Here is a 72,089-nt window from a genome sequence, read left to right as displayed (position 1 = left end):
AGAGACACAGAGAGAAAGGCAGAGACACAGGCATGGAGAGAAGCAGGCTCCCTGTGGGGAGCCTGATGTGGGACTCCATCCCAGGTCCCCGGGGTTCATACCCTGTGCCAGCACTGAACCGCTGAGCCACCTGGGCTGCCCAGAAGTTTTTAATTTTAATGAAGTCCACCACGCCTGGGTGGCTCAGCGGTTGAGCGTCTGCCTTTGGCTCAGGGTGTGATCCTGGAGTCCAGGGATCAAGTCCCACGTTGGGCTCCCTGCATGGAGCCTGCTTCTCCCTCTGCCTGTGTCTCTGCCTCTCTCGTGTGTTTCTCATGAATAAGTAAATAAAATCTTAAAAAAAAAAAATAGAGGGAAGTATATAGGATTACAGGCCTTCCTTGGGAAACAATAAAATTCTCAAATGCACCCCTAAACTTACACTTAAAGGAGCTTGAGAAAGAACAGCAAATAAAGCCTAAATCTAGCAGGAGAGAAATAAAAGATTATAGCAGAAATCAATGAAATAGAAACAAACGAACAAAAACTGTAGAAGAGATCAAAGAAATGAGGAGCTGGGGAGCTGGTTTTAAAAAAATGAACAATTTGGGGATCCCTGGGTGACTCAGTGGCTTAGTGCCTGCCTTTGGCCCAGGGTATGATCCTGGAGTCCTGGGATCAGGTCCCGTGTTGGGCTCCCTGCATGGAGCCTGCTTCTCCCTCTGCCTGTGTCTCTGCTTTTCTTCTGTGTGTGTCTCTCATGAATAAATAAAATCTGTAAAATATATATATATATATATATAATAGTTTATCAATTATTTCTTTTATGGATTGTCTCTTTTTTATCTGAAAAGCTATCATATACTTATGGTCATCTAGGTTTCCTCCTATGTTAGCCTATGTTATATAGTTTTACATTTTATTTTTTTTTATTTTTTTTTTAAGATTTTATTTATTTATTCATGAGAGACATAGAGAGAGGCAGAGACATAGGCAGAGGGAGAAGCAGGCTCCCTCTGGGAGCCTGATGTGGGACTAGATTCCAGGACCCCTGGTTCACGACCTGAGCCAAAGGCAGATGCCCAATCACTGAACCACCCAGGTGCCCCCAGGAAATCCACTTTAAATTGAAAATAAGAAAGCACTCTTTCCTCCATAGAGGCTATTGAAAAATACTAAGTGAATTTCAAGAAAATAATTTTTTTTCTGGAGCACCGAAATGATGTAGTATCCCAAAATTCTAGCTTAATACAAAGGCAGACCTTTTTTTTTTTTTTTTTCTTATTTCTACATTGTCTGGATTAAGATAGATGTACATTTCACAGAAAAAAAATATATTGTGGGCCAAATGATAAGACATTCTAATAAAGTGGTTTTCACAACTAGACAATAGCTTAAGATTTCAATGAGAATACCTCTTCTCTCTTTTCTCTTCATCTCTAGAATCTAACAGAAGCCATTTATTTCACCTTGTTCTCAAAGGAAAATACGGGATGTCAAAGGAGCTAAGAGCAGAGAATTTGAAAAAAATTTTACCTCTCAGAAAAAAATGAACTAAATTATAAGCTTCTGAAACAATAGGTGAATGGCATGCCTCCTTTATTTTTTTTCAGAATGAAAATAAATCTATTTTAAAGATATATAAGTTGTTGTAGCAAAGTAGTTACTTTTTCCCCATCTTTTCATAGAATGCTTAAGTAGGCATTGGGTAGTTTCCTAAATAAAATTATTTTTTAAATTATTGCAGCCAATTACATACATAAAAAATATTAGCATATCCAATAACAACAATAGTAACAATTACTCTAGCTAATCAGTAAACAGACCAAAATCAAATGTGTATGGTAAAACCCCTACATCAGTTTTTCAGCTGGTGAAAAAGAAAATTTGAGGATATTAAACTAGAAAAACTAGGGAATTCCTTTTTGTTTACTTGTAGGTGTGCATTTTTAATTCCTTGAAATAGAATTTAAAAGGCACATCATCTTTTCAAATATGTATCAACTTTTATTGCTAAAATTAAAGACAATATTCTGAATCACACAGGTGTAATTCCACTCTACGATTCCCTTGTAACTCTCATATAGATTGCCTCTATTTGTCTCTAGAAATTTTTCCAAATGCCTAACATATAACCTGGGTACTGTATTAAGCTCTGGTGGTGATCCTATGATCACAACACATTCTGTGGTCTCAAAAGGCAAACATGAGAGGATGAGAGGGAAGGAGGAAAGGAATGGTCTTTACAATATGACAAGTAGTATACTTGTAGTATGAATAAAGTGGTGGAGGAGCACGGGAGAAAGCTGCTAGTTCTGCTGTGAAGGTTTGTAAAGGCCCAAATAAATGAAGTGACACATGGGTCTTGAAATTTGAAAAAGAAATTTGTATAAGCAGAGTGAAAATTAAGGACATTTAGAATTTATTGAAGATGTATTCATGTTTTGGGTAAAGGAAAAGATAAATATTAAAGAACTAGAGGTAAACTATAAAGAAATAATGATGACACAAAGATTCCATTGGTCATAAACAGTGTGCAACAAGGACAGGCAATAGGAGATGTCTACAGCAGGGTAGAGAATAAAGAATTTAAAAATGTGTATAGGGACTTCAACACAAATCATTTATAAAAGTTATTGTTGAGCTTCAAAATATAGTAACCTTGAAACTAGCACATAAATGCCTTACTTATACCTTAATAAACTTTGTATGCTAGCTAGGAGAATACCCACACTCTTTCAAAGATAAATTCACAGCAACTCAAAATCATTCAGTATTGCTTCGGGCACAGTTTGTGTCTCCAGCTCCTGTGGTATTTCATATTACTGTGCTTAAATAATAGATTAGAAATAAACAATGTTCACACAGTGATTGTAAAGACAAAGAAATGAAATTTGTGTTCATTTTTATTCTGATTCCACTCAGAGTTTTTATTTGTGTTTAAAATTTAAAGCAGTGAGTGGAAACCATGAGTGCAATGTTTTGTTCTGCTGAGGACACTTTAGCAATTTCTTTAAAATTTAAATTTCTCTTCTCTTTATTCCTACTCTCTACTCTTTAAGAAAGCATTGCATCGGTGGTACAATTTGCTATTTGTCTAAAATATATCTTTTACAGACATTCCAGACAGTTTTATTAAAATTCATTTATGAATTACTGTGAAGTTGTCATTGATAACCATGATGGACCATTGTGAATACATGTTTTTCCATTTAAAAATAAACTAATTGAATGTAAAGTGAGGTAAAACAGTATCTTTCTCTTTTTTTGTATTATATTCTTTCATTATTTCAAAAAAAAGTTTTACTTGATTATCTTTCAATGGCATGAATATAAAAATAAAGCAGAACAAAAGAAAATTTTCACTGCCTGCATTTATTTTCTGGCCATTATTTTCAGTTCATTTTGCAGTTATTACTGAATATAAATTTGCCATAATAGGAAGAAATAAAAATTGATCCACTCTAGTTGTCCAGTACACTAGGTATGCTCCACGGGGATTGGCAATCTTCATCTGTGAAGAGGCAGATAGTAAATATTTTAAGGTCTGCAGGCCATACTGTCTCTGTGACAACTGCCAGAGTTGTATCATGAAATCAGTCATAGACAATGCATAAACAAATGTGTTTGGCTGCTTTCCAATGAAATTTGATTTGCAAAATCAGGCAGCAAGCTAGATTTGGCCCTTTGGTCACAGTTTACTGATATTTGGTCTATCTAGAATATGAACATCAGGTATGCACTAAAAAGGAAATACTTTATATATCATTTTCTTAATGTAGTTTAACTACTAAGATGGGAAGGCAGGAAATCACTAAATAATTCAGTGTTTTTTACAGAATTTAATAAACTCTTTGGTCAGTATGGGGAAATTAGGCTGACCAAATTCTCTTCATAAACATTAATTTCTCAACTTACCTTTTAATCCTAATGATATAAAATATATGTTAGGGGATTTACCTATATTCGAAGACACAAAAATGTTGCACAGTATATAACTTAGTCTCTTAAATAAAATATTGGGTTGGTCAAAATCAATTTATTACAGTATGTCAAAAGCTGTACTTCTAAATTTATCTATTTAAACATACTCTGTATTTGCACATACAGAACATAAAGAATATTGAAATTAATGTAGAATTTTTATGATAATCAATAATTTAAAAACATCTATTGATGGCTATGAAAATGTTAGGTACATGTTAGAAAGGTAAGAATAAAAAATGGGCAAGAATCCTAAAAATCGACAATGATATTTGTTCTATTAGGCTTTCTTCCTTGCTTCAGAAAGATATTTACCATTAAATTTGCAATCATCTGGAAGATCACTGGATTTCAAATCCAAAAATGTTATTTTTATAATTATCAATTTTACTTCTTAGCAATGTAACCTTGATATCTCCTTTTCTTGCTTGATGCTTACTCTCTATATTACTTTCTGCATGACCAAAGTAAAATCACCTCTGGCAGAGTTTTCAATGACACTAGTTCTGAAATTTAAAGTATTACTAACAGTGTAATTTGAATGCATTCTTAGACCCTATACCCGTATTTTCTGCTATAATATGTTTGGGGTAGGGATCAGAAATCTGATTTTCTTTTTATTTATTAGGTGCAGTGGTCCATGGATCAAATCTAAGAAATACTTCACATGTGAAAGGCACAGTAAAGGGACAATATGCAAGGCAAAGTAATATAAGAAAAATTAGTTTAGTGGATGAATAACTTTCAATATATAGGTTTGCATGGTTTTTTTTTTTTAGAGAAAATTGTAAACCAGTTATATATGAAAGGAATTATTTTTGTTTTTATTTTTCTAGTTAATTTAGGCATAATAGAAGGAATGTCTTCTGGATTTTATACACATATTTTAAATCCATACACTAAATCTCCTTTATTTGGATACAAAATTTCTGAATTTCCTATGTTGACATTTTAAAACTTAGTATTTATTAAGCAGCATATGCTTTTGTCTTATTTTTTCCCTTACCTTATTCTTTAAAGAGACTTACATGTTTAGGAGTAGACTTGTAATAAAGATTGACTTTACCATGGGATGTCAGACGTGAATTCTGTTTTTTATCATTGCATCCTAGGATCATAAAATAGAACAGGTTGTTCTTCTCCAGGAAGAGTCACCTATACATTTTACCACTTAAGTTCACAGCAAAGATTAGAGAGAGAAAAATCTAACACCTTTTATTATTTACTTCACTTATAAATATCATACAGAAAGAATAAAATAATCTTAATGAATAGAAGGCATATTTGATCATTTCTCATCTCACACAAAATAAAGTTTATTACTCCGATTTCATACCACAGGCTTATAGAATTGTATCATCTCATTGGTCTTCTTGATTGAGAATAAATGCTTCATTAAATTTAAATATAGCAACCTAATAACAATAGTAAAACCAGAGAGAATAATGTCTGACATTAAAAGGATCACACACATCACTTTTTGCAACATACTAAATTTCTAGATAAAATGTAAAGTTTAATGTTCACAATTGCATAGTAAATGTAAAGAATTATGGTATGGCATATGGATATAATAAAATCAAGCAGTATGAGAACAGCTTTCAGTGTAAAGAGATCTTGTTGATTGTTTTTGAAATGGGAAACTGTAGAAGAAAGAACAAATAATTATAATCCCTGGGTTACTGGCTGTGGCAACTAGGCGAACAGTTATGATCCTCACTGAGATGAGCAATCATGGAAGAGGAAGAGTGTGAGCTTTTTGAGGAGAGTGCAGGCAAACTTCAGGTTTCTCACACATGGAGTATGAGGTTCACTGTAAGACTCCAAATGGAGATGCCAAATACAATGTTGGCTACATATATCTGGAGTTCAGAAAAGTTGGGGCCGGAGATGACCCCCAGAAGTATTTTCCAGGCCTCAGATACAAATAGTCAATGCCTATTGGACATCTTTATTCCTATGGCTCAAAACTGCTAATAACATAGTAAATTTAGTGCTTAAACCCAAATCTTTCTAAATCTAATTTTCACCAATTATTCCCTATTTTATTATAAATGATATTTCTAATTATCTAGTTCTATAAACCAGAGATTTAAGAAAATCATTCCTGAAAGCCATCTCTGACATTTCCAGAAACCCAAGGGTCATCCTACACATTCACCCTTCCTATTATCAGGAATTATATGGGAGACTTCACAGAACCATGCCAGGGAAATAAGTACAGGAAAAAAAAAAGAAAAGAAAAGAAGGAAGGACGTTGGGAAGGAAGGAAGGAAGGAAGGAAGGAAGGAAGGAAGGAAGGAAGGAGACAAAGAGAAAAGAAAGAAAAGAAAAGAAAAGAAAAAAGAGGAGAAAATTTTTTTTCTGGAATCTAGAGAGAAGTATTAATGTGCTTATACAGAAATGAATGAGTTCCAACTCTATTTCCATTTTTTAAAAATCTGTTCAATAGTCATGTTCCAAGGAGGAAATATATGACTGGCTTACCTTGGATTACATCACATTCTCTGGCAAGAGGAAAACAGAACAACTTGACCAACAACAGTACTAGAACATTCAGTGGAGGAGACATAATCCTCCAAAAGTAAATTGAAGTGATTTTACAAAAAAAAAAAAAAAAAAAAGACTGCAATTTATGATAGATGGCTAAAACTTGAAAAGCCCTATATTCTGCTTCAGGACTGTTAGTCTGCTGCTGCCACTAACTGCAATACTTTATCTTCCTTTTGGTAAGTTAATACTTGCTTCTGATTATGCTTCTGATTTCAGCTTAAATGTATGTCCTCAAAGAAACCCTCTCATATCAGATCTAGCTGCCTTACACTTACTGAGTGTAGTATACTTTTCCTAAATAACAATGATCCCAGATTATATTTAGCAATTTATTTGTATGATTATTAGATTAAGGTTAATGAGCTTATAACTTTTCCACAGGTTGGTGAAAGAATAGACAAATAGATCAATGGAATAAAATAGAGACCCTAGATATAGACTGGCACAAATATAGTCAACTGATCTCTGACAAAGGAGCAAAGGCAATACAATGGAACAAAGATCATCTTTTCAACAAATGGTATTTTTTCCCTTACCTTATTCTTTAAAGAGACTTACATGTTTAGGAGTAGACTTGTAATAAAGATTGACTTTACCATGGGATGTCAGATGTGAATTCTGTTTTTTATCATTGCATCCTAGGATCATAAAATAGAACAGGTTGTTCTTCTCCAGGAAGAGTCACCTATATATTTTACCACTTAAGTTCACAGCAAAGATTAGAGAGAGAAAAATCTAACACCTTTCATTATTTACTTCACTTATAAATATCTGGAATAACGGGACATCCATAAAAAATGAATTTCTAATGCATCGTTGACCTAGTGTAAAATGCAAAACTATGAAACTAGAACATAGTAAAAAGTCTAGATGATTTTGAGCATGATGATGACTTTTTAGATAATATACCAACACCACCATGAGAGAAATAACTTGTAAGTTTGACTTAATTAAAATTAAAAACTTCTGTTCAGTAAAAGACAATGTCAAGAGAATAGTCATATTTGGAAGAAGAAAGTTACAAAAGGCATGTCTGTTTCCCAAACTATACAAAAAAAATCTTAAAACTCATCCATAAGAACATAAACAACCCCAATAATAAAAACACAGACCAAAGACCTTAACAGACATTTCACCAAAGAAAATACAGGGATGACAAATACACATATAAAGCTATGCTCCACACCATATGCCATTAGAGAAATACAAAATAAAACAACAATGAGATAATGACTGCTCACCTAATTGGCCAAAATTCAGAACACTAGAAGATCAAATTCTAGCAAGGACATGGATCAAGAGGAACTCATTCATTGCTGGTGAGAATGTAAAATGGTACAGCAACATTGAAAGAGTTTGGAGATTTCTTATACAATAAACATACTCTTATCATATAATCCAGCAAGCAATCTCCTTGGTATTTACTCAAAGGAGTTGAAAACACATTCACAGGCACCTGGGTGACTCAATGATTGAGCATCTGCCTTTGGCTCAGGGCGTGATCCTGGGGTCCTAGGATCGAGTCCCACATCGGGCTCCCTGCATGGAGCCTGTTTCTCCCTCTGCCTGTGTCTTTGCCTCTCTCTTTGTGTCTCTCATGAATCAAGAGTAAAATCCTAAAAAAAAAAAGAAAAAAAAAAGAAAAAAAAGGCATTCATACAAAGACCTGCACACAAACGTATTTAGCATCTTTACTCACAACTTCCAAAAATTATAAGCAACCAAGATGTCCTTCAGCAAGTGAATGGATAAATAAACTATAATATATCCAGACAATTAAATATTTTACAGTGCTGAAAAGAAATGAGCTGTCAACTGATGAAAAGATGGAAAAACTTAAAGGCATCTTACTAAGCAAAGGAAACTTCTGAAAAGGCTACATACTATATGATCCCAACTCTATGTCATTCTAGAAAAGTTACAACTATGGAACAGTGAAAAAGATCAGTGGTTTTCAGGGGGTTAGAGGGGACAGAAGGATGAACAGGCAAAGCACGGAGTATTTTTAGGGCAGTGAAAATATTTAGTATGATGCTATAATGACAGACATAGGTCATTTTAAATTTGGCCAAACAAACTGCACAATATCAAGAGTGAACTCTAATGTAATTTATGGATATTGCAGTAATGATGTGATGGCTGACAGATATAGTTTCGTTAGTTGTAATAAATGCACCACTCGGATGGAGGATGTTGTTGACAAAGGAGGTTCTGGCCATGTAGGGAATGGGATTATCTGAGAAACCTCTGTATCTTCCTCTCATCTTGAACTAAATCTAAAACTTCTCTAAGACGTAAAGTCTATTTTTTAAAAGTAGGCATGGTCAGGGATCATTACAGGGATAAACATTGGAATAGAAACCCAACAGAACACCCAGGCCAGCAGGAGGACAGCAGGGTTCTGGGTGAATACCATGGAGCCTTGGCAAGTGCATTCTAAGGAAGAAGCAGCCAAGCCACATGACTCAGGCCAAACATAAACAAAGATTGATTTTAAAACAACAACAACAACAACACTGGATTTAGTAGAAAACTTATTGATAATCTTGGGAGTAAGTTTCAGACAATTAATGGGAAAGGGATGATCTGAGAAACATAAATTGTTCATAACTTAGTTTGGAAAAGTTCATAACGTAAAAAGCAGTAGTTAGATAAGAATGGGAATCCCAAGTCTTTTGTTTGTATTTTGTATATCCTTTATGGTTGTATTGCTGCTGCAGTGGTTGAGAAGAAACAAGCCTGAATGCATTTATGTATACATGTAAAAAAGTTAAAATTGAAGGAAGATTTGAACATGGGGGTGAGAAAAGAGTAAATTGGCTGAAGGAGGGCAGGGAGAAAAAAATCCAGGTAATTGCCTTCAGATAAGAAAGGACTTCTCCAATTTTAAGGAAAGGCGTCAGGAAGCAGCTGTGCATGCAAATAAGACTAGACGTTTAGAATCAAAACTTTGAGGGAGGTTTGACTTACTTGGCCTAGGAGCACAAGATCACTTGGCCATTTAGTAGAAACCAGGGAAAAAGAGGCTGAGGGGCTCAGAGGGTCCCACCAGCAATGGAAAGAAATAAAGATGGGAGAAAAAGCCCAGAAATTTAAAATGAAAGGCAGCATTGGCTTCCAACTTCACGGTTCTGGAGGTCTGATCATATTTTTCCCTCTTTAAGAAAAGAACAAAAAACTACAAACTCCAAAAGAAGTACAAGGCCTTGGGAGGCCTCTGTGCATGCGAGGGATCCCGAAGCTTAAACTTCTTTAGCTTCGTGGGTAAACCTGCCTCTTGCCACAAGACCTACTGATGAATCTGGCATGGAGAAGGAATGGAAGAGTTTGCATTTTTAAAATACGCTGCCATAGCTGCACTGTGGAGAATGGATTGGAATGAAGATGGAGAAGTGGGGAAGTAAAGGCAAAGAAAGCAAAACAAATGAGATTAAAATGCACAAAAGAAAATGGCATGTCTTTTGCCCATTTCATGATTGGATTGTTTGTTTCTTTGCTGTTGAGTTTAGTAAGTTCTTTATAGATCTTGGAAACTAGCCCTTTATCTGATACGTCATTTGCAAATATCTTCTCCCATTCTGTAGGTTGTCTTTTAGTTTTGTTGACTGTTTCTTTTGCTGTGCAAAAGCTTCTTATCTTGATGAAGTCCCAATAGTTCATTTTTGCATTTATTTCTCTTGCCTTCATGGATGTATCTTGCAAGAAGTTACTGTGGCCAAGTTCAAAAGGTGTGTTGCCTGTGTTCTCCTCTAGGATTTTGATGGAATCTTGTCTCACATTTAGATCTTTCATCCATTTTGAGTTTATCTTTGTGTATGGTGCAAGAGAGTGGTCCAGTTTCATTCTTCTGCATGTGGATGTCCAATTTAAATGAGTGGGAAATATCAGAAAGGGAGACAGAACATGAGAGACTCCTAACTCCAGGAAACAAACTAGAGGTGGTAGAATGGGAGGTGGGTGGGGTGTGGGGGTGACTGGGTGACAGGCACTGAGGGGGGCATTTGATGGGATGAGCACTGGGTATTATTCTATATGTTGGCAAATTGAACACCAATAAAAAATAAATTCATAAAAAATAATTAAAAAAATCAAAAATTAAATTAAGGTATATTGGAAGTCTAAAAAAAAAAAAGAAAGAAAATGGCAGCATTACACTTGTCATCTTTATTTTATTTCTTAGAAGAAAATGTAACCAGTAATTATTGGCAATTATTTAGGAAAATGACAAATGAGGAGTAAGAACACCAGTTTCTAAGTTATTGCAATAAGTCATATATTAGAATCAAAATAATAGATAAGATACTAAGCACAATAGACATTGTACATTAACTAATTTCTGATATAACCATTTTCACAGGTGCTCTTTCCATACCTTAAAAAACAAACAAAAGCACATGTATAATCTCATGAGAAAGAGCATTACACTTATTTTTATATAGTAAAGATGTGTTTTGCCAGTGGAAAACATTTATGTAAAGTACATACTAAAAGTACAATTATTCAAGCTGCATAGTATGTAGAATATATCCTGTATGATTATGTGTATTGTTACAACACATTTAAATAAAGATGTATTTTGCTACTGAAGAATGTGTTTATATAAGGTTCATGATTAAAATATAATTATTCACATAACACACTATTTAGAATGTGTGCTGTATAGACAGGCAAATAGTTATATTTTGTACTTGCACATTTAAAGGAGCTTTCTTTGAAAGAGAATTATTGTTTGCATTTGAAATAAATAAGATATGAGTATTATGACAAATGTATACCAGTTAAGGGGCCTTGACACATTTTCTTATAAGAACACACACAGACACACACACATGCACATGCACACTACATACATAAAATAAAGAAAAGGCAATAGGTAATGGTGAGTACATTACAATGGAACTAGAAATACCTGGACCACAATTCCAATCTGCCTCTAATTTACTGTTTCTGTAGACAAATCCTCTAGCTTCTCTGAGCTTTAATTATCTTAAAAGTGAAGATAATAAGTACCTCACAGAGAAATCTGTAAAATAGGGTAGAATTTCTCAAAATGAATAATCTTGGAACCGAGATAATAGTCCACTGCAAAATAAAATGAGGGGCACCTGGTGGCTCAGTCAGTTGAGCCTCTGACTCTTGGTTTCAGCTCAAGTCACAATCTCAGGGTGGTGAGACTGAGCCCCAAGTAGGGCTTTGTGCTCAGTGGGGACTCTGCTTGAGATTCTCTCTCTCTCCCTCTCCTCTGCTCTTCCCCTGACTCATGCACACACACTCTGTCTCTAAAATAAATAAATAAAATATTTTAAAAGAAATAATAAAATAACGCGTGGAATTTGAGATGAAATAGTGAAATTCTGTGTTAGCATGAACTAACTTAATTTAATTAGAAACATACTGAATTATACATATATATATATATATATATATAATATGACACATTGGAAGGCAATACCCCTTTTAGACTCTGCAGACAAAATATTAGTGCCAATGCCAAGCTTATCCTTGATTTTCTTTCCTTTTTTTTTGAGACTTTATTTATTAATTTTGAGAGAGATAAGGGGAGCCAGAGGGAGAAACAGAACCTCAAGTAGACTCCACACCAAATGTAGAGCCCACACAGGGCTCAATCCTACAACTATGAGATCATGAGTTGAGCCAAAATAAAAAGCCAGACACTTAATTGACTGAGCCACATAGGTGCCCAGGAATCCCTGATTTTCTGATTTTAATTAATTTATTCCAAAACTACTGATGTATTGCTATTTATTAATTAATAGATCCCATGGGCTTGCACTGTAGTGGATATTGCTGGAAGAAAGCTTGATGTAGAAATGTATAAATCTTGGAAATCAGAGGATATTAACATAGATGGGAGATAGGAATTAAAAACACATTTATTATTGAAATTTTCCATATATTGGAAATGCAGTTCAATAAGTTCAATGCAACTCTGCTGAAAAGTAGCCTACCTTCATAAGCAGACTTGGAACAAAGACAGGATTTTCCTAATCCAAATCCAGTTGATGCATATTTAAATTTTTCTAATTCTTTTGAATTCTTGGTAACCACCACCACCAAACACATAAACTGGGATATGTGAGTTATAGGAGGAACTTCTATAAAACTCCTAGAAAACGTTATTTTTCTAATCTGCGGTTGCTATTAGAACGTACATTGTATCTGCACATAATTTTCTCTCTCACACCCTCCAAAGGTGATGATGATGCTGACATAATAACAATAATAATAACATCCATGGACTACCGCATTCTAGGCTAAGTGGTAACTATTTACTGTGAATTGCTGTATTTAGTTTTAACAGAGGCCATGTCAAATTAAGGCACCTAAGAAAAGTGAAGCTAAAATGGTTTAAAGAAATTGTCCAATTTCACAAGGATGATAAATGTTAGAAACAGAATTTAAAGCAGGGATTTTTAATTCCAGAACTTTTGTTTTTAACTATTTTACTCTATTCCTGCTTCTGGACAAATAAATACATTGTATGGCAGGCTTGAGATTATTTAATGCTACTTCTAAATTCAGCAGTGATTCTCATATTAGACTTACCTTCAGTATCAGTTGTGCAAAGATTTGTGACAACTTTGCACATCTAAATGCTAGTTCATACTCAGTTCAAACTTAGATTTCAAATAACTTCATTTCAATTCTTGAAAAAAATGTATTCATGTTTATTAAAAAATATTGTTTGGGGCTCAGAAGAGGTATTATATTTCAACATGTAACAATTTTCTTCTCCAAGCACGTTTTCCAAATATAATATGAACATCTTTTAATCAATTAATAAACTTAAGATGTTATTTAATAAATATTAATAAATATCTCTTATAATTCTTATGGTATTCTAAAAACATGAATACTCCAATTGGATTAAAATCTCCCTTTATATAAAATACCATCACCTCTTCATGAATCTAACCATAGTTCTTTCCTAAACATATCCTACCAGATAGTGTGCATGTTCTTTTCCTTCAGCTTTCAGTGTCTTATTCAAGATGACTGAGTTAGATTCAATTTTCCCATCTCTTAACTCTGCCCCTGGAGAATCTGTCTACTTCCAATGGATTTCCCCTTGTGTCACTCTATTACAGAGAGTTCAATGAATCACATAAAAATACTACCAGTTTTCATTTGTTGCATGCCTACTCATTCCAGAGCTCAGTTAAAACTTGAAAAATCACTCTCACGATGCACAGTGCATTTAATTACTGTCTTGCTGGTATAGATTTTTTTTTATACTAGAGTTAATCATAGCTTTATTGTTTATAAAAAGTTCATTATGAAAGGATGTTTAATGGTTATCTGCTAGCATTTTTAAATGGCATATTGGTAATCAGCCCTCAAAGGACTGTGTCTACCTAAGGTTAGCTGAAAAACACAGCAGCCTAATTAGCATCCCAAATCACCACCCAGCCATCTGTTATCCCTAGGCAAAGCAGAAGAAAATGTAAATGTCTAGGAAATAAGGGCTCTGTGTGAAAAGTCCAGATCTTTAATTTTTATTTTTTTTCCATTTTCCTCATAGTATTTGTATAGTCTTTGTATAGCAGTATAGTATGCTGCTGATGAAAAGTTTTCTTTTCTGATATCCTTCTATTTTTGACAAATGCATATAAAGAAAGGTGTCAGAGATAGCAGAGCCAGGGAATCATAACACACATATCACTTCAGTCTATTTTTAAAGATCAAAAATAGGATGCAAAGTAGGTGGACAAACGGAATTTCACTCCCTAGAGCTACCATCTGACACCTTGCACTGACATAAACTCATTATAGAAATGACACATTTTTCAAATAGGTGACATAGTTTGTTACAAAATTTGAAAATTACACAGCTCTTATCTTACCAGGAACCACTATATATATTTTTCACACACAGTTCAGTTTACATCAAAACAATCTGTTTTGATACACAACAAGTGAATGGTGTTGCAATGTTCTGGCCTTTTGGGGAAAAAAAATTTCTTTTTAAAATCCAGTATTACTCTTCTTTATCCTGCAGGGTTTCCCTAACATCAAAGACAAACTTTAAACTTCACTGTGGCCATGCTAATGAAACACTGGAAATATAAGTATGGAAGCTGTACACAAAATAGTTACATTGACAAAAAGATAATACAACTTAAACCCCTCTCAATCTTTCTATTTTCCTATCCTACCAAGGCAGCTACTATGAACCCCAAAACTATTTATAAACATTCTATGCTGTACCTCAAGAAAGTACTATGATTTTAGCTAGAAAAGAAGGTCATTTCAATTCTAATTCTTTTTAGGTACACCAGAAATATAACTCAATCAGTTAATGGTTAAAATATTTTAGGTAATATAAAAATTCTGTTGTCCAAGAAATTATATTCAAATACTGCTAGAAATCCTTTGTTATTATATAGTCATTGTTATGTAACTTGGAAGTGATCTTGTTCTTATGGATTGTATCACAGTGATGTATAATAGATTAAAATAAGACTGTGAAAGAATAAAATATCTTTATTACAAATATGAGTATTGAACAGATAAAATATTTTATTTTTTTAGATTAGCACTTAATCTCATTTTTATTATTCTGCATCAGACTTAGCATAATAATAAACATTAAAATGTACTTTCTCTTGCTAGCTTAACTTATTCTTTCAACAATAGATTATTGGGTACCTATTATCTGTTAAGCAACATCTTATAGACTAGGAGTATATAATTAGCCAAACTCCTTAGTCCCATAGTGTATTAGCTAGTGAATGTGAGATATTCAACAAATAATGACATAATGGAAGGAAAAACACAAAACAAAGCAAATTAATCTATATGGATAAGTAATGGAATCTGACTTTGCCTGGGGAGAGGTTGAGATTAGACACACGAGAAAGCAACCCTTGACACGAAATCTGAAGGATAAGAAGAAATTAATTGAGCAAAGAAAAAGGGGGGGGGGTAAGGTGCCTGAGAATATGAATCTCACACACAAATACTGTGTTATGAGAAAGTATAACATGTTTAATAAGAAATTTAAAAAAGACCAGGGAAAGGACACGTAAGTTATACAACATGAAGCTTAACAGGTCGTCAAAGGGAAGTACGTGTAGGGCATTGGTCTCAGTCCTAGAAACACACTGGTAAGTCACCAAGTAGTTTTATACCACACAGTAATATAGTCAGGTGTGTGTTTTGAAAAGAACTCTGTGGCTGCGGAGGGTATATACATGGTAATGAACATGGCTTAGAGGCTAGTCTGTAAAGAGTGAGTTGGGAACAGTGGATTATGAGCTGAGTGGATGGACTTAGGAAATTATTTGACAGAACTTAATAAATTGTCACCTGCTTGGCAACTTTTTTCAATTATATAGCCCTGTAGAGATTTTATTTATTTATATGCAAAATCACAAATATTAACAATTCATTAAAATATGATAGCTTGATAGGATCGATCAATGAAATATGATAGGGGATCTTATGGGTTTATCACCTCTCCTTCAAAACCCATTGTGTTAGTTATCAGTGTCCCTCCCCATCCTAGGAAAATTCATCATGGACACATGATTTATATCAACTATGACAAGACTAGAGATGGAGGTCATGGAAATCTTTGACTACCTAACAAAGAAGAAAGGGGAAGCAGGTACCATACAACCATGCAAGTCCAAAACCTAGCAAGTTAAATTCCATTTGATCTTCTTTCTTTCTTTTTAAGAAAATCTTTTTTTTCCATGGAGGCAGTCTGTTTGCTCAGCCATCTGGGAACTGAGTACATTGCAGAATCAGAAAGAACACTTTCCCTCAATTGGATATATACTCCTTGTATAAGCAAGCAAGTCTCCACTCATTTACTTAATCAGATTAGAATCTTTCAAAAGTCACTTAATGCGCTGAGTATCCACCAAGGTCCTTTTGATTAAAACTCATTTGATGTTATGGCTCCAGAACGATCTTTTTTGGATCCCTACTCTGCCCTTCAGACCCACAGGGGCAAGCTGCAGCATATCTCTGTGCTCTTCCCCCTGGCTCTGCCACTCTGGCTCTCTTCAAGGGCCCTGTCCTCTGAAAGGGAGACTGGGCAACCCTGCTCCTGGGGCCTGCGGTGGGAGTGACGATCTCTGAATCACCTTCAGGGTCATTCATCCCTTTTCTCCTTAGCGACCTTCTTTCATTCTGCCTCATTTTCTCTATTTCTTTTGTTCCCAGTAAGCAGTGTTTCTGTTTGTATAATTACAACCCCATTCCTGGCTTCTATTGACACAACTGATTACATTTCCAGTTCACACTTATATGAATTTCCCCATCAAATAGTTATTTAAGAGACCTTTTGGGTCCTCTTCAGGATATGCCTTCTCATTTCTTGTAGTATGGACAGGCTAAGAAATGTCCAAATCTTCAAGTTCTGGTTCCTGTTGTCTAACAATGTCTTCAGTTTATCTTTCTCCCCTTGTGTTTTGATATATGTGGTAAGAATTTGCTTCTTCAACCCGTTGCTTAGAAATATCTTCAGCTAAATATCCAATTTCATTGCTTTCAGGTGTTGCCTTCCACACAAGACTAGAATACAATCCGGCCCAGTTTGTTGCCACTTTATATGAAGGATCCCCTTTCCTCCACTTTGCAGTAACCTACTCTCATTTCTGTCTGAGACATCAACAGAATGGCCATTAATACCCATATTAGTGACAATATTCTCTTCACGATGCTGTATGTATTCTCTACAGTGACAGAGGCTTCCTCTGTAGCTCTCCTCTTCTCTTCCAGAGTCCTCTACAGAATTGCCTTTCTTGTTTGTATATCTATTAGCACTCCCTTCAAGTCCATCTAGGATTTTTCTAGCACCTGCCTCTAAACTCTTCTGTTCTCTACCTAGCACAAAGTCACATCCACTTTTTTTTAGGTATCTGTTATAGCAGCATTCCACTTCATAGTACCAAAATCTGTATTAGTCTGCTTGGGCTGCCATAACAACATAAATTAGGTGACTTAAACAAGAGAAATATGTTTTCTCATAGCTCTAGAAGATGTAAGGCCAATATCAAAGACACAGCTTGATTTGGGTTCTTGGGAGAGCTATCCTCCAGGCTTGTAGATGGCTACATTCTTCTTGCACCATCCCATGGCCTTTCCTTGGTCATACATATGGAAACACAGAGAGTGGGCATAGCTGTCTGGTATTTCCTCTTTTAAAGACACTGATCCTACCAGATTAGGCCCCCACATTTATGTTTTTACTTCTTTAGACTCTCTACTCCAAATACAGCCACACTGGGGTTTAGGACTTCAACACTATATTTTGGGAAGAATCCAAACATTGCATCCATAATACCTGGGTTGCTTCTATCTTTTGACTATCGTAAATAATGTTGTGATCGTGGGAGACAAATATCTGGTTCAGTCACTGCTTTCATTTCTTTTGGGTATGTGTAAAATTGTTGGATCACATGGCAACATCCATTAATTTGTTTCAACAAATATGTAAGTACTTACTACTCTACAGGCATTGTGCTGTGTATTGAGAAAAAGTGACTGCCTTTAAAATTGATCTCAGACTCCTCTAAGCTTGTAAGGTACTCTCTTAAGACAAGAGTACCATAATTTCAATTTTCCAGTAGAAACTGTCCAAGTTTAAAGTAACAACATATTTTGCTCTCAATAGTGTCTCTTTGGATGATAGGCTTCAGGGTCACATTGTCTTAAAGCCAATTCCTAAAACCCAGGTCCTCAAAATGCCTCCCTCTAATACATATCATCATAACTCTTTTTACTCAAATAAATGTTCCATCGCCACAGTGGTATTCCATTGTTTTAAATGACTATTCTATTTTTATCCTCTTTAGTATTTAAGGGATTTTCCCCCCACTAATTAAATACCATTAATCCTAAAAATTAGAGTGAATAGAAAACTGCAGCTTGAGCATTCCCTCTTATCTGCCACTTCCTTTATCTTTTGATTTACTTTAGCATGATAAGCCTAGAGAATATCAGAAACATAATTTTGGAAGTATAACATCATCTTTTTTCACATCATGAAAAAGATGAGAACTTTACTCCTATAACAAAATACATTACAAATGAATAAATGGATTTAAAAAACATACCAAAAATGAAAGAAATAAAATCAATGGTACAATTTTGGTGGGGAAATATCCCTCTAAACAGAATCAGTTGAAGAAATATTGCTAAAGATTGAGTATATGTAGCACCAAAAAAAAATAGTTAAGGAGGAATAAAATAATATTCATTCATGATACCAGGCAATTATTAGACTCTGTTCTATACCAAGACATCTTCTCTTAGCAGTTAGAAAAAGAGATTAAAGAGTCACAGCCCTGTGTCATAGCATAAACTAAAGGGTAACAGATACGAAAACAGCCATGTCTCATCATGTGATGAGAAAGAGAGAGTTATATATATCTGTAACCATATTTATATTTATATATATATTATTTTTCAGAAATGCTTCTCATTGTAGCTTTAAAACAAATTGTTAGGAATCATGTTTAACACACAAATTTTACAGCTCATACTTAAACTGCTACTTTTCAAACAGAAAGGATATTTCCAGTTCTTTAAATACATTAACTCTTCTTGACCATGATTTATGGTTCTTGACCACTCATTAGGTTCTTGGTTCATCCTTCTACATATTAAAATCTTTGGTTTAAATTACTAAATATCTCCTTATTATAATATTCATCTTGTGACTTGAGTAAATTTAATAAATTTTTTTCTTTCTTTTCACTATCTTTTTAAAGGAAGACATCTCAATATTTGATTGTATTTTATCTTTTTAAATAAGTATTCTTAATATTCTATGAAGTAAGAAAGGGTTGATGCACATTTTTAAGACTCCTTTTATTATTAAACTACATTCTTGGTCTTACATAATGTAGTAATAAAAGGTGACTCTGCAATTTTGTTGTTACTATTAATGCTCTTTTTGTTTTCATTTTGCCTGTTATTGGAGGCAATATAATATAATTAGGAGAACTTTGTCAGCACATAAAGAGATCACATTTGAATTTTCACTTTATAATTTTTCACTATTTATTAATAAATTTGATTATTTTTTCTTATAGTAACAATTAATAAAACAATATGAGTAATTATATAGTTATGTGCTCAGAGGAATGATGCTATATAAATTCAAATAGGTGATATTATTATTATTATTATTTACCATTATGTGCCCTTTTTTAAATAAATGCAATACATATCTTTGCTTTCCATGATGTGCTTTCCATGATTTATCTTGCAAGTCCTCCAAGTAATGTCTATAGTTGGCACAATATTATAATGTGTTTGTGTATACTGCATATCATCCTTGAGGGAAATGTTTTGGCAATGCTGTTTTCCAAACAATTCCCTCTCATGTAATCTGTTTCATATTATAATGCCCTAGATATATTAACCTGTATTTGTGCAAGTTAATCTAATTTTGTTCAGTTTGTCCATAGTTTTAGATTCCCAGCACCCTTAGCAAGAACTCCCAATGAAACAGCATTGGCAGCATTTCTAAATGGATAATAAAGTTCAAAAAATTAACAATCATCAAACTAAAAGACTCAAACTAGAATATTTTCAAATAGAGTATACATACATCTATTAATCCATTTAGCTTGACTCCTTTGATACTTTTATTCCCAAATAACTTAATACATTCAAAACCATATAAAATATTTATAAACATTAAGAAAACTTCTTCTCTTTGGTTAGCTATTAATCTATTTTGTCTTAGAATGTTCTTCATATAAAGACATATTTAGATTTTTTTGTTTTCTTTTGTTTTGTTTTCAAGTAGGCTCCATGACTAGTGTGGAGCCCAACATGGGGCTTGAATTCATGACCCTGAGATCAAGAGTCAGATGCTTAATTAGCCTAGCCACTCAGGTGCTGCAAGACATATTTATGTTTTATAAATAAGAATATACAATGGGAAAAAGAAAGTCTCTTCATTAAATGCTATTGAGAAACTGGAGAGCTACATGGATTAAACTAGACCAGTTTCTTACAGCATACATAAAAAACAAATGCAAAATGGATTTAAGATCTAAATGTGTGACCAGAAAACATAAAACCCCTAAAGAAAAAACAGGCAATAATTTTTTGGACACGGTCTTTAATATTTTTCTGGATATGTCTTTCTAAGAAAGGGAAACAAAAGTAAAAATAAACTACTGGGACTATACCAAAATAAAAAGCTTTTGGACAGAGAAGGAAACCACCAACAAAATGAAAAGGTAACCTACCTACTGAATAGAAGAAGATATTTGTAAATGATATAGCTGATAAAATTAATATCCAAAATGATTAAAGGACTTAGGCAACTCAACACACACACACACACACACACACACACACACAAATCCAACTAAAAATTCAGCAGAGGACCTGAATATAGACATTTTTCTAAAGAAGATATACAATGACCAATAGACACATGAAAAGATGCTCAAAGTCACTAATCATCAAGGGCGTGCAAGTCAAAACCATAGCAAGATAACACCTCACACCTGCCAGGATGGCTATTATCAAAAAGAGAAGATAACAATAGTTGGTGGTGAGGAGAAAAAGGAGCTTTGTGCATAATTTGTGGGATTGTAAATTGGTATAGCAAGGCAGTATAGGCAGTTCCTTAAAAAGATAAAAACAGAAATACTATATGATCCAATAATTCCACTATTGGGTATTTACCCAAAGAAAATGAAAACATTAAACTAAAAATTCATGCACTCTATGTTCATCGCATTATTTATAATAGCCAAGATACTGAAGCAACTTCAGTGTTCATTGATAGATGAATGGATGAAGAACTAACTTTCAGCCATAAAAAGGAGATTTTTGCCATGTTCAATGACATGAATAAACCTAGAATGTATCAAGCTAAGTTAAATATATCAGACAGAGAAGGAGAAATACCATATGATTTTACTTGTATTTCTAATCTAAAAAACAAAGCAAATGAGCAAACAATAAAAAAATTTAAAAAAAACTCAGAAATACTCTTAAATACTGAGAGCAAACTAGTGGTTGTGGTGGGGAGGATGGGAGAAACAGATGAAGAGGATTAAAAGACATAAACTTCCAGTTATAAAATAAATCACAGGATGAAAAGTAGAGCATAGGAAATATAATCCATAATATTGTAATAACACTGTATGGTAACTACACTACTGTGGTGAGCATTTTGTAATATAGACTTGTTGAATGACTATGCTGTACACCTGAAACTATATTACATGGTTCTTCAGCCATACTTAAATAATAAAAAAAGAATTTTAAAAAGAAAAAGACATATTTATGTATTATATAAAGATTTTATAATTGCTATTTGTATATGATAGGATTTTTCTAAGACTTGAAAGTAACACATTTACACTCCAATAAAACCTTTTCAGAAAAAAAAAGGAATTTTATTAGAAGATATTCGAGACAGCTCAAAAAAATTCAAGAAAAAAGTAAATAGCAAGACTGCAAGAATTAAGGCAGTGGTCATAACATTAGCAACAGATGTCATCTTCCTTAACTTTGAAGTTTTAACATTAATGTGACTCATGTCCTATCTCTACTTCTCTGTTTCTCCTGTGAATTCTCAATAAAGAAACTGTTTAGCCAGATTAGATTGCCTTATCTAATCAAGCAGGATCTATAGTGAAATGACATTTGAAAGACAAATACATAGCCCACAAAGTTCTACTTCTCTGCATAAGTATGTGAGGCTCTCAGAGAAGAAGTCCTGGCAACACCACCCCTTCAAGCACCAACAACTCTACACCATCATAAACATATATATTGCATGATTGAATAACGTCATGTAATTTTTTTTCCCCAGCAAATTTCAGTAGAATGCTTTCTATGGGCTAATTGCTATGGAGACAGCAACGGACAAGATCCGATCATCTTTATTTATTTTTTTTATCTGATCATCTTTAATTCTATTGGAATTAACAGACTGTAAAGGAGTACCCAGAAAACTAAATGGGATAATTACCTATTGCAAGAAGTGCTATAAAAGGAATGAGATCTAGAGAACTTAGGTTGGGGACTTGGATTTCCTTTAGATAGGCTGTCAAAAGAGGCTTCTCTGAGAAATTGACATCTATTCTGAGACATGAAAGATGAGAGGAAGGCAACCATGGGAGAGAGAAGCTTTTCAGGCAATGGCAAGTGAAAAGACTTGGAGGAGAAAAGTGCATTCTGTTTTTGCATAGAAAGGAGGCACTGGCTATAGCAAAATGAATGCAAAGATAGTGGTAAAAAGAGTTTCAGAAGGAGAGCAAAAGAAAGATTGTCCAAGACTTGTACATTTATATCAAAATTTTAGCCATAAATCTAATGTACTAGGCATAGAGGGAAGAGTCTGAAGCATGTTGAGGTGGGGATGAAGGCTAGCTTTCAAATAGTTCTTTCTTCCTAAAGTGTAGGGGATGGGTTGGTGACACAATAGGATGGAAACAAGAAATATATGCCTATTGCCATCGTTTTAAAAAAAGCCCCAAACACAAAGATGTGAAATTTACTTTGGAAGAGAAATTGATATTTTAGTAGAATTGGAAAATGGGGGAAAGGGAAAATCAAAATTGACTCAGATTATAGGTTAGTGGTATCCTTTGGCTGAGATAAGGAAGACTTCCTCGTAGCTAAATCATTGTGATATTTTTTTGTTGTATACCCAGTTTGAATGATCAATCATGACTTAGGAGTATATTTTCCTTTAGAAAGGCTTTTACCCATAGTTTAAAGGAGGGGACCATTACTAGGTTCTCTGGTTTCGAGTATTGGCTATCCTTCCTCAATATTGGTTACAGTCTCAGAAACATTAACCCTTTATGTTCCCAAGACAGCAACCATAAGCTCATGGAGCTTGCGGCCTTCTTTTTTTTTTTTTTTTTTAAGATTTTATTTATTTATTCATGAGAGACACACAGAGAGAGGCAGAGACACAGGCAGAGGGAGAAGCAGGCTTCCTGTAGGGAGCCAGATGTAGGACTCCATCCAGGATTCCCAGATCACCCCCTAGGCAGAAGGCAGGCCCTAAACCACTGAGCCACCCAGGTGTCCCACTTTACTGCCTTCTTAATCTGAATTAGAAGAAATGTCAAACGTCTTCTTCTTGGTAGGTTGTCAGAGTTTTGGAATTGAATTCTGTTGGTCCTGTTTTTTTTTTTTTTCTGTCTATCTGAGTTTGGGTTTGTGTCCATTTCTAACTGATTCCTGTAGCTAGAAAGATTGTCTACACTGAATAGCTTTAGGGTATGAGATGCAAGTAATTCAGTCAGTAAATATTATTAAATGTCTATTATATGATAATAGGCATACAACAATGAGAAAACCAAACAACAGCAACAAAAACAAAACCATAACATTCTACTGAATTCCCTTCTTACTGCAAAGCTGTGAAATATGGGATACTATGAAGATAAAAAGGTAGTGGTGTTAATCAATATTTCACAGGTATGTGCCACACTGTCTTCTAACAACTACTTATCTTACATGTTTATAATCCAAATTAGTGAAAAAATTTCAAAACCAATCTGATCTCTATTTTTTTTTTATAATTATTTCACATTTACCTTTATTTATTTATTTTTTTAATTTTTATTTATTTATGACAGTCACAGAGAGAGAGAGAGAGGCAGAGACACAGGCAGAGGGAGAAGCAGGCTCCATGCACCGGGAGCCCGACGTGGGATTCGATCCCGGGTCTCCAGGATCGCGCCCTGGGCCAAAGGCAGGCGCCAAACCGCTGCGCCACCCAGGGATCCCCCAATCTGATCTCTATTATCAAACATATTTGCTTTTTATTTCCTAATGAGAATAAAAAGTAGAATAAAGATTATGTCTTTGAGGGGGGCACTTTCTATGAATTATATGTAAATAGTTAAGCTATAAATAATAGCCTTTGCAATATTAATCAACAATGTTTGATTCAGTGAACTTATTTTTGCATGTGTAATTTTCAGTTCATGGCTATTTTTTATAATCAAATTTTTGTCATAAATTGACAATCCATTTTTACCTTTTTTGGTAAACTGAGTTGTATGTTTACTGCCATCTCTGTACATCAATTTACTGGTTAATTCATTTCTAAATAATTAATTTTGTCCTTTTCTTTTTGGTTAATGAGCCCTTTTCTAATATTTTTTTTCTTTTTTCAAGAAGAAAAAAAGTATTGCTATTCCTCCTCCCATCCCTGAGTCACTCACACATGTTGCACTTTTCACTGGTGCTCTGTGGGTTCCTCTCAACACATTTCCAAATTGCTCTGGCTTCCTTGTCCAAGAGGCCAACAGTAGGCTCAAACCAGTTTCTACCCGGCAATGTGTGAGTCCTAACACTGGAGCCAAATCCTATCAGCTGGCATTTAAGCTAGACTTATCAATTACAGCTTCCTGGGGACTTCGAAAACCCATGCTATATACATATGCTCGTGGCATGAATGGGGGTCTACTTTACTACTGATTATGAATTACAAGGGTTGTGGAAAAGATGACATCAGTGATTTGGGCCCAACAGTTTCCTGTATTATTATTATTATTATTATTATTATTATTATTAGAATACCACCAAATAAATAAATAAATAAATACAAGTAAGGAAATAAGAAAGGCAAAGGAAATTGCCTTTCTCATCTTCTTCTCCTTGTCCCCTTATTACTATCCCCTTCCTATGACATTCGACTACTCTGACTTTAGACTTTACAATATAGGTGTAGTTTTATGAAGTTGTGAAACTACAATCTTCATGTTATTTGTGTAGTGATTGTGGTAGTGGTGGTGGTAGTTGCGGCGTGTGTGAGTAAATAGGATTACTTCAGATAATATTTTGGCATAAAGTTAAATATATAAATACACTATGCCAAGTAATTCCATTCCTAGGGATATACCATAGAGAAACTCTTGCACATATCAGGTTTCACAGTAAAATAAAATAAAATAAAATGGTAAAAAGAACTTTCTTAGAAATAGCTCAGAACTGTGAGTAACACAAATGTTATCCAAGCTTAGAATGAGTAAATAAATCATTGCATATTTATGCCATGCGATAATATATAGCAAAGGACATAAATAAACTACAGTTGCAGGTATCAACTTGTTAACATTCAAGAACTTAATGTTAAGAGAAAGGAGCAAATATTCATACAGTGTTATACCAGTATACGAATAGATGAATATCCATAGAGTGGAATATCAGTATATTTATAATACATATTGAAAATATAATAAAGAAAAGTAAAGCCATATTCACCACAGAACTCAGAACAATGGTTAAGACTAGGAAGTAAAAGAAGAGGATTGCATAGAATATTTCTGAGAAATTAACCAGGTCTGCTTTATGATCTGAGTCATGCACAATTAGTGTTTGCTTTCTTTTTTATTAAATTAGTAATACTATTGCTCTTAATATTATTAAGTTAGTAATATTATTAATAAAATATAAAATAAAATAATAAAATATTACTAATAAAATATTAATGGAGACTGAAAGAAAATTTTAAGATTCCCACTGACTTTTTGATTTAGTCCTAGCAATATGTAAGACTCTTTTTCTACCTATGTCCTAGCCCATCATCCCTCTAATATTTTGATAAAATCCTTCTGTACCCACATTAAACACACAAACACACACAAGCATTTACATTCTGCTGCTGCCTCTTTAAAATTTGGTGCTGAGCCAATATAAACCTTTGATTGTCCCAGAGTCTGCAATCAGTTTTAACACAGGAACCTAACTTTGGGAGGAATCTTCCTGCATCACAGTGATGTTGCTATAAAACATACATATTTCTGCATTCTTCCCTATGATATACTTTTGATGTGAATAAAATTCAATTTACAATGTAATTATTTGCTATAACCATATTTGTCAATTTTTTTTTTCTTAACAAGTCTCTTATAACTTAAGACCAGAAGAGGTCTTTTGTGTCACCAATGACACTTTCTATACAAATTTCCCAACTTGGCAGCACAAGGAACAAAAAGTTCTATTTTCTTCTCAGAAATCATTGTCTCCTCTTCTGCCTTCACACAGTTGCAGAAGTGACTTATCACAGCTCAGTCTTTTCTATTTAATTGCATTTTTAACTTAGAACCAAGTAAAAGGCAAAAAGATGAAATCATAATAACTACTCGTCCTCCGGTGACCTCTGCTGAATATACGGGTCAGCCTCAGAATTTTACTGTATGCCTGATGCTTCATCATTGTTCTCTCCTACACTATACTTTGATTGACGTATGATAATGCCAAGAGTATGATGGCTATGTGAAGCAAAACAGATCAACCATTCTTTTGGTTGAATGTGTTACTCTCATTTTAATACCTATTTATAAATTTTCATTTTATTTAGACTTAGAAACCTTACCTACAAGTAAATAAAGATTGAAGAGGTTAAGCTTATGGTCGTCTCATTATTAGTAAAATCACATGCTAAATTCAATGCCTGGGCCATAAAATCAATGTACATTTTATTACAACATACTTATGTTCTTTCTAAAATCCCACAATACCCGTAGAACAAAAACTTACCAACAAATCAAAATTATTATATCTTACTTAGGTGATTTGGCTTTAATATATTCAGTATTTTACAAAGCAAATAAAGTCTTTTGTGATATATTCAAATAATAATACAGACCACTTGCAAATGTTTAAAAAGAAGTTCTTGCTCTAAGACTTTCTGCTTAACAAACATGAAAATCTATCATTTTTAAATGTCCACATTCTTTGAAGGATACTTAAATATCTGAACAGTTGTAAAGTTGGAAATAATTATAACTGTATAAATAAAAATTTTTCTCATGGTTCAGTTAATTTTAATAAGCATAATTCATAATAAGTGCAATATGGCATAGGATTCTAATAATGTAAATTCATGCCTCCTTGCCCAGGAACATTAAAAGGCCATGAGGCATTTGGGGGGAGAGCATTTATTAAAATTAAAAAGAAGATTAGGAATATGAATCTGTTTATATGTACATGCATTACAATACTGCAATATACCAACAACTACTATTTTCTCTGTGTGAAAGAAAAGTACAACTCTTGAACCATTGTATTTATATTAAGAAGAAAAAAAAAAAAGAATCCCAATTCAAGGTAACAATAACTGAGTTCAAGTTCTAGTCATGTTGCTTACTACCTTCCTAAATTTCTAAATCCTAGTTTTCAAAACAATGAAATAAATTTACCTGCCTTACCTATTGCATAGTGTTATATCAAGGATTGAATAGAATGTATCCCCTGGTTATTTGTTAGATAAAAATACCATATAAATGCAACTACTATCTATTGTGTTCTCTGAAATAATGGATTTGAATTTAATATACATATATATGTATACATACACATATATATCTTTTTATATATGATGTATATATATATATCATTTTAAATATAGTCAAGCTATATTTGAAAACTACAAAACTCAATTTCAAAATACTTCATGGAAGGGGCACCTGGGTGCCTCAGTTGGTTTAGTGCCCAACTCTTTATTTTGGCTCAGGTCATGATCTGAGGGCCATGAGACCCAGTCCCACATCTGGCTCCATGCAGTGAGGAGACTGCTTGAGATTCTCTCTCTCTCTCTCCTCTGCCACTCCCCCTGCTTGAGCCCTTGCACACAAATGTGTGGAAGTCCAGGATCTCTCAAAATAAATAAATAAATCTTTAAAAAAAGGTTCATGGAAGAAGGGGAGAAATAGAGAAATAATGACAGTCTTAAAATTGAATGATATGAAAGCAATTAATTCTATCTCAAATCTTGTGAGAATCAGCTTAGCAGTAGAAGCAAATGTGTAGCTTCTGATGAAAATATTTTAGCACCAGAAAAACTGAAAATTGCTAAGTCAACAATTCAAATAAAAATTTTAAAAGAAATCAAAATGAAGAAATAGTACAGATAAAGCCATCAGTTAATGAAATAGAACACAAAAGAACAGGAAGGTAGAGTAATAGGGAAAATTAACCTCACAGAGTAAGGCTGTATAACACAGATGAGCTTTAAGTTTGGGAACTGGGAAGTGAAGGATGTCTTTTTTTAAATATGATTTAAATGAAATGAAGTGAGAGAAACTATAAGAGGTCAGAAGTAGAAATAAAGTATAATGAATTTACTCAGTTAACAAGTATTTATTGGATACCTAATAGTGCCAGGCACTACTCTAGCACTTGTTTACAACAGTTTGTTTTAAAGATAAACATGTTAGAACTTTTCTTGTTGGAAAGATTGCTAAGCAAAATTAAAAAGTAAATAATTAATACATTAAATGTAACTCAGTGAAGCACGACAAGGTTCTCTGGGGAATGGGGATTATAATTTTAAACAGAGCAGTGAGAAAGGCCTTATTTTTCTTATCACTCTTATTCTGGAAAATGCAAAATAACTCTAGGTTCATTCTTCCATCAAAATCCAGACATAAATATTCAATCGCCTACTTGGCATTTCCACTTGGACTTTTAGTTGATATCTCAAATTTAAAATATCCAAATCTATGTAGAATTAATGTCAAAATCTGAACCATTTTGCCACTAAAACTGGTTGATCTGCAGCCTTCTTTATCAGTCATTGGCAACCCCAGACTTTCAGTTAGTCAGAACAATAAGTACTAAGTAGATAAGTAAATAAACAAAATCCTCCAGAAATCCTTGTTTTCCTCTTTTTCTAACAAAGGACATCCAGTTTGAAAAAAAAAAAAAAATTCTCTCAAAAGCAAAGTCAGAAATATCAAAAGTACCTATATGAGTATTTAAAAGGATTAACATGGGATCCCTGGGTGGCGCAGCGGTTTAGCGCCTGCCTTTGGCCCAGGGCACGATCCTGGAGACCCGGGATCGAATCCCACATCAGGCTCCCGGGGCATGGAGCCTGCTTCTCCCTCTGCCTGTCTCTCTCTCTGTCTCTCTCTCTCTGAGTATCATAAATAAATAAAAAAATTTAAAAAAAACTTTAAAAAAAAATAAAAGGATTAACATGTATATATATGAGTATGTACACATGTGTATGAGTACATGTACATAAATACTTATATCATTATTTACTAGATTAACAGAAATTTATCTGTATGTATACATTGCATAATATGTCACTACATTACTTGTAATTATTTATCTTTTATATATGCACACATAAAATAGGTCTGCATGTATGTATAATGTTTATAAGTAAATATAGAAAATATTTGAGCAACCTAAATTATGGCATTGTTAGAACTTATTTGAATAGACATCTTTAGGGCACTGTAACAACCTCTGAAAATCCAGAGTCTTTCTAAGCGCATATATATTGCTTATAAAAATTGCAGTAATGCATATCTAGACTCCAGAAATGTGAAAAAATAAATTTGTTAAGAAAACATTGCAATAAATCACATCTCAACATGTTTCAAAGAATTTATATGAAAAATAACATTAAAGAACATGTATTTCAAAATTGAACATGAATATTTAATTTATCAGTGAGTAAAGTAAAAAATCTTAAAGCCCCGTAGGACAGACAGTCACTGCACCATAACAAGTTAAATTTGTGCAATGAAGCTGAAATACAGGAAATATATGATTTTAAACTTTTACATTTTTAAGAAGAATCAGTAAACTTTACATTAGCCATTCTCCAAATCTTAAAAATTAACAGGAGAACAGCAGAATAAATCTATAGATACAGTCCTATAAAAATATTAAGGACAGGACATATTTTAGTAACTATAAAATACAGATTCAACAGAAAACAAAACCAAAGTTGATTCTTTGAAAAACTATTATATTTGAAAAAAACAATAAAAAAAACCAATACACTGTCAAGTGTACAGGCAAGTCACACACATAAAAATAAATGTAAATATTCTCAGTAAAATATTGAAGCATATTCAGGAATGATTATGGAAATAATTCCTTATTGGATATTATTTCAAGTATACAAATTTATTTCATGGTTAGGGATGTTTAATGTTCAAAATTAGAAAATTAGGGGTGCCTTGGTGGTTCATTTGGTGAAGTGTCCCACTCTTGGTTTTAGCTCAGGTCATGATCTCAGGGTCCTGACCATGCTGAGGTGGAGACTGGCTTAAGATTCTCTCTCTTTCTCTCTCTCCCTCTGTTTCACCCCCGCCCCACCCTGCTCAGGCACACATGCTCTCTCTCTCTCAAAAAAAAAAAAAAAAGAAATCAGAAAATTAATGTTATTCAATTTATCACCATATTAAAAAAGAAAATCTTAATTGCCAAAAAGTCTCTTGACCAAATTTGTCATTATAGATAAGCTTTTATAAAACTTTTAGCAAACCATAATAAAACAGTACACATTAACTTCATAAAGGGCATCTAACCATAAACCTCCAGCAAATATCTTCCTTTTTTTTTACTTTTCTTTTTTTTAATTGATCAGTTATTTAATTAGATTTTTGTAAGAAATTTAGAACACCAATTTGCGAGAAAAAACACAGAGTGCAGATAGCCCTGAAGCTTAGGAACAGCTTTTGGCAGAACTTTTTGAGTCCACAGCCATCTGATCAATCTTGTGCTGCTCTGTAATCTCGTATTTCTCTTTCTCTGAGTCAAAAGATCTCACCCTCCTGTGCCTGGTTTACACAGCTATTTCTTCTTGAAGTAAGCATCAGTGAGTTGCTTTGGGATTTTCACGATGAGGATATCAATTTTGGTGGAGGTGGCAATGACAAATTTCTGGTGTGTTCTACACAGAGGAACTTAATTGAAGGCCAAAGGTCCAGTCAGTCACAAGTAGGAAGCCGCTGCTCAGTTGCTTCAGGAAAACCACCCTTTTGCCTCTGTGGTGCCCAGTCAAGATGACCAAAATGGTCCCAAGAGTGATGCTAGCTCACTGTTTTCGCAAATGCTGTCTAAAAGGTTTTTGTTTTTGCTATTGTTGTTTTGTTTTGTTTTGTTTTGTTTCTACAGCTCAAACAACTTTCAAGGAGCATCCTCAGTAGGATAATATAGAGGCATTTTATGAAGTTTAACCCCTAGGGTACCACCAGCTGGTTTTGTGACAGCAGCAAGAATCTTCTCTTTTTTCTTCTCAAAACTGTGTTTGGGAAGCTACTGAATTCTTCCTCTTGTATATGGCCTTTCTGGAATACATAGCTGATTAGCAATAATCTGCCAATTCCTCTGACTAGAACAGAGTTTCAGCTGCAGTGGGGCTTCCCCTTCTTTGGCGTTTTAACCTTGAGGTTACTCTTCTTAATCTTGGCACTGGGATCAGCCTTCTTGGCTTCAGGTTTCTTTTCCTTAGCATCTGATTTTTCAGCTTTTTCACCTTACATCATCTTGCAAGATAGGAAAGAGCAAACATCATCCATTTCTAACATTAAACTTCTTCCTATAGGATGAGGAATGTGACAAGGATATCCCAAATAAGTAATTCTATTTAATGAAGTGAAAGTTCTAGCCAATCCAAGAAACAAGAAATATAAATAAACTATTTTAAGAATTAAAACTGGATATCTGCTTCAAGCCATGTTGTAGTAACAGGAAGAAATTTCCCACCTACTCTAGAAGCTAGAAAACAAACAAAATATTTGAACAATAGTTTCAAACATTAAACAAGACAATGTAGGATAGTGGTCCTTGAGAAAAGGAAAATAAATAAATGGAGCTCTAGGGTTGTTCAAGATCACTGTCTGAAAAGAATTTCTAGTGCATAGCACAGAGATAAAGAACCTTAAAAAGTTAAAATGTAATGTTTGCTTTTCAAAAGTATGAACAAGAAAATGTCAGTCATCACAGTTGCTATTCTATATTGAAATGTAGATCATAGTGTATAGTATTTTGTAGAATATGTAAGATTTGGAAAGAAGGAAACAAAATGCAAAAGCAAAACAAAATAATATATTTGCGAGGCTTCTTTAAAAATTAGTTAAACTTTATTGAAGGGTATAGAAAAAAGATGCAATATTAATGGATGTAAAGACTCAATATTGTAAAGAATCAATGGCTTTTCAATCCATTTTCAAAAAATCAGTTCCAATAAAAACTTCAAGATGATGCTTATATTTATAAGGATGATTCATAACAGGGAAAAGATCTTAGGAGAATCAAAATATTATTTTTAGAGAAAAGGAGGAAAGGAAAATCATTATTTAGTACTTGCAATAATTAAAATACTGTGATATTTGCAAGTAAATAGAAAAAGAAATGTAGATAGAATAGCATTAGAGTTTCTAAATCAGACCCATGCACATATGGAATATGACACGTAATAAATTGAGCACTTCAAATCAGTAGGGGAGTGTAAGAATTATTTTACAAAGTTTTCTTGGACAACTAGCCATCTAGTTGGAAGAAGAGAAAAAAACACCACCACAAAAATGACTATTGCATCTTGCTATTCACATACACACACGTGCACTCATTTACATATCTAGTTATTTAAATGTACATATTCTGGATAGATTAAAGATTAAATGTAAAAAGCAAACACAAATTTAGAAGAAAATATTTTTATGCTAGTGGGATAAGAAAAAAAATTTCAAAATCATAGAAATTCAGAAAACTTTAGAAATGGATACATTTGACAGCAATTAAAAATATAGAAGCTTAAATATATATATACTTTTATATAACTATGAAAAACATAATCAAACTGTAAAAATAATAATATGTATGTATGATCATGTATATGCATATATATGTCATAGTGGATTAGCATTTGAATTGTAGATAGAAAAACCTAACAGAAAAAATAAATAATTGAAAACATATGAACAGATCATTTACAGAGAAGGAAACCTGATCGGCAATAAACAGAACATTTGCTAAACCACATTACTATTGAGGAAATTCAAGTTAAAACACTGCCATTTCATTCCAAATCTACCAGATTGCCAGTAATCAAAAGTTTTATGAATATCAAGTGTGTAGGCAATGCTGAGTGAGATCTAAAATTGGAAAGCAACTTGGCAATATCAAGGATAGTTGATGATGCACATGTCACATGATCCAGCCATGCCACTTCTAAATATATGTTTTAGTAAAAAACTTGAATATGCATCTAATGAGACATGCAAAGGAATGTTCACTGAACCACTATTTACAGTGGTGTGGTACTTTAAATGTTATCACTAGGCAAGTAGATAAAGAAAGTATAGTATGTAGTATATTTTAATTCAGCAATTAAGATGAATGAATATAGTCTGCATGCATTAATATACATGAATTTATATAAAATACGTGAAGTTATATAAAAATGTTGAATGAAAAACATATTGCAGAAGAAGATGTGCAATATGAGCGGACTGGTGAATATTTCAAGGTATATGGTTTGTGGGTATGTACACAGCTAAAATACTAAAACCTGTGTGGAAATGTGGCACATAACTTTGGGGAAGTAATTATCTCTGGAGAGGAAAGGACAGAAAGAGAATCAAAGAGAGCTGCTAATTATGTAAAGGGGCTTCAAGCTCTATTGTTAAATTCTGTTTCTTTAAAGCAAGAGATCTGAGGCAATCCTGGCAAACTTGTTAAGTTTAAATGTATTTTTGGTACATTTAAAATATGGCAAAATTTTAAGAAATGAGTTAGATAAACATCACGGAAGCTTTCCCATGAAACACTCCAGCAGTTAATGCTTTAGTCTCTGCAAAACCATTACAACATAACGTCCTTATTCACTATTATAAACAAGAGGATAAGGGAAGACCTAACTTGTTTTTCATTCATCTTTGTACTGTTTCTAACTTAATTCTGGCACTTAATTTGGCTGATCAAATGATTAAAAGAACTTGCATATTTTAATACACTTTAATAAAGAATTCTAACATTTGAGTGACTTACAACTATAATAATTTATTGATAATTGTCTTCCACAAACACACACATACACATATCAAGCAATAAATGCACACAAAACCTGCGTGTGTGATTTTAGATATATAGGATACATATGTGATATATATGTATATCACACATACACAAGAATTTATTATTAAATGTCTAAATAATCCAAAGAAGAAAGAAAAATAAATAAACAAACAACTCAAAGAAAGTAGAGAATCCTCATTTCTATTCTAGGAAAAGATATTGAAAAAGTAAGTACACCATCAATTAAAATATTTCTTTAATTCTGTTTGTTTTGTAAATTGGGGAAAAATGTTATATATAACTTTTCCCAGCCTTATGAATTTAAAGGAAACTAGAACATGTTTTGTTGTTGTTTTAAAGATTTTACTTATTTATTCATGAGAGACACACAGAGTGAGAGAGAGAGGCAGAAACACAGGCAGAGGGAGAAGCAGGCTCCATGCAGGGAACCTAACGTGGGACTCGATCCCGGGTCTCGAGGATCAACCCTGGGTTGAAGGCAGGCGCCAAATCGCTGAGCCACCCAAGGATCCGCCATAGAACATATTTTGATTGCATCATATGGCATATACTTGTATCCATTCAATCCAGCTAAGATTGTTTTGGCCAAGGACATTTCAAATAGTTTATTTTTAGGGAAATCTATCTTGCTGGAAATAAAGGTATTTTGGAAAAATGACTTAAGTAGTAATAAATTCAGCAATCCTTATTTTGTATTTTTTAAGTGGGTTGAGACCTCGTAATAGTTCCTTAGCTTCTTCTAAGGTAAGTACTTCAAATCTTGCAGAAAAATTCAAATCAACTAAAGAAGTTTAATGTCAATGAAAATATGCAGAGGATAAATACCACTGGTGGATACAATCATCATTTCCCCAGTAAAGTTGTAAGTATCCCTGCCAATAACTCTAAGTAAAAATTATTTTTATGTTTGATATATATATATATATATATATATATATATATATATACACACACACATACATGTATATATGGATGATAATACTATTTAAACAATTAAACAGTAGATTGTGCTACAATTGATTATTAATTTCCCTGCTTATATACCTCATAATTTCAATGCTTAATTTTGTATATTTCATGTTACTTTTATTAAACTAATTATCCCTCCAATACTTTGAAAGTTCCATGAAAGCAGTATCTTTTCTTTGTGTATGCTCAGCACAGTGCCTGGTATACAGGTATTTAATAAAGAGTTGTTACATGAGTACAATTCACAAAATGAAAAAATCTTAATTTAAGCGATGTTTCTTTTATATTTTCTATAATATCAACAAACAATATTGTTTCTTATGTATATATTCACATATATGCAAATGTTTGAAAGCTTTTTTTTTATTGAAAACATATTTGAAAACATCTCGCATGTTACTATATCAATGCCTCTAACACAGGACACAACAAATAGATCATTTGTTGACTAAGTGGTTAAAAATCATTAAATTCATTAGTTAATGGGAAATCTCTAGTCCTGGGGTATCTGTCTCCTTAAATAAAACTACCTGGATAAGTTATTATTCTCCCATTTACATAGTAACTCTCAATTTAGGTAATGTATTATTGTCCAATTTGGAAAATTATTTTTAAGTTATTTAATTTGCATTGATGGGCCTCATTTCCGTGAGGTGAACATCATTATATAATCATTATTTACTCCATTGATTCTTGTAGGCTTATTCTACTATGTTCATTCTTAAATTGATTGGTTCTTGTGTATTTCTCCTTTGTAAAATCCGATGAATTAGGAGTCTGGGTTATTTCGACATAATATAGTTATCAGTTCCCACATACAATCAATTTAAAAGAGTATTAAGTTGCCTGTGAAATAGTATATTTTATTTTATTTTATTATTTTTTAAGATTTTATTTATTCATTCATATTCATAATATTTATTCATTATTTCATTTTATTTATTTATTTTTTTAAGATTTTATTTATTCAGAGAGAGAGAGAGGGGAACAGAAACAGGTAGAGGGAGAATCAGGCTCCATGCAGGGAGCCCGCCATGGGACTCCATCCCGGGTCTCCAGAATCAGGCCCTGGTTGAAGGTGGCGCTAAACTGCTGAGCCACCCGGGCTGCCCTACATTTTAAATTCCACAATACACTGGAAAATATTCGGAATCTTTATCTACATGCACCACTGTTTCTTTGAAGGAAAGGGAATATGTTTCCCCAAATATCACCACCCTAACCAGTTTTATTTTGAAAAGCTTTGGTAATTTTAGGGACATTTTCTCAAAGAAAAATTGGAATTTAATTGAGAACTTGTGATAATAAATAGCATTTTACATCTTTCAAAGTACTCTCATTTAACTGTCTTATATAATACTCAAAATAACCTTCAGGGATAGATGAGTAGGAAATTCTGAAAGCACAGAAAGAAAGGGAAATGTTTCGAATGGCTCTTCCTGAGGCTTCTTTAGAAGTTGGAACTAACTTTAAGTAAGTGCATTGGCAGGTTCCCTGCCTTCCAAATGGCCTTCTAGAAACCATGAAGGATTTGTAATGGAGATGGCTGAAGTGTTGCTATTACTCTCCAGGATTCCATCCCTTACTGTGATGATTGCTGAATAATTTTTGCTCCTCAGTGGGTCCACAGTAGTATGTGTTGGTCCATATCCAAGTCCTTAGGCTTAGGATACTAGAGAGAGACATGAATTTATTTATACTTGGCATTTCACCATCTGCTCTCATGCTTCTTGGCTTGGTCTGCCCATAATGACAAACTTTTCAGTAAGAAATTGCAGGGTTTGCCAATGATTCCCTTGATCTGTTTCTTAGCCTCAGAACAATTTCTAGGGACTAGATCCTGAACATAGTTTATGCTATTTATAGGGCAAAAGAACTGTATTGCATTCATTTCCTCCATCACCTGTAACATTCTTGTTAAATGTTTCTTTTTTTTTTTTTCATGTTAAATACTTCTTAAGTGAAGTTTTTGCTTAATGGCTATGGTAAAGAGCAACAGTTTCATGGCAATCATTCTGAAGTTTTCGTGCTGGAAAGGATCCAGATGAAACCTAAATAATCAATCTATTGCCCAAATGTTTTCAAAATTGTCTGGCACTATGTTCAGAATATGTGACTGAATCAAAATTTTAACCATTTGTTCATCTACTTTTTAAAATACATTTATTCATTTATTCCACAAATATATACTGAGTGTCTCTATATACTAGGCATGCTAGGAATGAAAGAAAAATCATTCTACATCAGTATATTGAATACAATCTACTAGTTGTATTATAAATATAGTAAGATCCAGATAGTTCACAAAGAATGCAATGCTTGTCGGTATCTTGAACTTTTTTACAGCTCTAAAATGCTTTTCCTTTTTGAAGTAACATTAAAAATAAATAGACTTTGATAGAATTTAAATTATTTTTTCCATTTAAATGGAACAAAAGCTTATATCTTGGACTCAGAAATCATTCATTCTTTGCTCAATTATCATATGCAAGCAAGATTTCACCTTTAATTAAAGTTGCATTGATATGCCTTTGTTCTATATAAATTTAATCTTAAGGTTTCAGTTCTTCTTATTGACATTATGTGATAAACAAGAATGGATTTGGAAAATATCAGGCACAACTGGGAAAGGTGGGATAGAACAGATTGCACTTTAGTAGTGGAATTTACCTTTTATAGCATCTAATTCAACCTTCCACCTCCTCCTCTTTTCACAGATGAGAAAATCTAGGTTCAGAAAGGTGAAGCAGTTTACCAAAGTCAGTGGCAGAATGTGGTATATAACCCAAGTCTCTGAAAATTAAATTCAATGTTTAGTTAGATTGAGTTGCCTCCTGGCATTTATCTATCATATTTTTGGCTGCCCTGAACGCATCCCCTCACTCTATTCTCAACCTCCTCTCAACTTCCTTTCCACTTCATTTGGAGGTGATCCCTTATTGTATGATCTTCTCAGTACAGTGGGTCTGGCCACTCTTTTCCACTGCCTTCCATAAGGAAAGCTCAGGCCATCTTATCATTAACTATCCATGGATACATTCAGAGAACAGGAATATGATCATCAATCTTTGTAAATCAACACACATTACTGCAATGTAGCTTAAGTTACTAAAATAAAGATAGAGGCAACTTTTGTTTGTCACATTTAATGCAACATAGTCCATTGTCTCAGATTCTACACAGCACAGACAGCCATCACTGGGTCAGATGGTTCCTTTGAAAGAACCCATGCATGTGAAAGACCATAAGAGGTACTGACAAACACCAGAACCCATCTTGGTTCCTATTCATATTCCAAGTATGGACAACTAGACTCCTGTGAAAACTCTACATCTTATTCCATAATTTCCTCCTCTTCCTCTCTCTCTCTCTACTCTGATAGTGCCTAAGTCAAATACGTTTAAAAATCACTTTTTTTGTTAAAAATTTACTTATTTATTTCAGAGAGAGAGAGAGACTGGGAGAAGAGAGTGGGTGCATGAAAAGGAGCTCCCTGCTGAGCAGGGAGCCTGATGCAGGACTTGGTTTCAGGACCCTGAGATTTTAACCTGAGCCAAAATCAAGAGTCAGACATTTACCCTATTGTGCCATGCAGGCATCCTAATATATCCCTTATTGAATGGTAAAATAAACAAAAACAAACAAAAGAGAGAGGGCCTTCAGCAGGAAGTCCCTGAACATTAGAAAAACAGAAATCCTAAAATTCCAGATAACTATTTCCTTGCATTGAAATCATCCATTTTTTCTGATTTTAAATAAAACATTGTTTAAAAAGCTAAGAATTCCTGTGGGTTATAATAAATAATCAAGCAGCATAAACACTGTATTATAATAAAGACAAAACTAATTGATTATTCATGTTCAATTTTTTAAAAGATTTTATTTATTTATTCACGAAAGACAGAGAGAGAGAGAAGCAGAGACACAGGCAGAGGGAGAATCAGGCTCCATGCAGGGAGCCTGACATGGGACTGGATCCTGGGACTCCAGGATCCTGCCCTAGGCCGAAGGCGGTGCTAAACCACTGAGTCACGAGGGCTGCCCCAATTTTTTTCTTTTAATTTATTCACAATACCATGTATCAACATTTGGTAACTTTCTAGTGCATGTTGCCACTGACCTAGGCATTCAGAAGTGAATGAGGTCAAAAGTTCCTAATAAAATCCAAGTTTCTTTCTTATAATAATAAGATCATAAGAAAAATGAAATTAATGCTCAGCTGAGATTTATAGTAAGATTCAATGTGACCCTTCTCAAAAATCATGATTCTTTAGAATGCCTGGGACCATGTTGATGTGGAAATGTCGGGGTTCAGAGTCAAGACAGAATTGTTGAGAAGTCTTTGGTGCAAACGGAGTGATTTTATTGAAGTATGGGGACAGGATCCATGGACAGAAGGAGCTACACTAGGGTTGTGATGGGTGACTGATTCTATAGTTTTGAGTTGTGAGGGGGTTAGGGACAGCAGAAGCCTCCCAGGTATTTCAGAAACAAAGTTTTCAGGACCCAGAGGGGGCTAGGTATTATTAGGAAAAGATCATTTATTACTGTGTAGTAGAATTTCAGACATGAGACCCTTCAGATGTATATAAGTGGGCCAGCTTGGTAGATAATTGCTAAGATATAATTTGGAGGGTAGACATAGGGGAAGTTTCCAAAGGAATTTCTCAATGTTTAAAGTAGACTCACAGGATCCTTTGAGGTCAGGATAATGTTAAGCTAAGCTTGCTTTTTACCCTTAGCAAAGTGTCAACATCAAGGCAGCTGAGCTCCCAGAGGAAGGTCACTCCACCTATTTTAAGGACTTTTCGATGGGCTATAAGTAGTAAGGAAATTTATATTTTTTCTTGCAGTTCTTTGAAGGACTTGTCAATGGGCTATAGGTAGAAAGGAAATTTATTTTTTTTTCTTTTGCCTTTGTTTTCCACATTGATAAATGTCACATCTAACTAGATGTCTAGCATTACAGGCTACCCATCCCCCCCCCCAAAAAAAAAGCCTGACTAAAGATCTAAAGATTACAAATTGTATGATATTCGTAGTAGATAAAACTTCACATTATGCCTCACTCTATGAAGTCCTTGTTGATATATACAACTTGATTTTAAAATATAAGATTTAAGGGGCCCATATATAGTATGGTATGTGTCAATGAGGATTTAGAATAATAGGAGAAAAATGGGTAAAGGAGAAGTAATTATCTATTTACTGTTCTATCTTATTAGCATACATGGAGAGTCTTCATAGTGTCCAGGTACCATCTCTTCACATTAAGATCCAGGAACAACTATCTTTTTACCTTCTTCATTAATAAATGTACCATTTTTGGCTAAATTCATATCTCTGCTATGAGAAAAAGGTAATGATTCTCTTATTATGATATGACTCTTTGGAACCAATTTATATTATAACAATATGGATCTCCATACTTCAGCTGTTCCCATATGTTTCATGCTAGATACATAATTTCTTATTACTGCTTCATCTCTTGTGCTGCCAGAAATAATGGATACCAAAGACTCTCAAAAAGAGTAACTTTGCTCCATTGATGGCAATAACAGACACAAGTCTTACTCAGATTATGCAGGAAAATGTGAATGAAAATTCTTTTTCTTACTTTGATAAATTTTTCATTTGGTAACTTTGTAGTGTAAACATAAAACAATACATCTTCTACTCATCTCCTTCCCTTGAAATTTTTAGGCTGTAATCACATCACTCCTAGAATGTCATCTCCAGTGATGCCTTCTCTATACCACCACTAGCAGAGAGCTGGCAACGGGCTTACGGGTGGAAAGTCTGTCACATTTCTACAAGACTGGCTGACATGCTTAAGATCTATGTAGTATAGCATGATGTTACCACATAGCAATATAGAAAATCTATGGGAAAGTTCATTGACATTGTGAAGTGAATGTCTTATAAACCATAGGAAGATGCACAGACACATAGGAAGACTGTCTGACACATGGTATGAAACTTGTAGAGGAGTTGGGGAGATAACCCTTGGTGGCAGTGGCTGACACACAGGGTAAAGGATTTCTGTCATCAGCCCCATTGCCCTGGGTGTTATAGATTTGAGGAACATTTCAGTCAAACCACTGACGGTAAAAGCCCAAGTGTTTCTGGTTATTGTTGGTAGTGAAACATGGGTAATCAGAGCCCTGACTCACTCTGAGTCCAATGAGAATGAAAAGTCCTATGACATGCTATAGACACTAGACCTGAAGTTCCTCCATGTCATCAGGTCAACAAAAGGAGTGTGGGGTGGTTAAGAGATGGCAGTTGTAGAAGATCAGTGTGCCCCAATGAGAAGAAATGAGACGTGCCCAGATGCCAATCTGGGTTTAAAGAACACAAATTAGATGGCATGGCTCACCACAGGATTCCCAGACACTGGATAGAAACTTAGGTAAATTTGATGTAGACATTTCTATCTACCAGAATCCACAAATGACCAGGTCTGGTCACAGGGTACTTTGGGCACTCTTTGGTAATGGTGTTGAGAACCTGATAATCCAGACAGAAAATTTGTAAGTAGATACCCTAAATGGAGGTATCGGGGCAGCCCGCAAACTTACCTGGCCTAAGGTATTATTGCTCTGTAAAATATGTTATAGATACCTACTTTGGTATTTAAGAATACCAAATACATATTTTTATACATTCTTTTCTTCCTTCTTTCCTTCCTGCTCTCCCTCTCTCTTTTTCTTTCTGTTTAGACACCATGTAGCAATCAACTAATCTAATTCCCATTGATAGATAGGTAAGGAGAGTGAGAGATGATGTTACCAAAATGAAACTTTATGCAAATAGTAGATGTAGCGGTTCTGAGAAAATAGAAGCTGTAGGAAAAGTCAAATTCAGTCTACAATCCCAAACTGGGCAAATAAAATGACCAACAGGCACTTTACCAAGGCATGGTAGAAGGACACAGATGTTAATTTCTTTTTTTTTTAAGATTTTATTTATTTATTCATAAGAGAGAGAGAGAGAGAGAGAGAGAGAGGCAGAGACATAGGCAGAGAGAGAAGCAGGCTCCATGCAGGGAGCTCGACATGGGACTTGATCCTGGGTCTCCAGGATCACAGCCTGGACTGAAGACGGTGCTAAACCGCTGAGCCACCCGGGCTACTCCAGATGTTAATTTCTACCTGAATGAGGTAACTGGATTTGGAAGGATGCAGCAAAATGAAATATTTCCTAAAGTCTTCATAAAAGGGTATTTCACAGATAATTGCATACTTTATTTAACATTATTACAAAAGTAAAAACTATGAATTGACAACCCAACAGAGAGTAAGAAAAGAAAACAAAATAAGGCTGCCATTCAGAAATCAAAGTTGAACTGAATCTTCAAGCATTTGAAATGCATTATAGATTTCAGGTTGTTTCAAGGATTAAGTGTATTTCCTTTTTCAGAAAAAGATATGAAGATGATTAGATGACAGTCTGTGACAGTCTGTGAAGCTAAATATGGAAGTGTTTCTTAGAGTCTATCTCCAGGAAGATTATATATACATATCTTCCCAAAAAGTGTGAAATGATTCTTTTACCATCAAACCTTGATCCTCTAACTTTTATAAAAGAAAAAGAAAAAAACATTCTATCAATATTTTTGGCATTTACTTACATGTTGGAAATTTTCCACAAGTAGATAAGCAAGATTTCAGTCACTATGGTTTTCCAAGTAATTCTCACTAGTCAGCACTATAATAAATAAATGAATAAATAAATAAATAAATAAATAAATAAATAAATAAATAAATAAATAATTTTTTTTTTAAAAAGGCACCTCACTTAATGTCACTTAAGTGGGCTTTAATCAAACATAGCTTTTTTAAATTGTATGATATCTCCAAATTTACAGTCCTGAGTCAGAAATCATCATGCAAACATTTAATTTCTGTGTGTGCATATTTTGTATCTAGGTATTTAAGTAAAGAATGAATTGTGCTCATAATTAGAATGTTCTCAATTAATAGTGTCCACACAATTTTCTATACGCATATGAAAAATGATTAGTAAATATTCATGTGTAGGTTCCATTAACAGAAGAACTTAGAAAGCAGTTTTATATCATTGTTGTTAAATGCTTCAAATAGAAAATCAATGAAGTTGGGGATCCCTGGGTGGCTCAGTGGTTTAGCACCACCTGCAGCCCAAGATCAGGCTCCCTGCATGGAGCCTGCTTCTCCCTCTGCCTGTGTCTCTGTCTCTCTCTCTCTGTCTCTCATGAATAAATAAATAAAATCTTAAAAAAAAAAAAAGAAGGAAAATCAGTGAAGTTAATTCAATAAAGATTTGATTTCTTAACCAGTTTATTGAAACAAAACTTTCAACAAAGTTCAGTCTTTCAATGCTGAAATATTTGACTTTAGATGAGTGTTCCAAATTCAATGAAAATATCAATGCTTAAGACAAACATATTTTTTCCTGTGGTGTAATGAATACATATTTTGCTGGACCTTATTTTCAAGGAATTTTTTAACTATTTAAAATAATGTATGATCAATAAATCTACAAGTAAGTCAAGAATATACAAGAAGGAAAAAAATGGTCTCTTCATTAATTAAATTTGAGAAAACTTGACAGCTACACACAAAAGGATGAAACTGGACCACTTTTGTATACCTTACACAAAAAGTAAACTCAAAATGGATTAGAGATCTAAATGTAAGACCAGAAACCATAAAAATCCTGAAAGAAAGTAGACAATAATCTCTTAGTCATCAATCTTAAGAATTTTTCTGGATTTGTCTCCTGAGGTAAGGGAAACAAATGCCAAAATAAAGTATCGGGACTACACCAAAATAAATTTTTGCACAGTAAAGAAAGCCATCAACAAAATGAAAATATTTACATGTGATGTGTCCAATAAGAGGTTAATAACCCAACAATGGAAAGAACTTACATCTTAACACCAAAATAACAACAAAAAAAACATTTAAAACATGTGCAGAGAACCCGAATAGAGATTTTTCCAAAGATGACATACAGATGGCCAACAGACAGATGAAAAGATATTCAATGTCACTAATCATTAGGGAAATACAAATCAAAATCACAGTGAGATATTACCTCAGACCATTCATAATGGCTAATGTCAAAAGACAAGAAATAACAAGTGTTGGTAAGGTTGAGGAGAAAAGGAATCTTTGTGCACAATTGGTAGAGTTGTAAATTAGTGCAGCCACTGTGAAAAGAGCATGGAGTTTCATCAAAAAATTAAAAATGGAAATGTCATACGATCTAGTAATTCTGCTTCTGGGTATTTACTCAAATAATTTTTTTAAAAACCCACCAATTTGAAAAGATATATGCACCCCCATGTTTATACAGCGTTATTTACAATAGCCAAGATATGGAAGCAACCTACGAGTACACTGATAGAAGAATGGGTGAAGAAATAGTGATATGTGTGTGTGTATACATAAAAAGGATTGAAATCTTGCCATTCATGGGGTACCTGGGTAGCTCAGTCAGTTAACCATCTCACTCTTAACTTTGGCTCAGGTCATGATCTGAGGGTCATGAGATGGAGCCCACATTGGGCTCTGTGTACAATGCAGGATCTGCTTAAGAGTCTCCTCCTTTCTTTCTCTGTCCCTTCCTCCCCCCAAAAAATAAATAAATAAAATCTTAAAAAAAGAAAAGAAATCTTGCCATCTATGACAATATGGATGGACCCAGAGGGTATTATGTTAAGTGAAATAAATCAGACAGAGAAAGACAAGTACCATATGATTTCACTTATATGTGGAATCTAAAAACCATTTGAGCAGATGAACAACCAGAAACAAACCGCTAAGTACAGAGAATAGGCTGGTGGTTGCCAGAGTGTGGGAGCAGAGGAATGAGCAAAATGCATGATAAGGATTAAAAGTACAAACTTCCAGTTATAAACTAAATTAAAGTCAGGAGATGAAAAGTATAGTATAGGGAATATAGTTAATAATATTTTAATAACTTCCTATGGTGACAGATGATAAATACATTTACCATGGTGAGCATTATGTAATATATAGAATTGTTAAATCATTATGTTGTACACCTGAAACTAATGTAACCTTGTATGTCAATGATACTTCAATCTCTAAATTCATGTATGTATACATAAACACACACATACACATTTTTTTTAAAGATTTTATTTTTTTTATTCATGAGAGACACAGAGAGAAACAGGCAGAGACATAGGCAGAGGGAGAAGTAGGCTCCAGGCAGGGAGCATGACATGGGATATACACGTATAAATTGAGTCAGCAATATATTTGGAATTGGACATGCTATATACATAATGCATGACTGGTATCAACCAATGTAGGATATTTTATCAATCTAAATAGAAGATGAAATTTTGGAAATTTATCATTTTTAAAATAGCCAAGGAATAATTCAACCAGAAAATTATTTATGATGAAACTGATGCTAAATTAAATGGGTTTTAGAAATGTTAAACCCTATGTGGCCCCATTATTAAACAGGTTTTAGAAATTTTCAGGCTTTGGAGAATTACTTTCTAAATCGATAGTGTTGGTCCGCTAACTGTTGGTTGCATCTTATTTATCATCAGCTGAAAACCCTTAATGAAAGTAATCAATAAAAGAAGTCCTAAAAACCTTAGGCTTTCAAGTTTTTAGTGAATTGTAATTATTGAACACTAAGTCTACGCGTAGGAAGATATTAAAATTTATTCTTTTAAAAGCAAGGACAAAAACTGAACAAATTAATGTTGAAAACTCAAACAGTTTACACGAGTTAATTTGAGATTCTATAATTAGCTTTAATAGTTCAACCTACAGTAAGAGGGAGTTCCTGTTTTTACTGGGGAAGTTTATAACTGGAACCTGAAGGAAATTGAGAAAACCTATGATTTTGCAGCATCTGTATCTTTTGTAACATTTATTAAGAAACAAGGATTTGAAGAATTTTGCTTCTGATAGATATTTGTGAAGATAATTCGTTTAAGATATTTATATATTTTTTTTTGTTTGTTTTTTAAAGATTTTATTTATTCATTCATGAGAGACAGAGGGAGGGCAGAGACACAGGTAGAGGGAGAAATAGGTTCCATGCAGGGAACCCGATGTGGGACTTGATCCCAGGACTCCAAGATCATGCCCTGGGCCAAAGGCAGGCACTAAACTGCTGAGCCACCCAGGGATCCCCAAGATATTTATAAATTTTAATACTAAATATGGAAGTAAAATATCATCCATTTAGCAGAATTTGCTTAGCAACTACAGAGAGAATGTTACCTCAATTAAGATATTATGATCTTTCAAAAAAAGACATTATGATCTTTCAAAAAATAAATTAAGGATGTCAAAACTTCCAAATTTATTTAATTAATTAATTAGTTTGTTTGTTAGTTTTTGAGAGAGAGTATGTATGCATACATGCATGAAGGGGTGTGGGAGGGGGCAGAGGGAAAGAGAGAAACTTAAGTAGACTCCATGCCCCGCTCAGCACCCACAGTGGGGTTCCTGATCTTGACCCCGAGATCATGACCTGAACCGAAATCAAGAGTTGGACACTTAACAAACTGAGCCACCCAGGTGCCTCAAACTTTCAAATTTATTAACCGTAAGATAAAACTCTGAATAACATTGTAGGAAACATTTTCTGAAAGCAATTAAAAATAACTTTTCCATACTGGAAAAAATGCATTCTTCAGGTAAATACCATTGACACAGTACTATAGACAGATGTGCCTAGAAAGTCATTAAAAACATGCATATGTCCTAATAATAAAAACATATTCTGCTCATATTCAGAAAAATCAATATAAAATTTTATTTTTTATGTTCCTTTAATCTATACAGATATCTGGTATTTTTATTTCTTTTTTTAATAAATTTATTTTTTATTGGTGTTCAATTTGTCAACATACAGAATAACGCCCAGTGCTCATCCCATCAAGTGCCCACCTCAGCGCCCGTCACCCATTCACCCCCACCCCCCACCCACCTCCCCTTCCACCACCCCTAGTTCGTTTCCCAGAGTTAGAAGTCTTTTATGTTCTGTCTCCCTTTCTGATATTTTCCACTCATTTTTTCTCCTTTCCCCTTTATTCTCTTTCACTATTTTTTTATATTCCCCAAATGAATGAGAACATATAATGTTTGTCCTTCTCCGATTGACTTATTTCACTCAGCATAATACCCTCCAGTTCCATCCACGTCGAAGCAAATGGTGGGTATTTGTCATTTCTAATGGCTGAGTAATGTTGATATTTTTATTTCTTTAGGAATCATTTAATGTTTAAAAGTGTTTTGAATTGAACTATGTTAAAAATGAATCAATATATTGTACTTACACTCAGTAATACTGTATTGTACACTTAGATTTGTTGAGAGTAGACTCATGTTAAATGTTCTTGTCATACTAATAAAAAAAATCAGTAATATAATGAAATTTGCTAGTCTCTCTCTCTTACACATCCAGCATTTCAGTATTTTTTAACAAATTGAATTCACATTCTGAAGAAAGTACTTAATTCTAGTCACATATAGCTTTTCAGAGACTTAACATTCTCATTTCCAATATTTATTTTCAACCACTATTGAAAGACAAACCTAAGATCTCTTGTTTAACGACAATAACTACTACTTCAAGATTATGAACACGGGGCACCATCCTGAGTGCTTTACAACTTGGTTAGATAAGCACCACTGTTACATACATTTATGGATGAGGACATCACAGCACAGAGAAGCTAAGTAAATTAGTCTAAGGTCACATAGCCAGCAGGTGATGGGCCAGAGGGCAAACCAAGGCAATCTGCCTCTGCTTTACTGATACAGTATACTATTCTTTGCATAAACTAGTCTAAGAGTTCTGCCTTAAAGTGTTCCATAATGACTTCATAACTTTATGTTAATTCACTTGATTTTAAACTTTATAATATATGAATCAGGCTTTACAACTTTTTATCATTTTCCATTTCTCTTTCATAATGTAGTATCTGGTTATGTTTGATTCCCATTGTAATGTGGCACATCTCAAGCAAGTGGATAATAATTATTTCTGGGATGATTGACTGACCTTAAAAGCTGAAATATAAGTAGGCTCATGCAAATTAAAAAAGAGTGTTTTTCTTTAAATGTAATAATTTCATAATTATTTTTCTGGTGTACTTTCAAAGATCCAGTGGGGACTAGGGGAAGATAAAATAAAAACAACTATCTTTTAACACTTCGTGATTTAAGGTGTAGGCTATTGCAACTCTCTAAACAGTCCCTTATCTATTAATCATAAAATAGTAGCCTTATCTGAAATGCCTAGAGGTCATTTAGCCTAATCTCACAAACGCAGGGTCATTTATTTTATAAACTTGCTTTACTCAAATGCATATTTGTTCCTGCTATTATGGTTTTAAAAAGTCTTTAAAATTACAGATGTAGAAAATTCTTTCTTTCCATTACTCTAATAATTTTCTTTCTAAAAAATTATTTTTGGGGGGATGCTTGGGTGGCTCAGTGGTTGAGCATCTGCCTATTGCTCAGGTCATGACCTGTGGTCCTGAGATCCAGTATTGCACCAGGCTCCCTGTGGGGAGCCTGCTTTTCCCTCTGCCTATGTATCTGGCTCTCTCTGTGTGTCTCTCATGAATAAATAAATGAAATCTTTAAAAAAAATATTAAGCTCAATAAGACACTGCCAAGCCTTTATTTCATAATCTGTAAGAACATTTTTAAAAATATTTTAATTTATTCCGGAGAGAGAGAGTGAGAGAGAGAGAGAGAGGCAGAGACACAGGCAAAGGGAGAAGCAGGCTCCATGCATGGAGCCTGATGTAGGACTTGATCCCAGGTCTCCAGGATCAGGTGCTGGGCTGAAGGCAGCGCTAAACCACTGAGCCACCAGGGCTGCCCCCTGTAAGAGTATTTTAATCTATACTATGACTCTGGGATATTTCTAGGGTAGACTAGTTGCATATTTATATAGTGGAAGTAACTAGTAATATACATTTAAATGAATATGATTTTAGACTTCAGCACATGATTAAAACTAAGTTTTTATTGTTTTACTTCTATTAAATTTTATGCCTAAATGCTTGCATCTTTTCATTGATTCATTGATGGATTGATTGATTGATTGATTGATTCATTCATTCATACTTTCACAAGTCCTACGAGCCTACATTTAGTAAATAAATATTTAATGAGTGAACAAGCATTCTACTTTTTTGCAAGAGGACTATGGTAAAGAGATAGGCAAAAATCTAAGATACTCACTTTTCCTCCAGATTCCCTATATGACTTTGAATGGAAGAAGACATCAAACTAAAAATTTGGAAGACCTTTATTCATTCTCTGACACAGATTGAAAATCTCTTTTGTTATGAACTGAATGTTTGTGTATGCCCCAAAATTCATGTCAAAGCCCTAACTCACAATATGATAAATTGGAAGTTAGGGATTTGGAGAAGTATGTAGATTTAGATGAGGTCATGAAGGTAGGACCTCTGTGATATTAGTTTCCTTATAAAAAGAGGAAGAGAGACCAGATTTTTCTCTCTCCCTCTATCCCTCTCTCTCTCTCTCTCTCTCTCTCTCTCTCTCTCTCTCTCTCTCTCTGTGCTACATGGGTATCTTGTGAAAAGGTAGCAATTTCAGCCAAGAGGAGGGTTCCACTAGGAACTGAATTAGCCAGAACCTAGATCTTGGACTTCCCAGGCCCCAGAACTATAAGAAATAAAGGTCTATTGTTTAAGCCACCCAGTCTTTGATGTTTTGTTATAGCAACCTGAGCTAAGACGCTATGATAATAATAAATATACATTTGGCCTTTGTTCCTAGTTCCTGATACAGAGCCTCTAAAAGCCTTGGAATTTCCAAAGTGATAACAGTGATAAGAGCATTTTGTTTTTCATAACAAGCCTCTTTCTACTATACCTGAATTTATGCTAATAATGGGACTTTTGGTTGGCCTCTAGATAGCTTCTGGATGGAGGCTGATTGCCAGAGGAACCAACCATGTGGTTAGAGGGTTAGAACATTCAGACCACCTGCAGACACCCAACAAGGAGAGAAGAGCAGAAGGTTGAATTCAATCATCGATGGCCAATAATTTAATCATGTCTACTTATTGGAACTAACACACACATACACACACAAAAAATGATGGGGTTTAGAGAACTCTGAGCAGTAAACACACTGAGGTGCTTATTAGTGGCATGCCTAGAGAGGGTGCCTGGTGATTCCCTTCCCCCAGACCTTGCACTATGCATTTCTTTCATTTGGCTATTCCTGAGTAGTATCTTTTTATAACAAACAAGTACTAGAGTACCAGTAAAGTGACTTCTTGAATTCTTTGAGCAGTTCTATAAATTATCAAACCTGAGGAGGAGGTTGTGAGAACCACCCATGTTTGCTAGTTCCTCAGAAGAATGGATGACTCAGACTTGTAATTAGCATCTGAAGTGGGGGCAGTTTGTGGGACTGAGCCCTTAACCTAAGGGGTCTGTACTAAATCCCCAGTTGGTGTTAGAACTGAATTGAATGTAGGACACCCAGTTGGTGTCAGGAAAGTCAGAAAAGTTGCTATTGGGTGGAGGAAAAAACACATTTGGTTTCATAAGTGTTGTGAGTAAAAACAGTTTAGAAGACAATTTCCTCTAATTTTTGTTTAAATTAATTAAACTTGCTTATTCTTTAGAATTCCACACCTCAATTCCTACCAAAAGCTGAATTTTCCACTTGAAGAAGAAGCTGACACTGAATTAATATCATATAATAGACAATATCTTTATAATTTTACTGACTCTTTGGCCATAGAGGAAATATATCAGAAACCTGTGTCATTAAGAAAAAAATACTAGGGACACCTGGGTGGCTTAGTGGGTGAGTGTCTGCCTTTGGCTCAGGTCATGATCCCAGTGTCCTGGGATCAAGTTCTGCATCAAGCTCCCTGAGGGGAGCCTGCTTCTTCTCCCTCTGCCTATGTCTCTCCCTCTCTCTCTCTGCATCTCTCATGAATAAATAAATAAAATATTTTTAAAAAATAAAAAAGAAACAAATACTATTTTAGACTTTTTAAAATATGAATGAGACTTTTTTGAGTGATAAACCTTAAACAAAAAAAAAAGTATAATGAATGTTACTTAAAATAAGATTGATATTTTTATAATGGAGTACTGCATTAAACAATGATTCTTAGATCTTGAATTTATTAGATGCTTTGCTTAATAACACAAACTTTTCCATGTTGAGGCTTTGCTGCCACCATTCAAATAACACGTACAGATGAAATAAGGAATGAAAGACCTCCTGGAATGGAGGAGGTGGAGGGTGGTATTTGCAAACAGCTTATAAAATGAGTCATGACAGGAATAATCACCTCCCAGGAACAAGGATCATCAGGGTAAGACCCACATAGCACAGGTAAGGACATTACAGGAAGCAGTCAAAGACCTTTTATATCCCTCCTTTCTTTTCTCTTCTAGATATCCCAGCACCTTGCCCTTTCTTCCCACTGCGTAGTCCTTACTTCTGTCAGAAATCATGGTATACAACCTGGGAGTAAGTTTCAGAAAAAATAAATGGTTAAAAAGAAGAAGCCTATCACACACGCTGTGTCTTCTTAAGGCAGAAAATTAGGCAGGATTCAGCTGGGGAAAGGGAGAGGTTTCAATTTTAAATCAAGAGCTCAACAAGACTGGTACATTAAAACAGATATTTAATTACTGCCTGGAGAAATGCCACCATGACCAGATCAATGGGGTTTGCCTAAATTTCATCAAAAGTAAAGGAAGGGTTAGCTCTAGAGAATATCAAGGTGCAAAGAAAAGAAAAATAAAGCCCATTTATAATCATATACCCAGAACAGTGCTTGCTTGAGAACGACAAGCACTACCTTGTACCTGGTATCCTGGTATTGTCTAAATACTTTTACATACTGTGTGTGTGTGTGTGTGTGTGTGTGTGTCCTCACAACTTCTGTTCCATTTGGTATGATTATTGCCACTTTATTGCAGATGAGATAAGTGATACTTAGAGATATTATATAATTTGCCTAGTTTTAAGGTCATCAGATTTATCAAATAGAAATACAGAGTGCCCAGTTAAATTTGAATTTCAGACTTATGATGAATTTTATTTAACTACAAGCACATCCTGTGCAATATTTGGGATATTCTTACACGAAACAATCATGACCAATTGATTAATTGAAATTCAAGTTTAACCGAGTGTCCTACATTATCAAGCAACCTTACCCACCTCACACAACCAAATAGTAAGCTGTGGTTCTAGGATTTGAAATCAAATCCTTAGGATCTGTACACATGTTGTCCTCATAACTCAGTGTTCTCTTTACAGAGGAGAAAAAAAATGGCAGCTTGATTGTTTCCTTGCACTGTTATATCTCAAGATTTTTCCCTATAGCTTTGGCTTGATTTATTCCTGGTTATCAAATGCTGAAATCTACTGTTGCTGGTTCTCTGTGTGGTTCTTATGGACCTGATAGAATAACCCATCCCAAACACATGAAGCATGCAGTCCTCGCTGTTTCTGAGGTTGGGTTTATTATCCCCCCTATGTTAAGAGCTCCAAATACTTTTGGCATTTCTCCTAACTCAACACTCTGCTTCCTAGTGCTTACTCAATTTGCATTTTACAAGCCTCTCAGCTTGCCCTACCGATCACATAATCTGGACCAGTTGGTTTTCAAGCTGCTTTTACAGAAAGTGCTTCCCTTGGAAGAAGAAAAAAAATGTATTTGTGAAAATATGAAAATCTACTCTGGGTAAGACAAAACTGAATGAAACATATTTGATACATTATATTCTTACTGTATTCTTTTTTTTTTTTGTATTCTTTTGAATACAAAATACATTGGTATTAATCTTGTTTCTCCGGACTAAATTGCCAAAGAATTAAACTTTAGATGCCTCTCTGCCTTAAGTGTGGATTATAAAGATAAAATGCACAATAAATAAACAAGGAAACAGAAAGTTCAGAGTGTCAGGAAGCTAATAAAATGAAGGAAGACAATGGCTTTCTTTGGAAATGTTATTAATTTTTCTGAGGACTTAAATAAAGATTGTAACAGAGAACTAAAAACTAGCTAGATGTGTAGAAAGTAGACTTATGGACAGCCTGGGGTTTTTTTGTTTTGTTTTCTTTTTTGGGTTTTTTTTTTGCTTTTTTGTTTTAGCCCAGCAAAGGCCACATTAAAGATGTACTTAGAGAAAGTCAAGCGGTTATTGAGAATTCCCTTGTGTCCACAGGAGAAGTCTACAGGCTTAGAAATGTTCCAGCTGAAGGATACTTGCTTTACGAAGTTATCATCAAAGAAAGAAAAACAAAATATATTAAAATAATAGATGCAAACCGTAAAGGCATAAGCATATAGTATATTTCTGTACACAAATGCCTCAATTTTTCTTATACATAAATAAAATATATGTAAATTTTTAATACATAAGTATAACAATGTGACAAAGTTATAAAAATAAGCTAGTTATACTGAGACATAAAAGTGCTATGTATTTTAGAGGCATAAGGAAAAAATAATGAATTTCCTTAACCGATTTGGCAAATAGAATAAATACATCTGTCTCGAATGTTTTCAAGGAAGTAGTAAGCTTAGAAATTAACTTTGAAAATAGAAAAAGTCATGGATTCAGGAAGAAGAATGGCAATCCAATATATCAGAAGTGAGAAAAAGCAAAGTAAAGGTGGCAAATATGCTTACTTTGCCTAGTGCAAAAGTGTGTGAAAGTTAACTATATGTTTGTCAAGTTAAATATAGAAAGGAAAAATAGGTGGGAGCTTGGGTGGCTCAGCTATTGAGCGTCTGCCTTCCACCCAGGGTGTGATCCTGGAGACCAGGATTCGAGTCCCACTTGGGCTCCCTGTGAGGAGCCTGTTTCTCCCTCTGCCTGTGTCTCTGCCTCTCTCATTCTCTCTCTCTTTCTCTCTCTCTCTCTGTCTCTCATGAATAATAAATTCTTTAAAAAAAAAAGGAAAAATAGGTATTTGGTAAAGAGAAAATGCTGAAGACATCTGGATTAATACATTATCTACATTTAATGTTCAGAAGAAATTTTATGTTACATACATAGTAGGAAACAGTGGTGTATGTGCTGAACTGGCTATTTTGTGCAAAAAAGATGATTATTTAAACGTTGGTGTCTTTAAATTGGCAATGGTGGGAAAATTTACTGTGGAAAGTATCCAGTGCTACAAGTCAGGATTTTGATTGCTTTTCTGGAAAACTGGTATACTAGCACACCACACAAATTACTGTCAAACTTGAAATTAGTTTCCAAATAAGCTTATAGAAAATACTTTTTTGGATATACTTTAAAAAGAGTGTGGTATCATCTTCAATTGTTCCTTATTCAATAGGTCAAAAGTTAAAACATCACTTCCTCAGTAAAATTGTACCTGTACTAATTAGTTCCTGAGGGAAATTTTTCTAAGTTTTCTTGTTAGATTTATGATGTATCCATTCTTTTAAATAACCCTAAAAATTTTTACTATTTCTTAGTGAAAAGAAGAGAAATAAAACTGGTATCTATTTTACAAACAAAAAGGTGTCAAATGAAGAAATGTGACAGTGAAAAAAACTTTCTATGAAAAAAAAGATACTTTCTACTTTTTAAAAAATATCTCTTTTCTCCTTGTTACTTATTTGAATGTTAATTTATGTGACAACTTTGAAGCCCAAAATTTGTGTTTGTTTGCCCTAGTGCTTTAAGTGTTAATTATGTAAATATATTTTATTAGATTAGGAATAATTAAATGACAAAACATAGCATCAGCATCTTAAATTGTATTTGTAAGTTTGAGATATCCCTCAAGTTTGAGAGAAATAAAAAGAGAACATAAAATGACTTGTCACAGATAAAACATTTATACTGTACTGCTTTGTCAGTACTCACTTGCTTGAATAAATATCCTAAATGAATATATCATATATAGCAAAATGTTGCATTTGCTTAAATAAATACACGTTCAAATGTGCACAGATATAGATGACTAAGGCTCTTAGAGAAATAAATAGGGCTTGGTCTAAAACGAATGTTAAGACATTGTAAGAAGCATAAAACAGTTTCACAGAACATGATAAAATGAATACTGCACCATTTAAAACTGATTGACAGGTAATGAACTATAAAATCTATATTGAAATGAAAATGACACAGAGAAAGAATAGCACATGGCCTATCCCTACAGTCTTAGGGTTGAAAAATGGGAAATTTTCTAAACCACCAGCTCACAAAAATTAAGCAAATTAAAAACTGATGAAAACTATATGTGCTATGATTGAATTAGCCAGTTACTGAGAAAGAGAAGTGTGAGGCAATTTAACTTTGTGGTATTAGAATGACATCCCTACTCATATTAGATTGAATTGGCAGCTGAAAATGAGATGTTTCCTGTATATGTTTGTGTTTATTGGTGCATCCTTATGTTTCTAGATAATTTTTCATCTACCAGAGGATTTAAACATATGTTACAGATCTACATTCTGCATCTTAGCCTATGAGTATGCCCATGTAGGCCTTCTATTGCTAGTTTATAACTTAACAGTCTAAACTGTATAGCCATAACTAATAAACATCGGGTTTTACTGCTAGTTGATATCATTGTTCTGCATAAAATCTGAACTGCCTCACTCTAGGAAGGATGTCTTTGTACTGCACTCTAACTCCATATATATGTTCCTTGTCTAAAGGATCCAGTAGAAAAAAAAAATGTCAGTCTCTCAGGGGCAGCATAATAGAAGTCTACATCTTATTTCTTATGTTTAAAAATAAGGAAATTATAACTGGTTGTATGTATGAAATGAGAAAGAATAATTGTGAAGTTACAGGAATATAAGCTTATTTCAGAACATGTGCATGTATATATACACATATACTTAGGTGTGCACACACACACACACACACACACCGTACCTATCATTCATTTATAACCTGTTATTTGCCAGGTTCTACCCTAGAAATTTTGTATATATTAAAATTGTTTATTTCCATGGTCAACTCCAGCAAGGTAAATGCCGTTATTCTCAATTTGATCACAAAGCTAGGACAAAGACATTAAGAGATTTTTACAAATTTGTATAGGTTGTATATGGTCATAGCCTAGTTTCAAACCCAATAACCTCACTCTCAAACATGTTTTCTTAACCATTACACAATCAAGTTATTTTTTGACACATATATTTCAATTGTACCTAAATGCTTTAGATGACAGCTTATTATTTGAATTCTGCTAAATATCATGTTTTGCAAAGCTCAAGGATGAGATCATCAGGTGCATAATTAACATGGGATGCTAACTCTTTAATATAAAGGAGTTAGAGCCAGGAGCATTATCAAAGGGCATCCCTCAAATAGATTTATTGCAGAAAGAAGAGAATGTTTTCCATAATGATTATGCAGTTGGGAAACTGTCTAATGTATCTTGACAAAACTAAATTGATTTTTATCTTATCTCAGTTTTACTTACAATAACTCATCAATTTCTTCAATTTTGGTAATTATAGGATAAATTCCTTCTATTGCTTATATATTAGAAATCTAGAGCTCTACTTACAGTGTAAGGAAGAGATTCTGAGTTTCTTGAAAACATATTTAAATATCTTGACTTTGGGGCACCTGTGTGGCCCAGTCAGTTAAGTATCTTCCTTTGGCTCAGATAATGGTCTCAGAGTCCTAGGATCAAGCCCTTCAAAGTCCTGGGATCGAGCCCTGAGTCAGGCTCTCTTATCAGTGGGGAGCTTGCTTCTCCTTCTCCTTCTGGTTCATGCTCTCTCTCACTATCTCTGTGTCTCTCTCAAATACATAAATAAAATATTTAAAATAAATAAGTTTGGCTTCAAGTGGGGCTGTGATCTTCTTTAAAAATGTGCACCTTTTTATGTGAATGTATACTATTTATAGAGAGAATCTTTGGCTTTTTTTAGACAACTAAACCAATATTTTGGAGTATAAAACTCAATCCTCCTTTAAACTTTTATAATTTTAGAGCTTTCAAGTAGGTATGGATTAGTGAAAAGAGGAAGAGATTGAAAAGCTAGATTATGGAATGATTAAGAAAACATATTTGGGAGGGAGGCTAGCAGTTTTGAAGCTGGACTATAGCCACTTACAACCTTTGCAAATTTGGACAATTTGCCTCAACTTCTCTGTAGCCTTAAGTTTGTCATCAGGATATTGGTGATGATAGCTATATATATATATTCTTTGTTTATATATATATATTATTATTATTTATATTTATATATATTTTTTATATATTTTTGAGTCCTGTATGAAATTAAATAATTTTAAAATATGTAAAGTGTTAAGGTACTTAAGTAGCTCAGTCATTAAGTATCAGACTCTTGATTTCAGCTCAGGTCCTGATCTCAGGGTCATGAGATTAAGCCCCATTATGGGCTCCATGCTCAATACAGAGTCTGCTTGAGATTCTCTCTCCCTCTCCCTTTGCCCCTCCCCACCTCCTGCACATGTGCTCCCCCCTCTCTCTCTAAAACAAATAAATAAAATCTTTTAAAAATTAGGAAAATTTTAGAATCATAAAATCCGTATCTTTACTTAGTTACTGTGTGAACCTTGGAGAAGTCAACTTATTGTTCTAAACCTCAGGCCATTTGTGTTTACATTGGTAAAAGTAATGACTATTTTAGTCAACTGTGACAGAGTGACAAACTACCTCAAACATAGTGGCTTAAGGTAATAAAGATTTATTTTGCCATTTTGGCTGAGTTCAGTAAGAACAGCCTATCTCTGTTCCACAGGACATCACCTGCTGGGGTTGACTCAATGGCTTGGACAGAAAGCCTCTGAAGGCTCGCTCTCTCTCGTGCCTGCTGGTTAATATTGATTGTCACCAAAAATGTCAATTGGACCTTCAATCAGAACACTTGCATTTAGTGTCTCCCTGTGGCTACTATACTTTCTCACTATGGCTGAGAGCCAAGAACAAGCACCTACCCAGAGAAAGCCAGGCAGATAAAATACTGCTTTTATGTCCTAATATCAGAAATCACTGTGAGTGCCATATTTGTCATAATCACAAGCACCCCCAATTCAATAAGGTAAAACACATACCCTACTTCTCAGTGAGAAGGAAAAGAGTGTCAAAGTCCCAGTGTAAGAAGAGTATGTAAGGTTGAAGGTATTAATTTAAAAAAATGTAAATACAGTAACTGGGGTGCCTGGGTGGCTCAGTGGTTGAGCATTTGCTTTCAGCTCAGGTCATGATCCCAGGGTCCTGAGACTGACTTTCACTTCAGGCTCCCTACAGGGACCCTGCTTCTCCCTCTGCCTGTGTCTCTGTCTCTGTCTCTCTCTATGTGTCTCTCATTAATAAATAAATAAAATCTTAAAAAATATATAATAACTAAAGCTATATAACATAAGGCTGTTGCCAGAATGAATAGAACAATGTATCTGAAAATGTGTTTAAATATTTTAATTTCAGTAATCAAATTAAATTACATGTGGATGTGCTGCACAAAAGAGAAGCACCATACATAGTTAAATGTTATCATTATTACCCAGAGTAAAAAGTAATTGTTAAATTTTCAGCAGTGTTGATGTTTGAAAATTTCACTCTAACTATGAATATTAAAAACATCTATAGCCTGATGATTAATTTATGTTTAAATTAGCTATTGTATACAGTCTAGATTGGTAATTAATATTTTAAAGGTTAGAAGCCCTTCGAATATCACAACTCAGCACCAAACCTGCTGAATTTTCAACAGTCACAACGGAAGCCAGAGACAGAAGGAAAATATTTCACCATGGAGAGTTAAAATAATTTTCAAAGTAGACTCAGCAAAATTATCCTTTAGGAATAAAGGCAAAATAATGATTAGACAAACTGGGTCTTCCCTAAAGGGCTTTCTAAAAGAATGTACTTCAGAAGAAAGAAAAGGATCCAGAATGGAAAGTCTGAGGTATTAGAAGAAATTGTAGCAAAGACACTAGAAAACATGTAGGTGTATCTAAATCAATAACAAAATTACCTAAGCTGTGAGTTAGAAACAACTACAGAACAAAAATATCTGAATATGGCAACATAAAAGCAGTGCTCTGTAGAAGCATAAAATTTTAATGTACTTAGGACAACTAAAGGCAAACTTATTCATAAAGAGCTGCATAGTAAATATTTTAGGTTTTAAAGGCCAAGAAGCAAAATATAAGATACTATGTAGATACCTATATAATGAAAGAGGAAGATATTTCCACAATATCTTTTAATTAATGAAGCTCAAAATATAATAATAATTATTGACAATTGTGTGCATGGTGGATGCATGTGTGTGACTCAGATCTACCATTGAGGAAAAAAATGTGTGGGGGGGAGACAACATTTTGATGAATTAGGGTTCGAAATTAGTGTTTTCTATCAACAAAATTGATTGTAAATATGCATCTGTTAATGCTAATCTTTGAAGAGACTTTACAAATTTCATGTTTGGAAATGTCTTTTCACACAGATAGGTAGAGCCAAATACTGATAGCAACAAATGAACCACTTGAAAACTTACTTTGGATGCATCCTTATTTTCATTCTGCTGTAGTGAATAATTTCATTTTAAATTTTCTAATATTTATGGCTGCTGCTTTCCTGGGATTGAAGATACTGTGACTTGTGCTTAAAGTTATGATGTTTATGTATTTTTTATTCATTTAGCTTAGCTATGATGTCATTGATTAACACAATGCCTTGCTATCTGATTTAATAAATAACCTACACTGCACTGTGTCTAAATATCAATACATGTGAAATTCTCTTTTCTTTTGTATTTTGACATTATGGGCGTACAGTGGGATTAAAAAATAAAAATGAAAATCCCAGTATGGTAATTTATCTGGCACTCAAAATGCTGTGGACTTGTAACTGCATCAATAAAATTTGATTCTCACATATTTCCCCCTGTCACAGAATTTTACTCTTCTTTAATTTTTTTTTTTATTTATTGAATGTGTAAAAATCATTCTTAGGTATCAGGCTATACACAAATAATGTGGCAAAAATAAATCAGAATTAATTGAAAGCAAAAATAAGTCAGTAGAATGAATAAAAACCATGTTGGTAATCAAAATTAATAAAAATTACCTAACTCCCTAGTTAAAAATCAGACATAGGAAAAAAAATCAGACATAGGTAAAATATTTAGATTGTATTACAAATATTCAACACAATTTTATTTATAAGAAAAACACCTAAAATAATTGAAACTTTTTACCAATTATTCAAGAGAATTAAAAAGTTGTTTTGTGAAATTTGCATAAATTATTGCAAAACCCGAGGAGAACTGCTCAATGAATGGCTAAAATTTAGAATCTTGACACCAAATGCTGATGAGGTTGTGATGTAACAGAAGTGTCATTCATTGCTGATGGGAATGCAAAATAGTAGTCACTTTGGGAAAAAAATGGCAGTTTTTTACAAAACCAAACACATTATTACTATATTATCTAGCAATTATGCTCACTGGTATTTTATTCGAATGAGCTTAAAATGTATATCCCCCTCCCCCCACCAAAAACACTACACATGAATGTAATAGAGTTTTATTAGTAATTTGGAATAACTGGGAAGCCCTTCAAGGTCAATGGATGAACTGTGGTACATCCAGACAATGGATTTGTGTGACTATAATAAATAAATAAAAATTAAAAAAAAAATAAACCCAGCTACTTTGTTAAAAAAAATAAATAAATAAATAAATTCATATTACTAAGTCAAGGAAGCCAATCTAAATAAGCTATATATTGTACAATTCCAACTATATGACATTCTGGAAAAGACAACTGGAGATGGTAAGAAAACCAGAGGTTGCCAAAGGTTGGAAGGAATGGAGGAATAAATAGGTAACACTCTGGCTAAGGATTTTGATGGCAGAGGACACTGTATGTGTGTATGTGTATGTGAGAACTTTTGCTATTTTCCTCTTAATTTTGTTGTGAATCTAAACCTATTCTAAAAAATGCAGTCTCTATATATATTCTTCGATAAAGCTAATAATCCCTGTAAGCACAATGAAAAATATCCAAATAAAATGTGACCATATTGATCTCTATATCAAGAAGTAATAATAATGATAATAATAGTTCTAGTAATAATAAAGAAAATGTATTCTGACAAATGTGGACCTATTCCAGTAATGTAACTATTTTAACTCTAGGAAATCAATAAATATGATTTACCACATAATGGATTAAGTTAGGAGAAAACTCAAGTAATTTCCTAATAAATGCAGAAAACATACTTGTAAAAAATTCAACATTTAATTATACAAAGATTATTATAAAAATAATAAAAGTAGAAGAGAGCAACTAAAAACCACAATTAAAAATTATTTTACAAAAAAATTATTTTACCTCTTTCAAATAAGCAAGAGTTTAGAAAACTTTCATAATATTAATTGTTGGAAGAAAATGGGGACATTTACAAACTGTCGGTGAGAGAATATGTTGGTTCAACCATTCATTTTATTTTCTTCTAGGAAAATAAAGCTATTGGAAGGAAAATGAGTTATTAGAGGCTACTGGCTTTTGAGATAATTTGTCATGTACTATTGTGGCAATAGCTAACCTTAAAGATCTAATAGCTATGTGAGGACGAGATAGAAGTAAATGATACCAATAGCCTAAATATTCCTGGTGGGAGTATACAAAGAATACTATAGGAACATAAAGAAAAGTAATTAGACCAAGTTGTATAAAAGTCAAAGGTGTTTTAAAAGAAGCTTTTTAGATCATGCTGGAGATGTTTCCAGGCTGGAGACTATATGGTTTGCTTGCTCCAGAGTAAGAGAGCTGATTGAGTAAGGCATGAAGCATTAAAGAGAAAGGCAGTCTGAGGATCAAAGTAGTTCAGAATCACAGGACTAAGTGGGTCTCTATACAAGAGGGAGTAGAAATAAGGGTAGAGAATCAGACAAGTGCTAGATTATAACGGGATTTACTTGTCACAGATTTCATACTAAGGCAATTTAAACAATACTATATTTTTTGTGTTAGTTCCTTATGAAAGGGCAAGGACCATAATCTACAATTTAATAAACCAGATATGATATTAACAGATAATGAATTATCACTGATAAATAATTTACAGTATTTGTAAGTTATTAGTATTTCAATAGCATCCTTCTGAGTGAGGTATGTGTGTACACATGTACATATACATATATATGTGAGTGTATTTTATATATATATATATGTTTTCAGGCACAGATAATTCCTTAGATTTCTTCTAACCTTGAGGAGACTAGAAGCTTTCTTCCTCCCTAAAATATAACTGTCCCAGTTTTGGAGAAATAAGCTTTGCTCTAGAAAGTTGCTTTTGGGAGCGAGGTCCTTGACTTAATCAAATTGTATAACTAGAGCCACAGTTACAGTCAGTAATCAGGGAATGTTTATTTACCAAAATATAGTCATCTCCTAACCAGAAAGCACTTCAGATGGATGTGAGTTCTAATCTTAGTATCTCCACCTAAGTCAACCTTAGAGCAATTAGTTTCTCTTTTTGTCTTGCTTTATGTTTTTTTTTTTAAGTATTATCATTCCTACTTCCTAAAAGTGGTGTCAGTATTTCCATAAGGACACCATAAAGTGGCTAATACAGTACCTGGCATCTAGGAGGCCTTTCATTAATGATCACTATTATTGTCATTGCTCTTCAGAACCCCCACTCCATTGCTCTTGATGATGCCCTAGCTTGTGGAAGTTAAACTCTTTGCAACCACAAATAGAGATACATTTGTCACATCTTGTCAGAAAAGGTTTAATAAAATTCTAGTCAAAGATATAGGATCAGTGTGCTTTGGACTTGATTTTTAATATGCTTCTGCTGTGTCACCTCTAAGGGGCTCATTAGCAATACTGCCTCATCGGTTGCTATAGGCACCAACCTAAGACAGATTATTTTTCATCCTTGTTCCTATTTCATCCTCCCTTTCACTCTTTCCCAGACTGTATTTAGAAAAGGGCATTTTTCTCTGCTCTTAAAGAATTTTACAGTGCTCCACTACCTCTTTGCCATCACAGGAAAGTGAATAGGCCTTATCATATAGCAATGTAGTGCTACAGTCCAAAAGCTTAAGCTTAATTCACTCATTAGCAAGAAATGCCCTACCTGGAGAAAGATAATGGAGATCTAATGCATATGCTACATAGCTTCCCAATAGAGTATTCCTTTTAAAAAAGAAATAATTAGATGAATAAATTAGATTTTAAGCACTGATCTACCTATATACCCCAAAGAATATGTAATTAGAAATTTAAGCAGTCAGCCAGATATCATTAAGTCATTGGAGACATTTCTATCAGAAGCCAATAGCATTACCAAAATGTTAATTATCTAAAACCATTTTAAAATCCTTAAACATTGTAAAGTGTACATAAGGTTGATTGAATAAGCCAATTTAGATAAATGTGTCAGATAAATAATGCTGTACTTATGGAAAGTGCATGCTATACTTCAGTTATTAGGTTAACTTAGTATTTAAAAACCATGGCAGAGGATGATAGAAATGGTGTAGCAAAGAGTCATTTACCCTCAAGAAAACATCCTTCTCTTAAAAAAAGAACTGATAGTCACCTATTGATGATATTGTGCTAGGTAATATGGGAAAAGAGGCTATAGCCTTTCTCCTTAAAGGCCCTACCTCCAAATGTAGTCACACAGGGGTGAGGGCTTCAACATATAAATTTAGGGGGAGGGGACATAACTCAGTCCACAACATATGGATGTTCAAAATGACCAAATGAGCAGATATAGTTTTAACTCTTATGCTTTTAAGAAATTGACATATAAGAAAAGATGATTGGAGAGTCATTCATATGATTGAGATTGAAGTATTGTAGAAAAATAAGTCAGCCACATTTGGAACTAGGTATTTTACTTATGGATGATTAGAAATTGTTTGCCAGCTGCTCTCTTTATTTTCATTTTTACTTCTAAAATAATATACTTGTTTTTGTTCTAATATGTCGATAAATCATAGATTAACTCTAAATTCCATGAACCTCTGGGATAGCAACCTGTCTGGATATTGGCACAGATTGGTTGGATGAGTCTATAGGAATCCTATTTACATAAGGAACCAAGGAGTCTCTTGGGGTTGGAGAACACATTCGAAGAGAAGTAGTAATCATGAGCTAATGAAGCTTAATCAGTTTAAAAGGTTTAAAAAGGTCTTATTTTTGCAAGGGAAAGCATATGATAATTCAATCAGAATTATCTATCAGCCTAGCCATACACGAACTTAGGTTTGATGTATATGTTACATTGCATGAAAAACCTGAAGGTGCTAGGACAAAAGCAGCACCTCTTTTGTACTCAGAAACTCTATGTTACAAATAATAGGAAAAAGGGCATTTTTGACACTTGACTGAAGACTTGGCTTCATGAGGACTTCAGAGTACTGTAATGGCAGTGGCAGTGCCAGTATAGACAGTAGGAATCAGCAGTTGCCTAGAGGAAGTAGAGAACACCATGACTGCATTTGGAAAAGGTGAGTGTATATTCCCAAAAGACAAATTGTTCTCAGTACAGGGAACAGTATCATTTAGGAAATTCTGATACCAGCAAGAGTGACCTCAGAGAAAAAAGGAAGAAAATCACAGTTGCCAGTGGCTAAATGACTTCAGAGTTGGTATAACCAAACGCCACAGTTTGTTGGAGACAGTTCTGATTTACCTGATTTAATAGTACCTGACTGACACAGTACTTATTAACATGCCCCTCTACACTCTCCAAAATTTCCCATTTTGGTGATAATTAATCCTATGAGTGAGGGAAATTTGGAGGAAATTGTAAAATACTTCAGCAAGATAACGGCAAGAGTAAAATGTAAACTGTGATTTCTGAAATTATTGCATTGTATTGCACTATATTTAGTACTATATTTAAGTGCTATACTTATACTACTAAAAGATTTAAGGTACTCTCAGCCATGTTAACTGGCTAATTAGTAAGTTCTACTAACAGGAACAGAAAGTTCTATAGTTGCATGATTACTTTGTGTATGTGTCTGGGCCAATATTCTTTCCTTAAGAAACCAGTTCTAAGTCCATTTCTCTTCTTGGACCTACTAAGGAAGCTGCTGGATTTCTCTGGGGGAAAAAAAGTGACAATAATTGCAATTAATTTTGTTCACTGGAAGGAAGAGACCCTCCTTACATTTGCATGGGTTAATTTTGGGCACATCATATAGAAACTTACCAGACTCCAGGAAAAAGGAGGGAGGGTTTCAGATACTCCAGACAGAATGGGAATTAGAAAAGAGTTCCTTTATTACTTAAGATACATGGCAGGAATCTAGGGCCTAATTTTATTTTATTTCTGGGATGAATAAAAGATACAAGTTACACCATGTCTGAAAATCCCCCTTAGTACAAATGAGATTTCAATAGAATCAGAATTATACTTGGCACCTACTTCTATTATTTGGTGTTACACTTTTTGAATAAATTCCAGAGAAATTGAGTCCATGTGCAGTATTAAGTGTTATCAGAGTTTCTAATCCTGGCACTATTGTAATTTGGAGCTGGATAATTCTTTTTTGTAAGGGTTCTCCTATGCATTGTAGGGTTTTTAGGAGCATCCTTGGTCTCTACCCACAAGATTCCAGTAGCACACTCCTTTCAACCCCTTAACAACTCTGGAAATTGCCAAACTTCCCCAGGGTGGGGGAGAATGGAGAGAGGCGAATGTTGCCCCAGGTTGAGATCTACTGGCTTAGACAATAATGTTGTGAATTCTTGAAATGGGACTCCATGTACATGCACTCCTGAAAGTAAAATTTAGAAGTCTCAAACACAACCTCACTTGTGTAGACACAGCCTCACTGTCTGGGCGTAAAGCCAGAATTAAAATTAAGTATCTCCCAATTCCCTAAGACAATCAGGAAACACATTTTTCTACCTCCCTTCCCTCTACCCTGACACCATTTCTTTTGGACAATTAAACTACAGTACTTTTAGGATCCTGAGAGGAAAGCTGCTGTGTAAATGCAAAGTAATAACGGATAGTGGCCAAGCAAAATAAAAGAAACTATACTAAAAAGTTAACTGTCTAAATTGAGAAGTCGATGCTCATTAATGAATATTCATGGACATATTTTCATACTAATATACTGAATTAATACCAGACTCCTGCTAGCAGATTAATTTGAAGCCAAAAGAGACATATATTTTTGAAGCTAGAGACATTGATCTTATAATGATGATCTATAACAATAACTACTTTTCTACTATAGAAGGTGAATGATATTATAATTTTGAAATGATAAATGCGTGTGGCTAGATGCACGTTTATTAATTTGATTTGCTTTAATGGAATTTTTCCCCTACGGATCCTAGTAATAGGCAGAAAACTTATAATACATTTTTAAAAATGGTGTTCTTATGATTACTTTTATCACAGGAAACACAATCACTGACTATACTTCAGCATCATCATAAATACTCATATGCTAATATATTGTTGCCCAGTGGGTATTTGAAACTTTGGTGATGAAATGCACATTGTTGAAAGGAAGTTTCATTAATTCCAAGGAAAAAGAAAAATGTGGTATGTCTCCCCTGAAAAGACTAATCTTATTTAATTAGTTGCTCAGTTGTAAGCTTGATTTCACTGTGAAAGGTAATGGGATAAGTAGTTAATTATATCATAAACATATCTAATCATTTATTTGATAATCTAGCTGAGTTGACTAGCTGTTTTAAGGCTAATGCCTTAATCCCAATAAAATGTAATAATAAACAACATTAATTTGGAAGAGAAGGCTAAGTGAGCTCACATGTATTTAAATTTCTCTTGTGACCACTAGCCTCTGTCTCCCCACTACTCGTACATTCTTTGTCCCAGTCACTAAACCAGTCTGATTTGATCCCATTCTGGCTTCTTCCTCACTTATCCATCTTTCAGCTTGGAAGACCTTATCCTATCTTCAACAGCCTTTTACTCATGTAACAGCCTTTACAAGGTGTACAGTGTTTAACCATATTAGGTGGTTTATATATTTTTATTTGATTGCAAACCACTCCTACACAACTTCTGAAAATGAGAATTAGTATGATATTTTCCAAGTAAAAAATTTTCAATTGTTGCTAACTAAAAGATTGTACAAATTATAGCCAACAAAATAACAAAGACCTTCTTTACTTATTTTACTGGTGACACATTGATTTTTCTAATAGATTCGAGAGCTGCCACTAATGATCTTTGGGATAGTTCTATTTATCCTTTACACAATTTTATATTTCACCCTCACTTATTTGCAAGACAGGGTTATAATCCAGATATGCCAGATCCTAGGAGCTAAGTTTTATAAAATAGACTCACATAATTAGAGTTTTGTGTCTTTTTAATCAATGTGAACATCTTATTACTAAGGCATATCGTCTTTTAGAAATATATTGTAAAATGAGTCAATATAGAACTAAATATTCAGAAAGTTATCTTTTGATGGTAATAGGCTGCATAGCCCCTGTATGCCAAAGGTCATTATGTAATTAATGACATTTTTCTTTTTTTCTTTTTCTTTTTTCTCTCCCTCTCTTGATTATTATTTCTGTATCAAGTTCATCAAATGGACAAAACTTTACTCTCTTCTACATACACTTTTTGGAGACACATAAGAATATAGACTATTCACTGGAAGGAGGTGAAACACCCAGCTCTAAGACATACCTAAATATTTTTATCAGAAGAGAAAATATTAATAAGACTTTTTCTCCAACTCAGAGTTGGAGAACTCAGAGTATTACTCAAAGCATGGCCCGCCAGACCACATTTATCAGAATCACATGGTGTAATCATCACAATTGGTATGTTTTTAAATCTCATCAAGAATCAGAATCACTTGAAGGATAGACATTTAAAATTGGTTTCTCAGATGAATTCTTTGCGCACCAAATTTGGAAGAACACTAAGAAAAGCTACAACATTCTGTTGGATAAAAAGTATTTCGAAATGAAAATGTGTTTTTGAGATGGGAAATATGAGCCTAACATCGTATTTAAAAATACATGTATATTCTTCTAAAATAGTGTATTTTTTTGACTTGCACATTGTAGCCCTGTGAATCATGGGCAAAAAAGCCCACAAAACTTTCAGGATAGTATGTCAGAATTAGGAAAAAGCTGGCAGAGTTACAATCATGACAGTGCATAGACTGTCAGCGTTGTCACAGTACAGACATCTTCTGTCTTGATTCAAAAAAATCAAAAACAATTTCATGAGCTAGGCGATGCAAATATTTTTATTCCCTTTTTTCAGGTAAGGCAACACTGGTACTAAGAGTTAGTTAATTATATACCCATTTCCCAACTCAATGTCCACACCTAATACACACTGGATATTTTTATCTCTACTGTTTGCTTCTGTGCCATTTAAATGGAAAGCTGAGTAGGAAGCATGCTTCTCTTCTCTTCCTTCTTATCTTTCTCTCTTTCCTTTTCTTTCTTTCTTCTTTCTTTCTTTCTTTCTTTCTTTCTTTCTTTCTTTCTTTCTTTCTTTCTTTTCTTCTTTCTTCTTTCTTTCTATATAAATACTTCCCTCTACCCCTCATTGCCTTGTAAAAAGAATAAGGTTTCTACTTCCACAAAATAATCGCAGTACTTATAAACACTACTACATTTAAAAAAAAAAAAAACCTTCAGGATTATAAGATAGGAAGACAAAAGAGAATATATTAACGCCTGAAGGAAGCCAGAAATATTTTTCTTAAATTATAGGCTTAGTAAAAAAGTTTTTCTGTTCCTAAAACTAAAACTTTGTTCCAAGGTGCTATTAATTTTAAACTTATCTGAGCCTTTTAAACATATAAATCCATCCAATTAAAAAGGAACCTTGTTTTATTGTTTCTTTATTTTTCTTTTGCCTTTAATAATTGATCTCACAAGCACAACTATACATTCAAAATTATGCTTGTTTTATTTTATACAAAATTTCTAGGTGTATTATCATAGGAGCACTTATGAAAATATACAGGGTACCAGTTTGGAAAAAAAAGTAGGTGGTAGAAGAGTTTCTTCACTTTATAATTAAAAATATATATATTAAATTGGTTGTTTCAAAACATTTTACATTAAGGTGTTAATTTGGCCTTAATCCCTATTTGATCTTCATTTACAACCAATTCTTGAGTAGGATAGTAAAGAGGCAGAGTCATTAATCATCTCAGAAATCCAGAAATTAAAAGGTCTCCCAGTCAGTAACTGTGCCTCTGAGATCTGCATGAAACTGTACAGTGTAGGCATTTACTAGGGCAGGAAGGCTAATATTTAGCTTCAGTGTCAGTGAACACTGGCTATCTTAGTGCCTAAGGAAATCACACATTTGTTTATTTCTCTGGATGAGGAGCAATTATCTTGGGATATACATTTTGGAGAATGAGAGTAGGAAAAATTCTGCTTTTGCTGCTGGTACAATATAAAAAAAAAAAAAAATACCACCTTCAGCCCACAGAGCAATAAAGCATAATGATGGATTCTCTAAAATATGCTCTGGACAAGGGGAAATTTCTCTAGAAATTCTCTAGAAAAGGGGAATGCAAGGAAAATAGTAGGTGTTGGTGAAGATTTGTTCATTTATTTTTATGTTTAAATGATTTACTTAGTATTTCATATTGATAGGTACAGAGTGCTCAGATTCTTAAATGTGTTAAACTTCTTGAAGTATAATTATATAACAAAACTCCATAGATTTAAAATGTGTAATTTTATGAGTCTTGACATGTACATACACTAAAACCATCACTGTAATTAGAATAATGTATGTATATCACCCCCAGTGATTTTTCTTGCATGTTTTGTTAGCTCATTATCATTGTTAGCTTGTTGTTTGTCCCTACAGATTCATTCTTCCTTTGTTCAGGGAGAAGTGATGTATATAGTAAAATAATTTCTTGACTTGTTTTATATGTATTGGTGGGAGATCAAACTAGAGGTAGATCTAATATAGATTTTAAAATAGCCAAAATAGAAAGGTACTATTTCTTGGAGGAGAGAGATTATACAATGAAAGTTTATAGGACCTTGCCAATCTGTGTTGGCAAAAGCCTGAGCAGCACGAGCGGGCTAAGCTGTAAGAGTGGTAGAGCAAAGGGATAGCATGAAGGTCTTAATTGGACTGAATTCACTGACATGAATGCACTTACTAAGAATTTGAGATTTAAAGGATTATCTAGATCACCTACAAGTGGTGTTGATATTCTGGATCCTCTATCAGATCAATGAAGTCAAATGCTAGGACTTTGTTGGTAGATGTTGAGAAAAGCAGGGAGAAGTCAGAAGGCATAAGGAAGCAGCAATGGTTAAAATGGATCTGTGGTACGCAATCTTCTCAGCCATCCTTAACTATGTTTGCTGGGAGAGACAGGAGTTCACTCCCTTCATCAAAACATTCAAAATACATTGGCTTGGGAGACACCAGCAAAACTTGAAGATCTCCACATGGTCTGCCTCTCAGTGCAGGGGATGATGGGAGGAGATGGTGAAAAGTGAGTAGATGCCTTAACCAGCAGAGACAGAGTACACGTAATTCACACAGTAATCCACAGAGACAAGATGGTAATTAGAGAATGTGGCTCTCAGGAATATGCGGTAATGGATAGTTGATCAGGTGTGCCTAGAAATTAAATTGTTAGGCAGTCTACTGAGGAAAAATAAAATCTGTATTTAGTAGTTGCTGCAATAAAGAGTCATGGTCTTCTCTCTCTAGCTACAAGACTTAGGCTTAAATGTCGGACTCTAAGTCCCTAGGCTGAGGGAGAGATTGCAAGCCCTAGAGCCCACTGGAGAACAACCCTGCAAGAGTCTCAGATGTGTGCCCTGCATCTTCTCCCCTCAGTCTCAACTTTCCCCTAAGGTCTCCAAGGCTGCAGACATTTATCAGTGTGACCATACTCTAGAAAAAGGAAAATACTATGATTTCTAAGGACTTTAATATAAGGCCTCTGAAGATGTGCTACTTCCCAAGGACCAGAAATACCTGTGGCCCACCCATTAGTTAGTGTGTAGGAGCTTTAGAGATCTGGGGATAGAAAATGCTTTGTACACATTTAACAGTTTGCTCACTGGGACCACAGATTCATCCTGTACTTATATCCCTGATTCCAGAATATAGAATGTAGATAAATATATATATTTATTAATACCTGGTGGAATTCCCACTTTGATTTTGTGAATGTAAGAGTGAAGATTGGGGAAGGTAGGATCAACTAGCTATCTATGGAACTAGGATATACCACACTCATGGAGAAGATTGGAGAGTTAAGTAATTTCATGAAGTCCTGGATGGTGGCAGGGCTACAATTCCAGTCGCTGCTCATTTTACTAGCCTCGTTGGCTTCTGTGAAAGCCAGATGGATCATGGAGAACGAGATTTTCACAAACTTCATCAGATAAAGATGGCAACTGCAGATTTGATTCTGTATATGGTTTTTCTACTAGACAAACCCATCAGTTACCTGATCCCCCAGAGAATCAAATCTGGTCATTTCACCCACTGGGAAGGAGCATGAAAATGGGGTACAACCAACGCCTTATGTCTGAGAGTGAAGAGATGATTTTAGAAAATCCACCAGCACCCCAAGGCCCCACACTAAGCCTGAGGTAAGCAACAGCAGCCAGCCCACTCTGAAGTAATCTGAAATCAGCCCAACTGACTAGAGGGTTTCAGCTTCCCATATTACTCACCTGGCAGGAGAGGCGCACCCACTTCTGGACATAAATTCTAGTTACCTCTGTTTCTGTTGTCTTCTCTATAATTTTACATCAATTA

The sequence above is a fragment of the Vulpes lagopus genome, chromosome 23 (genome assembly GCF_018345385.1).
Source record: "Vulpes lagopus strain Blue_001 chromosome 23, ASM1834538v1, whole genome shotgun sequence".
NCBI classification, from domain to species: Eukaryota; Metazoa; Chordata; class Mammalia; order Carnivora; family Canidae; genus Vulpes; species Vulpes lagopus.
Note: the sequence above shows the minus strand (reverse complement) of the source record.